Source organism: Lytechinus variegatus, chromosome 12 (assembly GCF_018143015.1).
Source record: "Lytechinus variegatus isolate NC3 chromosome 12, Lvar_3.0, whole genome shotgun sequence".
NCBI lineage: Eukaryota > Metazoa > Echinodermata > Echinoidea > Temnopleuroida > Toxopneustidae > Lytechinus > Lytechinus variegatus.
In genome coordinates, this window is record NC_054751.1 from 24,021,789 (window position 1) to 24,093,877 (window position 72,089).

General features: G+C 36.8%; 2 protein-coding genes across 4 annotated transcripts; one reads left to right on the forward strand and one right to left on the reverse strand.

Moving 5' to 3' along the window:
• Positions 1-2,466: 2,466 nt before the first annotated feature.
• On the forward strand, positions 2,467-30,996 carry LOC121424734 (delta-1-pyrroline-5-carboxylate synthase-like). Of its 3 annotated transcripts, none has more exons than XM_041620490.1 (16): positions 2,467-2,565; positions 8,062-8,522; positions 9,120-9,254; positions 9,902-10,006; positions 10,435-10,599; positions 12,842-13,057; positions 13,716-13,925; positions 14,296-14,392; positions 16,019-16,239; positions 18,628-18,765; positions 19,882-20,077; positions 21,760-21,881; positions 22,595-22,781; positions 24,143-24,238; positions 26,368-26,568; positions 29,326-30,996. In XM_041620490.1, exons 2-15 carry the CDS (start codon positions 8,148-8,150, stop codon positions 26,565-26,567), a joined length of 2,463 nt encoding a protein of 820 aa, XP_041476424.1. In that variant the 5' UTR covers positions 2,467-2,565; positions 8,062-8,147; the 3' UTR covers position 26,568; positions 29,326-30,996. The 3 variants fall into 3 exon arrangements, with proteins under 3 accessions (XP_041476424.1, XP_041476426.1, XP_041476425.1); XM_041620492.1 differs by having other exon boundaries at positions 10,435-10,587; positions 26,368-26,571; positions 29,329-30,996; XM_041620491.1 differs by lacking the exon at positions 29,326-30,996 and having other exon boundaries at positions 26,368-28,107.
• A 6,021-nt stretch (positions 30,997-37,017) lies between these two features.
• On the reverse strand, positions 37,018-38,949 carry LOC121425347 (neurotensin receptor type 1-like; the record flags this gene model as incomplete). Its single annotated transcript, XM_041621375.1, has 1 exon — positions 37,018-38,949. A coding segment is annotated over one exon (1,326 nt), but the record flags the coding sequence as incomplete, so codon positions are not given.
• Between the last annotated feature and the right edge of the window lie 33,140 nt (positions 38,950-72,089).

The window sequence follows — 72,089 nt, forward strand, 5'->3', positions numbered from 1 at the left end:
TGATGCGAGCGCGAATAAGCGCAAGCAAAAAAATTGTGTGATTTTCTAATCTAAAATGTGATTATGTTTTACCTCAAAGAGGTAGTCTATTTTGAAAAAGAGGCACATTTCATTCTGAAAAAGGGGTATTTTCTATTTTGAAAGAGGGCACTTTTTCCTACGGGGAATTTTTGGGGGCAAGTGTCCCCTGTCCCCGGTTCCGCCACCCCTGAGTGAAGCGAGCAGAATTTGGTGGGGGGGGGGAGGGGTAGCTCTAGTAACTTCACATTCTAAAATCCTTTTGTAATCATGAACAGGATGAGTATCTAACTAAGCCTTTAAATGTGAATGCTAAGCGTTGAAAATATTTGATATATACAGGCCAAGTTGCTTACTGACATGAAAAGTGGATGTTTCAAAGATTGTTAGTTGGAGTTCAAAACTGGGATAGAGATCTATGCATTATATCTCTAATCGAATGATGCGAGCGCGTAGCGCGTGCTGAACATTTTTCTATATATTCAGCACATTTTTTTGTAATCATGAACAGGAAATAGAGCTACAAAAATCGAATCGTGAGCATAATAATCTGTTTAGATTGATTAGAAAACGGAATATACTTAAAAAAAATTATTTATACCTTTTCTCCTCTCCTTCCCTTTTTTTTCTTTGCTCTCTCTTTTCTTTTTACTGTTGGCAGGGTAACTCAGGGACTCCGCCCCCGGCTACGGCCCTAGCATACTAGTAAATCGAATAGGTCTGGCCTTTCACACATTTAATATACTTGTCCTATTTTGAAGGAGGAGACGAATCTAAATTAGGTCATGATATGATTTTTTTTTTTTAAATGCCGTAAATGAACGTGGATTGTTGCATGATTTCCGGGCATATATGACGGATATTTGATACAAAAGACAAGGCTATCAAATTTGTGTCATCTCTTTCTCTAGTAGTAGGTCTGTTTCTGTTTCTGTTTCTGGTAACTCCCGTAGGAACTCGGCATGACAGCATTTTTTGCTGGTAAACGCCAAGCTGGCATATACAGTAACCAATTACCTATGAAACGTTTTACATCTAGGTTAATCAGTCATATTGGCTGACGTTAAACAGTGCGTCCCAGAAAAAAACTAAACCAAGATTTAGCGATCATTTATCATTACTTAATCATAAATTAAATAGACAAATGACCTACCAATTTAAAGCTTAGAATCTCCTCTTTCATCTGATATTACTTAGATTATTTCTCATTCACGCATGAGTGAGCAAATACAATTTGAAGAAAGGATATCAAAAACTCATTTGGCGGGGGGTATCTGGGTTTCAAAAAGAAAACCACATTTTTGTAAAGTTCAATATCTCCTCTTTAATTTGATACCTAAATTACAGAAAATGGTCAAGAAATAACAAAGTTCTGGTCATTTGAAATAAGGCTTGAATTTTAATAATTTCATAAAATGAAGAGGTTCTCCAGGCTGGCTTTCAAACTCACTCAACACTCAGTTTTGTTGACGATCAGCCATGCATTAAATCTTTTGTTCACCATGCGAAAGCTTCTGTGGGAAACTGTTAATCTCATGAAATTATGGAAATACAAGCCTTATTTCAAATGACCAGAACTTTTTTATTTCTTGACCATTTTTTGTAATTGAGGTACCAAATTAAAGAGCAGATATTGAACTTTTCAGAAATGTGGTTTTCTTTTTGAAACCCACATACCCCTCGTCAAATGAGTTTTTGGTATTTTTTCTTCAAATTGTTTTTGCTCACTCATGCGTGAATAAGAAATAGGCTAAGAAATATCAGATGAAAGAGGAGATTCTAAGCTTTAAATTGGTAGGTCATTTATCTATTCTATTTAGGATTAAGTTATGATAAATGATCGCTAAATCTCGGTTTCGTTTAATCTGGGACGCACTGTAGACGACAGATATCACTCTCGGGCCTTTTTATCAAAGTGGAGACAATGGCAGAGTTGGGATTCGAACTCACAACCTTGCGATTATGAGCCCAATGCTCTAATCACTGGACCACACGACCCTATGCTTGAAATGTAAGGATGTTGACTAAAGTTCGCACGCTTTTGCCACAGGATGCATTCTTATTGGTTAGAGCTTTCCAGGTATCACTCTAACAATCGTTCTTATTGGATACTGCCTATGCGGTAGGTGTGGCTTAGAATATCTTTTTAATTTTGTCTTAGCAATTTGCATGCGGCAGCACTTTTTTTGCATGCCACGCAAGCCTGATATTTCATCATCTCGATCGTCATCGTGCAGACTCGTTCAAGTTTATTACAGCCCTACTATTGTCGACCCATATTATATCTCGTTAAAAGTCTTTCCTTGGAAAAAACAATCATTTAATTTCATAATTAAAAGAATATTAACATCTAACTTTATATTTTGAATGATTAGATCAGGAATATTGAAATCGAAAAAGATTTTCAATTAGCAAGTAATTTTGAAGTCATGAGTCGAAATATTGTGAAGTGCGTTATTTTTGCAAGCGATTTGAGATCAGTTTCTTCGTATATGCAGCGCAGCTGTACTGTACACAACACACGGATAACAGTGCAGGGACAACTGTGTAAGTTAGAGAGAGAGAAAAAATCACATATTTGCTGTTGTTCTGTTATTATTAACCCAAAGCATTTATTTATTGTGAATATTGAGTGATAAAAATCAATTGACACTTCTCTGAGTTGTCTCAATGTACAGCTAATTAGCTACTCGGACTCTGACTGCAAGTCGGCAGAGCAGCAGGCTGTGGTATCGTTCGCATCGGCAGCGCCGAACCTCCGGCTGCTGTGCGTGTAGAAGCGCCGGTATCTTAGTGAGTGGAGTGCAGTGGAGCCTGGACGAACATCGCTTGAAGTAGCCAAAGAGTGGTCAAAATGTGTTTGTTGGCATTTTTTAACTGCCTGTTTTAAAACTTGAAGTGTAGAGTCTGGGGCCTGTTTCAGAAACTTTTAGAAAGAGTTGCATTTAAACGCAAGTCAAAATATTCAAGGCAAGTGCAAGTCCCGAAAATGCCTGGCATGCCTGGGTGCTTCATTATGACATTGGCTGAAAATCAAGTTGTGCAAGGTTTTTTGAGTTGCGTTTGATCACAACTCTTTCTGCAACAGGCCCCAGGTCTTCCTTGGTTCATCTAACATGATAACCACTCCTAGTACCAATGAGGTCCAAACATTAACATGTATGGACCTCATAGGCGACATTACCCAAAAATATGGGTTAGACAATGCTGTTCTGATTTCCAACCCAAGACTTTGGTAAATGTACGCCTTAATACAAATTGGAGTTACGTGATATGACTTTCATTTGTTGGGGAGACATTAAAAGTATTAATTAAGTAGTTCAAATTAAAATATATTATCATTAAACTTACATTTCAGGCCCTTTTTGTTGATTTTCGGTGAGCGTTCCACACAGCTGCGACGAGTGATCAACTCCGAAGTGATACGCGAACTGGTCAGCTGATCGGTCAGGTGATCGGTAGATTATCTTTTTGTCAGACGTTCATAATTTATGTAAAGCGTATCAATCTTCAGTATCTTGATTCCAAAGTATCAGTATTGCAGATAAATGTCATTATTGATTGGAATCAGTGGCGGATCGGGGGGGGGGGGGGGGGGGGGGGTGGGGGTGAGCATTTCTGCCCGATCCCCCTATTGAGATTTGTAGTAAATATTTTGGAATTAAATACGTTGTTCATACTAGTTATGCGACCCCTCCTTTATGATGATCACAGCATTATTTGTAATGGGGATATTTCGTTCATAATTATTCTTGTCTCTTCTTTCTCCTTTTTAGCCTTTTTTTGCTTGTTAAAACCTTTTTTCCTTTTTTTTTGGGGGGGGGGCTCGCCAAATTTTACGTGGGTCAAAATTACCTTCATTTTTTAGTGACAATCCTTTTTTCATTTGTCCAGTTCTACGCGAGACAAAATTACCTTCGATCATTATTATAGTTAAAAACTTTTTTTTATTTTTTATTTATTTTTTTTTTTTTTTGGGGGGGGAGGTTGCCAAATATCACGCGAACGTTTGTCAGCTTTTACTGTTTTATTCGACTTATAATCAAATATTAAATGGGGCTTACCACAGTTTTTTTTAAAGTCAATTCATAAGAATATTCCTGGAATTTGAGCTTTCTTTCATGAAATATCAATTTTTTTCATGATTACCAAAAATACTTAAAATTTTTTATCGGTGTATGCCTATAAAGCTTTAGCTCATGCGTTGCGCCTGCCATATTTTAATGCTGATCAACTTTATGCTTTTAATGAATTCCTAAAAACAATAAATTCTCAGATCATCAATTTTGTCGCAATCGAATAATTCGATTGCGTCTCTCTATCAGTTTTGAATATTCATAAAAAATATCAGCTCGTGCTTTTTGCTCATAATATTTTGATTAGTAAATTCTTCTCTTATATAATCGAGTCGGATAGATAGATAGATAACTAGAGAGAGAGAGTTGGGGGGGGGGTCCCTCAGCTACTTGTCCTCGCTTATTTGTTATTATTTGTTATTATGCTCATGTTGTGAGAGCTTTGTGTTTTCACATTTTTTTCTTTTTCAACCTTTTTATTGTCTCGGAGCTTCCCTCTATTTCTTTACACTATATTATAATGTAGTCCTGTTTCAATCATTGGCGGCGGAAGCCCCAAATTTTAGGAGGGGACAACCTAACAAATTTTGACAAGCAAAAAAAAGGCTCTCAACCCAAACATTTTAGGGGGGACGTAGGAAAATAAATTGACAAGCAAAAAAAAAAGGTCAACAACAAATTTAGGGGGGAACGTCCCCGCTTCCGCCGCCTATGGTTTCAATTCTTTTTTTGTTCTCATTTCAATGAAAACATCATTATTAAACTGACGTACATGTAGAAGACTTTATTACGAAATTTTGACATTGTTTTGTTTCATTTGTTTGGCTTTCTTTTTTTCTTCTCCTCATCTTCTTTTTCTTCTTACTTTTTCCCTTTCCTTATTTTCTCTTCAGTATTTCATTCAGGTATCCGCCAATTTATACAACACCAAGCATATAGAGGCGGATAATCAGTGAGGGAGCATGACGGTGTGCCGCTCTAAAAAAAAGGAGGAATATTGGAAGAAAAAAAAAAGAAGAAGGGATGGGGAAAAAATAAAGAAAAAAAAAGATGATGATGGCAATGACGATGATGAAAATTATCTTGGTGATGATGATGGTTGTGGTGACGGTTGTGGTGATGATGATGGTGATGCTAATGATAGTGGTGATGATGATGATGACGAGATGTAATTTTGTTATTTTGTCTTTGAAAAAATTAAGTAGTGCAAAGTTGAATTCATTTAAAGTTTATTATGAAAATAGCAGAAAAAAATTTGTATGCGTTCGAGGAAAATCCATCCCCCACCAATCTTTTTCAAAGGTAAGATTTTTTTTTTGCCCGGGGGGGGGCCACTTCCATTCACGAGTGGATACCATGCGCGACCATGGGGTCTCGAAAAGCACCCTAAACACGTAATTTCCATATTCTGAAAATGCACCCCTTAACAAGTATTGGCGTGTGAAACCCTACCCTTAACAAGTATTGGAAACAAAACGATACTCTTGGCAAATATTCCCTGAAATGAACCCCTAAACAAGTACAGGAATGTTTTATTGTTACGGGTCCTTCGGTCGTCGGCTTTACCTTATTTGGTTTAGTACGACCCCACCTTCTACACCTCGCGCAAATCGGACTCTAAACACGAAGTGTTGGAGCAAAAAGGACATCCTTTATAAAACATTTTGATTTTGTTTTATCATCCCCGCAAATTAGACCCTAAACACGACGGTTTTCCTAGCGAATTAATAGATACCCTTTTTTCGTTATTTTTGTGTTTTTGACACCCTTATCACGTTACGTAGGTAACGTGCCCTATCGTGAAAAGGACATCCTTTTTACGTTTTTTTTTGGTCGCGCATGGTATCCACTCGTCAATGTAAGTGCCCCCCCCCCCCGGCCCCCGGGTTTTTTTGTGACGGCGTAGGCCTTTGCAAGCAGCTATTATTATGGTAAAAAAGTAAATGAAATGTCAAGAAATACATGATAATGATTTTTATGGTACATTTTAGTAGGCCTATATCAATTCATACTTGTTATCAAAAAGAAAAAAGTGGGTCGTTACGGACCATTAAAAATGGGAAATTTGGGCATTTTATATTTAGGATAGAGCAACTGCTCGTTATAGACGTCACAATAAATCAAGCATTCTAAATTCTATCAACTCCATTTTTTGTCAAATAACACCTTCATCGATATTTTGAAATGATTTTTCTCATATTTTCATCATCTTTTTATCAGGGTGAAATTCCCCTTTAATTTACAAAACAGATTCGCAAACAATATCAAGAGTAGTGGGAGGCAAGGGTGGAAATCTAAGGTAGGGGACCAGGGGCTGGAAAACAGGCAAAAAAAAACAAAAACAAACTAACAAACAAAAAAAAGGAAGGTTTATCACCCCCAAAAGAAGGTCGTCTCGTCCAAAATACATGTTTTACTTCGATTTAAATGATGTAGGCCTATTTCTTTCCATCATATATAAAAGAACAAAAATAGTAGGGGGACATTTGATAATGTGCCCCTACTATTTTGGGTTAGGGGGAAGTGTCCCCCTGGGATTTGCGCCCATGTGGGTGGGGGGTGCTGCACCTCCTTTCGGAATCATTATGGAACAGTGTGAATAGTCGCTGTGATTTCGATCTCATACCTATAAAAAAATAGAACAAAAGAACGCCTTGACCACAGGCCAAAATGCCTAACAATTTTTCCGCGGCATTAACAACTCTCGTAAGGGGCGCTCCATTTATAAATAGAGTTGCATGTGTAGCTGTCTATGGCAACAGAATCCATCGCAGAATTGAAGCCAGAAGCGTGGGAATTTGGCAGAAAATTCAAGAAAAGAACCGGTGAGTACCGATTTAAGAGTAATTATATATTCATTAACATTTATTGAATCATAAGAATAAAGATTTTTTACGGAAAGAAAGCTTAGTTCTAAGCTAGGGCTGCCCAAATGCGCGTGAGTGGAGTCTCAGTTTCTTAACACGGGTAAGTATTGCGGTGTCGCCTAGAGTGATGATAACCACCAAGTAGATTCTACCTGAAAAATTGGGTCCCAAAATATTTTATGTTTTCTTATTAATTGAGGTCGCAATGTAACGAATACACAAATTTTCACCTTTGGACCAATAGGCCCGAGGAAAAATTGTAAAAAAATGATTAGTCTAGCTGATAAACCTGCAAAAATGGCATAAGTTGATAGTGGATGGGCAAAGAATCACCAAATTTCACACAGATGTAGAGTTTAACTTAATTACATATCTGTTCTTGTGAGCATAATTATGATAATGCAAATTAGATGCAGAGATGCCAAGTTCAAAGACCAGCTATGCGTGAGATTTTCTGTGAATCTGAGTGAGATCACAGACATTGTGTACAATGGATATGGGGATAGACTGTGATAGTTGCGTCAGACAGAGATTTGAGGGGATGAACGAGTCCAAAATGCTTGAGTCTCACGCATAATGCGTGAGACTTGGTAGCTCTGCAGATGATAAATAGAGTAAACTTCTTTACACTCAGAAATAGGAAGCAGTGACAAGCATAGAAAATTCTCCATAGAGTTGTACATGCTTGTCCCCATTTTGAAGAGATTTAGTTCGTCAGAATCATTACTGATGAATAGTAAACTGCCATTTTTGTAGAAATGGGAACCAGTGCAGTTTATAGCTGGTAATTCCCATTTTTAAGAGTAGGTAAATACAGTTTACCAATGAGATTTATGTCATAAGTGATGATTCTGACAAATAAATTTCACTCGTAAACTGTCTTTAACTACTCTTCAAAATGGGAACCAGGTATGGAAAAATTTCCAGAGTTGTAGATGCTGGTTCCCATTTCCATGTGTAGTTAAAGTAGTTTTAAGTGATCTCTACAGTGTTATTACAGTTAAGAACTGTGAAATGGATAAAGAAAGAGAAGAAACTACTTTTTTTCTATTTGCCAAATACAATAGTGATTTTCATTCTGTCTTGTGTTATCCATATAGGCTTGAGAAGCAGGAGACTCCATCCGTGCCTTTGTTGCATAGGAATCAAGTGAATTAAAGACATAGAAACATTGTGAAGTCCCGCAATGGCCTGTCTTGCTAGTCTGTCACGTGCGAGTGCTACAGCAGCATCTCTAAAGCCTCTGCTACATCATGAAGGCAGCTTCTTCAGACATTCTCGAGTACTGTTCAGTAATCTCTCACATGGAAAACCCCAATGGCAAGAAAGAACCATGACAGGACACAATACCCTTGACAGTTTGTCCACCCATAACCTTGTTTCGAACAGTATCTCAACCCTGAGGTCACTTTCGACGTCCTCGGGGTGCTTGAAGTCGGCGACGTCGAGAGCAGAACTGAAGAACAGTAAAATAATTGTCCTGAAGCTGGGTAGTGCGGTGATTACAAGAGATGATGAATGTGGGTTGGCACTTGGAAGGTTGGCATCTATAGTTGAACAGGTAGGACCATGGAAGTGATTTTATGCCATGTCTTAGTATGGGTTTCAAAACATGATGCAGGCCCCTGTCCAGGTCAAACAAAATCTACAAATTTATAACAAATTCATTTTTCAACCCATACATAACCATACTAAAAGAGGTAATGGTTGAATAACGTAAACAAAATTCAAATGAATTTGGATTTTGAGTTTTGCAGGTTTTATTTTAGTTTGCATTTAATTGAAAGTGTTGTTCTGTCTTATTTCTTTCGTTACAAAAATGCAAAGTTTTAATTTTTGGCACAAATCATTATAAACGAGAGAAATATTGCAGATTTCTGATTTTTTATATTCTTTTATATATATTTCATTCCTTAAATATTAATGCAGTTAACAAGGTTTGTCTATCAAATTAATCAAAATCTATGTTTTAGGAAAGACCCTTTTATGATAGATTGCATAAAGATTATCTCATGCTTTTGATGCATTATTATTTACCAGAAAATGGTAGCAATAAGTCAATAACAGAGCAAATGATAATCCATAATGCATTATGGCTCTATGTAAGGTCTAATATTTTGTATACTGGTAACTAATTTGTTGAATATTTCATGCGCAGGTTTCAGTGTTACAGTCATCAGGGAGGCAGGTTGTGCTGGTAACAAGTGGAGCTGTAGCATTTGGAAAGCAGAGGCTACGGCATGAAGTTATGCTTTCAAAGAGCATCAAGCAAACTCTTGCTCCAAATACTTCTGTGAGTTGCCGTTAATTGATGCTTAGTTAACACTTCGGCCCGTATTCTCCAAAGGGTTTTCATCGTGGTACAAAACCATGGACTAAGAAGATTTTTGTACATGAATACATTTGTTTCATTGTGAACACTAAGAAAAGCCCAGTTACTTTGCTTTTAGCAAAGGACACCTAAGTGAGGCACGGTAGTACAAGAAATCTGCTTAGTCCATGGTTATGCACCATGGTACAATTGAGAAGAGAATACTGGCTTGTGTAGTTTTGTCATCCCCTGTATACATATTTCAGAATGAGAAAATATATTTTATGTAAAAGAGAAAACAGGTACTATCATTATCTAGGAGCTATTTTAATTCCATAATTTGAACTGTACTTTGACTTAACAGTAGTGCATTTATGATTGTTTTCATACAAGGACTACATGTTCATCAGATATTATGATTTGAGATATTTTTCACTGTTAATAAGTTGACATGGATTGATATACATGTAGATATTATTTTGTTCCTATGTATTTTGCAAAGCTTAGATAATTACTCATTAGATTTGTAACAAGTATTGTTCGTGAACCTTTAAATTGTAAATACAGGCAGATGATTCTCTTTAATCTGTATTGTTGATACTCTTGCTTTACCTATCCATTGAAATCAGAGTATTATTCAGATGGACTCTCGAGCCTGTGCTGCTGCTGGACAGAGTGGTCTCATGTCTTTGTATGAAGCAATGTTCTCCCAGTATGGACTTACCACCGCTCAGGTAAGAGAGTTGAATTTGCCCCAAGTTTGGTTGGAGTTATGATTTATTTTTCATTATTCTTATAAAGTTTTTGATGAAAAAGTGGGCCCTTTTTATGCACCCTTCTTCTAGAAGATGCTTAATCTGCCATTGGCCGTTGGTGTGCACCTGTGACAGTGGAACTCTGAAAACACAACATGTAGAATTGGCAATCTATCATGGAGGAAGATTGCCTTGCATCTATGTAATCCTTGATAAGCTCGAAGTATTCCATTGCCACCAGCGTGAACAAACTTTTGCTTTCCATTGATGAAACGGTTCTATTAAACTAACTAATTGTTCTTTGTAGAAATAATCCCTTTTGCAGCTTTTCATAAAGCTTAGCTGGAATATCTTTGCAAAGCGTGGACATGATGGCTTGTCAAGACTATTCATTCCCTTTTCCAAAGGTGCTGGTGACCAAACCCGACTTCTACCATGACTACACTCGAAGCAATCTCAGGGGGACCATGCAGGAACTCTTGAGAATGAACATCATCCCCATCATCAACTCCAACGATGCAGTTGTTCCTCCCCCAGAGGAAGACAAGGATTTGGCTGGGGTAAGAACAGGGGTAAGGACTTACAGTGGTCCATGTATGACGGTCGACTGACTCGTTGGGACACTTCCTACAATAATTCATCCTTCACTCACCTAGAGGTTATCACTAACAAAGCAGCTCATAACGTAGCATTATTGTAACATACCATACCTACGCGACATTCTTTTCATATTCGCATCATCTCTAGTTAACCGCCCCCCCTCGCACTAATGGTTCTTATTCAGTGATACTCATATAGTGGTCACAAGAGTCATAATGAATTTTGGTGGTGCCAATCTGTCTCATTTTCATTATCTGTATAACTTGAAAAACAAAAAAATGACAGGCCATCCATATAGTTGTTCTTTGGTCAAAATTCTCATAAGTTTTACAAAGTCAAGGTCAGAGGTCATATACACAAATATTTCATTCATGAAATTGAATTATGGTTGTTTAAGGATTAACGCTAAAATTGTTCCAGGTATTTTTATTGGAGATGATCTCATCAGATACGAGGGTCAAAAGTCTGTCAGTATTCGCATATTAGAGTGACATTGACCAGATAGAATGTTGGGTAAGCTGAAAGGATGCCGAGGTCATTGACCTTTTCATACAATATGAAGTAAAGAACCTTTTGATGGGTCAATTTCAAACTTGGCCCTGATTTTGGAATCATAAAGTCAAAGTTCATAAAAGTCACAAGCTTGTAGATCCAATCAATAAATCAAAATCATGTAGGGCTAGCAAATATCCATTTATTAAAATTATGATCTGGAAAGACGTAGTCAACAGTGTGTGGGCTTAAATTGTGTGGATTTTTTGCTTTTCTTAAAATCACAAGTGTAATTATCCTCACTTATGTGTGTGTGCACCCAGGTCAGCCATTTTTTTTTCATAGTGATGATAATATTGATGCAGTTCTTGAATTAATCCAAGGCAATTGGAAGCATGAGCTGGATGCCCTTTTGATCAGTCTCGATGCCTTTTACATTGACCTTGTGCTACACGTATAACATTCCTCTGTGCCCTTTTGATAAGTGGCCTTGGCCTAAAAATTTCAAATTGCAATGCATGATCAAGTGAATTATTAAGTACAAGTTTAATTTTGGGGATGTTTTTTTTTTGCGGGGGGGGGGGGGGGCCAGGAAGGACAAATGTATTTCCCCACAAGCGATGCATTTTCAGCGAAAAATTCTGAGGGGGCCAGATACGGCATATCAGGCAAAATTTACGAAAAGTTGAGTGAGCAAAGCGAGCAAGCAAGCAAAACTTTCATCCGTTTCATGTCAAAAATCAAATTTTTGTCTATATTTTTGCACAGTATACGGAGAAAAATATTATATTTTGTCCTCTCTTTTGTCTTTTTTTGGTCATAAAAAACCCTCAAGCCCCCCCCCCCCCCATCTGTATGCCACTGCCCCATGATTTTCCATACCAGATTTTGTTTCTTATTTTCCATCAGTTTCCCGATATATTTTGAAATGTTTCTTTCAGTTGATAATATTCAGCTTTTAATTCCATGTACATTTCATTTCCCTTGATTTTCATTGTATCTGTGCCAACACTCATTTTAGGATATCATTCATGAGAAGATGATATTTCTATTTTGTGACTTTAATACTCATATCCATGCATGTTGCTCTCCTAATCTAGTGTGTAGAATGAACATTTGATAATGCAACATTTGACAAATTTTATTTTTATCCTGATTTCATTTGTTTCATCTCTAAATCACTATTTTTTCCCCAACATGTCATTTCTAACTAAAGACTCCATGTATTTTTTGAATAAAAAAGAACAATCCTCCCTTCTGCTATTGAAAGGAAGTTGATTTAATTTTTTGCAAGTTGATTGAGATTTATCAACCCCCTTTTCAATTATTACTTGCTTTTCATTGTTAGTACTTTTTACTTTTCTTGAAGTCAAATGCGAAGTCAAATGTCACTTGGTATCATATACAATAACAGGAAATAATTCCATTTTCCCTCTATAAAGATATGATTATAGAGTATATTTTGATAATCAGCTTTTTTTTGTTGTATCAGTTATGTCCATTTTTTTTTATTCGATGCTAATCTAGGAGCATTATATGTTTGTGTGAAACTATCAGTGAGGTTAGAAATGGTTAGATTATAATTTATTTGCTGTGTTGATTATTAATATCAAATGAAATAGCAACCCAGAAGCTGATCTTGTCTTTAATATCTTGTGTATATTTTTCGACAAGTATCTGTCATTTAATTTTATGTTATGAATCTTAATTTGTAATATCAAGGTGATAAGCATCAAAGATAATGATAGCCTTGCAGCTCGTCTTGCCATTGAGATCAACGCTGATCTTCTTGTCCTCCTCTCTGATGTTGACGGGATCTTCTCTGCTCCACCTGGTCAAGAGGGGGCGTCCTTCTTAGATACTGTGTACCCTGGAGACACGGCTTTCATTGAGTTTAGTGGGAAGTCGCGTGTTGGGCTTGGTGGTATGGAATCAAAGGTTAGTAGGCATGTCGTCAAGGGGGGGAGGGGATAAGAGGGGAGGAAGGGGGGAGCCCTGGAGATTCTGCATTCATTGAGTTAAGCAGGAAATCTCATGTTCTTGTCAATTTGGAATCAAAGGATAGTTGGAATGGATGTCTTCCATTCTCTGTTTCAACAAGGAGACAAAAAAAGTGTGTCTGCTATTTTTCTAGATATATTCTGAAAAACCGGTGTTCCTTTAAAGGGTATTTGGCAAGTTTCTTGCATGGAAGTTTCTATGTGTGGCAAGTCTGTTGCAAAATTATCCTAAATGGTTCATTGCAGGTAAGTGCCCTATAGTGTAGTTGTCTGCAGCATTAGAAAGGTTTACAAAGCAACTTACAGCTTTTGGACCCTGTTATTTTTTTGAGGCAGGGTATTTACCAGGGACTTTTTAGTGGGGGGGGGGGTTCAATAGAACATAAAAAACTGGTAGGCTTGCAGGACTTATACATAAAACTTTGATTTCACCTCACTTTAATTGTCAATGGGGAAGTTAGTGCTGGGCAGGCTGGCAGGTGTGATATTGCATTGAGCGCTTGTCAGAAATTTGTTAGCGGTAGAAAGGTTTCAACAGGTGTCTGCCACCATCTGTTTTCATGTACTAATTTGGTTTGACTGCATTCATTTGACAGGTCAAAGCAGCAAACTGGGCTCTGGAGCGCGGCTGCTCTGTCGTGATAGGAAATGGAATGAACAGGGATGACATCGTACTGAACATCCTGAATGGACGGAAGGTGGGTACCTTCTTCACGGAGACCAAACCTACCGGTGTTTCCCCAGAGAACCAGGCCATCAAGGCTCGGGAAGGAGGAAGACTACTCCAATCACTCAGTCCAGAACAGGTATATTTTCGGAGTCGACTCTTTTAGATGCTTTATTTTAAACAGTATCTAGTATATTCCCCTTTTCTCATCTTGATAAGAGTCCATACCTTTTTTTCTACATAAAATAAATGATACTCTTTATTGTTTTGATTAGTCATTACATTTTTCCTCTTAGTCTTAATTTCTTTTTCCTTCTCAATATTTTTTTTGTGGGGGGTGGTTAACTGACCAGTTAACACTGTTTTTATGTGATGCTTCAATATATTCTTGATTTACTAATAGAATAGGGTTTCCATGATGTATTTATTATTTATTGGAGTTTCCAAGGGTGGAGAAGTGGATACCACTATTTTATGAGTGATGAATTAATTTTGTTTTATCACCACAGAGAGCTGAGATTATAGAACGTCTAGCTGACCTCTTGATAGAAAGGTCATCAACAATCATGGCGGCTAACAGAAGAGACATTGACGAGGCTAGGATAAGTGAGTATCTGTGGATATGATAATATACTACTGGACTGTGATCCAACTGAGACCTGATTTTAAACGAATCACATATTGTATTTGACCCATTGTAGACTAAAGTCTGCACATATTTAGACTGGAGTCTATGGAAAAACGTGTTATAGCAAAATCATTTAGTCTTACAAACGATTAATTTAATAAGTAAGTTCAACAAGTTATTGATATCACTTTTTTTCAAGTTTGGAGTATTGCTACAAATACTAAACTTTTTTTGCTTTATTGCAAGCCTTGTGGTCCGAGTAAATTCCAACTTGTTTTTCCAAGTTACAGCCTATGGCATGTTTGCTATGACATCATTATGATTTGAATTTGAAATTACTTGTATACCCACAGTAAGGGTTGAGGCTGGAATTTTGATTTGAGTATTTGTATCACTATTCAAAGCTTTGATCGTCAAGATATTTTAAGTTGGAATGTTCTTATCAATTGTTATTAAATTCTTTTCCATGATTATATCATAAACCAGAGTCTATAGGGCTTTCTGGGCTTTAAAGACCGCTATGTTGCCCATGAGCAGTAATTTTACAATGATTGGAAAAACTTGAAATTCTGATGTTCACTATAAGCACTCCATTTCTTTTTTTTTAAATCAAGATTTTATTGTCCAGTACCCAAGCATACATTTTCACTCTAAAATTTTTGATGAAACATAAATTTAACTCCAAATTTACAAAAATTACCTCACTCAAAATTTGATTTTATAGCCACCTTGCATTTGCCATAGAAAATATGCCTTTTGGGGCTTTTAGTGTGTTGCATTTTTTTTAAGTTAAAGTATTATCGTGAAAAGTGATGCATTTTACTATTCAACATAATTTTGTTAAGAGGTTTATCTTGATGGAGAGTATGGAAATGGCTTGAATCCCTAAACTGATATAGTCATTAGCCATCTCGTAAAATTGTAGCTCTACAGAATAATGAATTTCGTGTGATATTGATATTATTACAATGTGTAGGTTCCAATCTTTCTTGTAGCATGCTAATTTAATTGTTTGTTTTTGGTTTAAATCATGCATTCCTAATGATCATTCTGTCACTTTGACAGAAGTTCTTACCTTGATTAAAATGAAAGTTAAATCAGACATAAACTTGGAGCCATCTCAAGTCCTCTCCTATTCATATCAGGCCAGGTTCCTAACCCATAATGCATTATTCTCAGCAGTGTAGTGTTGTAATGTAAACCCACTTAAATGCTAACACACTAATCCACTGCTCATTATATCCATACCTCATTAATTATGTTACCAAGTTGCTATGAACAAGTTTTTTTCTGTAAAGAATTTTTACTTTCTCTAAAAAAACTTGAGCTAATTTATTCTTTAAATTATTAATAGTTTGATTCCTTGAAAGCTTGAGCGCCCGATCAAGGAAGCCGTGCTAAAGCCGGGATAAAAAATAATAAAAGCAGGGCCGGCTGGGAGAACAGTTTTCGGAACTGAAGTGGCTGCCCTGGGTAATATGCTGTTATTATTATTCATAGTTATCTTAAAGGCACATTCTAAGACTAGCAATCAATTACAGACCACACTCTGTTCTCTCCCCATTTTATGAAAAAAGAGCATTCTTTTCTTTAAATCCTTTCAGGCAATATGACAGGACCTAACCTTGCCAGGTTAGCCCTGACTGATGCTAAGCTGAAGAGCCTATCTGATGGTCTAAGACAGATAGCAGCCACCTCACACAAGAATGTTGGTCGTGAGATCAAGAGGACATTACTCTCCGATGACATGTTGCTGCGACAGGTGACGGTACCCATCGGTGTCCTGATGGTTATCTTTGAGTCCAGGCCAGACTGTTTGCCTCAGGTACGCACACATTTATCATCCTATTTTGGCCTATTTTTCAGTTGTATGCAGGCCTCTCGATTAACTTTAATTTTTGGAAGTCAGCCTGGACTGAACTTTAGGTGGTCAAATGGCAGTTTAGGTGGTCACCACATGCATATCGAAAATATTGTATCATGATTGTAAAGTGTATCAACTCTGTATGCTTAAGTTTGCTGCGAAACACTACATTCTAATTTGGCTGTGATTATGTAATTATTTATGTTTATGTAATGTTTATATTTTTGATTTGTAAAAGATTCCATAATTCAGCCTCTAGCTGCGAAAGAATTTAGAGCAACTTTTTCATGAAATGGGCCCCAGAAGTATACATTACAGCATTACACACAATATCAAAGAGAATCACTGAAAATATTACTGAATACAAATACAAAGAAAGAAAGAAGGAAGGAAGGAGGGAGGGAAATAAATAAATAAATAAAGAATAAAGGAGAGACAAAAAAGGGAAGAAAAGAGAACAGAGGAGATAAATGGAAAAATGAAGTAAAGAAAGTAATGGGAAAAAATGAAAAGAGAGAGAGGATAAATCAGGATGAAAGAAAGAATAAAGGAAAGGAATATGCTTCATTCTTTGAAATAAATAAAGAAAGAAAGAAAAAAGGGAAGAAAAAGAAAAAAATGGAAGATGAATTAATGTGTGAAAGAAAGAATGAAGGCTAGAAAGAAAAAAGAAAGAGGTTTCCTTCATTTTTTTAAAGAAGAAATAATTACGAAAAACAGAGAGGAAGGAAATAACATTGAAGGAAATAATGGGTGAAAGAATGGTAGGAAAGAATGAAGGGGAGAGAGAATGAAAAAAGAAAGAAAGAAAGTACTGGAAGAAGGAAAGAACAAAAAGAAAGCGGAGAGGAAGGGAGAAGGAAGCAAAAAGAAAATCTTGAGGAAAGAATGAAGGAATAATAAAGAAGAAAAGAATGAAAAACAATGAGAGAAATAAGAAAGAATGAATGAAGAAAATAAATGAATGCAGAATTAAAGGAAGGAAAGCTAGGTAATAATGATGGATGGAATGAAAAAAAGTGAATTAAGGAGGGATAGAAGAAAGGATGAAGAAAGGAGGAATGAGGAAAAGAAAAAATCATAGAGAAAAAGAAAAATCAGGAAGGAAAGAAAGAATAAGGGAAAAAGAAAAGGAAAAAAGAATGAAGCAAAGAGAGAACCGAAGAAAGAAAAGAATGGAAGAAGGAGCTGAAAGAAAGAATGGATTACAGAAATAAAGAACAAAAAGAAGAACGAGAGGGAGAGAGAAGGGAGCAAACCAAAATTAAGGAAAGAAAGAAGGAAATAAGAAAAAAGAAGGAATGAAAGTTTGAGGAAAGAAAGCAAGGAAAGATTGAAAACAAAGATAGATGGAACAGAAAAGGCCAGCAGAAAGGATGAAGTAAGGATTGAAAACAAAGAAAGGAAGAGGAAAATTCAAACTTCAAAAAAAATATTAAATCATCTAAAAAAAAAATACAGATCATTATTTTTTATATCATAGAAATTGATAGAAAACTAAAATGTTCTAGAATAAATTATTGGATTTCAAAGTGAAACTGTCAAACTTGAAAATTATGTGAATCATCACGGCATCACACTCACACAGCTACAAGTTCACACCGATCTCAAGATTCAAAACGAAAGCTGAAAACTCAATAACTTGCTCCTCTGATCACATCACCAAATCAATAATATGAGAATCCATATAATCATAACAAATTCCCGCCGATTTTGTGATTACATTGGTGGAAAAATATTTTTCATGTGGAATTGTTTACTCTTTGATCAGGGATGTCCAGGTACTTCCGGAGTGCAGGTAAGCACAGCCTGCATGCCTGCCACACACGGGCGGGAGGCCCGGCCATGTGCACCGGCTAGTACATATTTGTATGCTGACTTTGTGTGTGTGTGTCTTTGTGTGTAGATTGAAGAAAATAGCGCAAAACCGGCTTGCTAAATAAATTGAGGGAATTAGTTAACTTTGTTTTCTTTCTTTTCTGCTTGTGAAATATGGGAAAACTTTGAAAAATGTCATTTTCGGTTTTCTACATTTATTTTTTCTGGTGGTCAGCCTGGGCACTATTACCCAACTTTTAGGGTGCCCGACGGAGCTTTAGGCGGTCAATGGCCCCCGGACCGCAACCAATTTCGAGCCCTGTGTATGTTGTGGCTTTTATCCACATTTTTGTATTTATTTTCGATTAGGCCTTTTTCCATATAATCAAAAAGGAAAACATGCTTATATGGTTGTTTGAATGGCGTTTAAATGTTTTGACTCGGCCCTATTTATAAATTTCATAGTGTATGAAAGCCTTTACTTCGTTAATATGCTATTGATATTTAAGTTGACCTTGTTTGATGTTACAGGTGGCGGCACTGGCCATCAGCAGTGCCAATGGTCTGCTCTTAAAGGGAGGCAAGGAAGCAAGCTACAGTAATGAAGTTCTTCATTCACTTGTAGAAGAAGCTCTTGAACTTCATGATGCCAAAGATGCTGTGGCACTGGTAAGGTTGACCGCAGTCATACTAAAAAGTTCCTCAACTTCTCTAATGATAATTTTGTATTTTTCAATTGTATATTTGTACCTCTAATATTCACATATTAAGTGAAGATTGAAGATCTTTCAATTTTATTTTAAACCTGTGCAATATCAATCTACAAACAACCAATTTCAAAATACAAGCATTGTATAATAATATTCAATTTTAATAACTTTCTGGTAATATCATACATACTTCCTAGATTGCATTGTTATTCCCAGTGAATACACTTTTATTTCTCATTAATAATCGTTCCAAAGAGTACTACTTTCAGTTATGCATGCATGTAACTATTTCATTTACTATTTATTTCTCGAACCAAATGTTTAATTGTATTAGTTATTTTATCTTGTACGTACATTGTAACCATTGCAATTCAGTCTTTGGACTGTGAGAATGGATATTTTCAATAAAATCCTTCATATCAATCTATCAAAAAAAAAGCTGGCAATCTATGAATTATTTTGGTCTATTAATCCATTGTCTACTGGAGACCAATCGGCCTATGTACATAATCTATGGGAATTGTAAAATTTTGTAGTCAGTCGGTCAACAATTACACATCTTTCTTCATCAATACTTTATTAGAATTAATGTTAGAACTCGCTATATTTTTAAATAGAGAACTTTTGAAAATCTAGATTTACACAATGATGCATGCAGTGAATACAAATTCCTTGGTATTTCATCACATCTTCATCTAAATACAAGGGCAATTATCATGGTAATCATATACAATGGATGATATTTTTACTTGCTTATACATGTATAGCACTTAATACTTTTTCAAAAGTCTCAAAGCACCCTACAATAATACAAAATAATTACCCTTGCAATTGTTTATTCTACATTGCAAAGAATATAGTCCCGCTAGGTACCCACTTAACCTGGGTTGAATTCAGCACAATTTTTAATGCATTTCTTGTGGAAGGAAATTATTGCCGGGAATGAGATTTGAACCCACAACTCTGTGATCGAGAGACCGTAGTCGGGATCATGGCATCATGTAGCCTTCTAAAAAATTGAATTCTTGAAAAGAAAAAGAAAATTCAAATTCAAATTGCTATCTAATTTTCACAGATCAGTACAAGAGAGCAGGTTGGTGATTTGTTGAAGATGTCTGATGACATTGACCTTGTGATCCCGAGAGGTTCTAAGGAGATGGTTCAACTGATACAGCAACAGAGTGAAGGTATCCCTGTCCTAGGACACAGTGAAGGAATCTGTCATGTCTTCATTGATGAGGAAGCTGAACCTGATATGGCTCTCAAGATTAGTAAGAAAAACTTTTAGTTCAAAAGGGGGGGGGGGGGGGGGCGGAGGGGGATCGGAATGGATAGACAGAGCGATTGTACGCCTGTCCTCAGACACAGCGAAGGAATCTGTCATTGGTTAGAAAAACTTTAAGTTCAAAGGGGGGGGGGGAGACAGCACAACATGGAGTGGGGGGAGGGGATAGAAGATAAGGACAGACAAGCAGAGTGATGAGATCCTGACCTAGGACACAGCAAAGGAATCTGTTATGTCTTCATTGATGAGACAGCTGATGCGGATATGGCTCTCAAGATTAGTAAGAAAACTTTTAGTTCAAAAGGGGGGGGGGAGACAGCACAGCAGGGACGGGGGGAGGGGGATAGAAGATATGGACAGACATGCATAGTGATGAGATCCTGTCCTAGGACACAGCAAAGGAATCTGTTATGTCTTCATTGATGAGGAAGCTGATGCGGATATGGCTCTCCAGATTAGTAAGAAAAACTTTTAGTTCAAAGGGGGGGGGGGGGAAGACAGCACAGCAGGGACGGAGGGAGGGGGATAGAAGATATGGACAGACAGGCATAGTGATGAGATCCTGGTCCTAGGACACAGTGAAGGTATCTGTCATGTCTACTTTGATGAGGAAACGGAACCGAATATGGCTCTGAAGATTAGTAAGAATTTTTGTTAGTTAAAATGGGGGAAAAGAGACAGCACAGCAGGGGGGGGATCGGAATGGACAGACAGAGCCATTGTACCCCTGTCCCCAGATGCAGTGAAGGAATCTGTCTAGTCTACATTGATGAGCAGACCCTGATATGGCTCTCAAGATTAGTAAGAATAGTCGTAGGAAAATAACTTTCTAACTTTTAGTTTTCGGGAAAAGAGACAAGCAACATAGGGAAGAGAAAGTATACTGGGAGGAAGGGAGAGGGAGGGAAACAGAGACAGACAGATATGGGGGTAGGAGGGAGGGGGGAGTGGACAGTTAGATATAAAGAGGAAGGGGATTGTGTGATAACCGCTTCCATAAACAGTTAATTAGCACTTGTAAAATGATAGCCAAAATTCCCTTTTCAGGATGCTTTTGCACACTAAATTTAAGGTTTGGGCAAAATAAAAGCAGTTAGGGTGAACGTGGTAGTGAACATTTGATTTCATGTCATATTGTTTGGTAAAAAAATTCAGTAAAAAAGAGATTATTGTGGGTGTTTATGGGCAATTTGATTCAACATGGAGCATAAATCACCTAGAATAGAACAAGATTTACGGCTATCAGACATTGTGTAATGCCTCTAGAAATCGCCTTATGGTAATGTCAGCTCAGCAGGCTTGGGTCAAGAAATTCTTGGGGGTTCAACAGGTTTCCTTTATCCCAAAAATGCCTATATTACAGGCATTTCCAATGCTTTTTTACAAAGTCCAGGGTCAGCAAATCAACTCTCTATGTCAGCTGGTGCCCATCTGACTTGAATAATTCAATTATTTCCTTTGACTACATTCTAATTCTGTTTATCTTCATGAGAGCTGGTGGGGGGGGGGGTACATTTCCACAAATTTCAATTAATTTAAACCCTTTTTCTTTCCACTGGTCCATTTTGCTATGTAAAACATGCAATATTTTATTAGAGGTTGCAGTTGCATTTTACCAGCAAAATGCACCCCTATTTCTAAACTCTTCTTTGCTTTCCTTCGTTGCAGTTCGTGATTCAAAATGCGATTACCCTGCTGCCTGCAATGCCATGGAAACACTTCTCATCCACAAGAAATTCAGACATACTCAATTCTTTGAAGATATCCTGGATATGCTTAGAGCTGAAAATGTATGTAGACCTGTAGTCGGAGAGCTACCTACCACTTTCATTTAGTCTCAGTTTGTTGTGTATTATATAGTTTATTTCACTGCCATGTGTTAACAATATTTTCAAATTTGAAATTCCTCAAAGTGGAGGTGAAACAGATTCGAACATTGAAGCTCCATAGTGTATACATACATCTAGCCTGTCTCTGCAGGTCCCTTCTGAAATGATTCGTCTCTGCTTTGTGTTCATTTGAGAAGGCGTTCACAGGCTGTGAGATTATCATGGCTTGAGCAGTTCACCAAGTGAGGGAAAAATGGGGCTGGATATTCAAAAAGGGTTGTTATTTGATGGAATTATCATCAAATTACCCAAATAATTGAAAATCATCTACATTGTCTCTTTGATGTTGCAACCTAAGTTTAAGTTGTAACCTTAAAGGGGTATTATGTATGATGTTAAATTATTTCATGTAAGCCAAGGCATTTTACCAAGTACAGATATTGGGGATTGATTGTATTCCTAAAACACACTTTATTTGCATATCAGAATATTTACTTAAGAAAAGAAAGAAATAAAGAAAATATGTGATATTTTATATAAGAACTTATTCTGAGTGAACATACATGTTCTCTAAAAACAGTCTTTGGTTTCAGATTGATTTATGCATCATGGAATTTGTTGTCGGTTATGTGTTGACAATATGATAGGATTTCGTCTGTTTGATCCCACATTAGGTCAAATTCAACCCTGGCCCTCGCTTGGCCCGTTCCCTCAAGTTTGGCCCACGTGAAGCAGACTCCATGAGCATAGAGTACGGTGCTTTAGAGTGTGCAGTGGAGATTGTTGATGACGTCACAGCTGCTATCAATCATATTCACAAACATGGCAGCTCGCATACTGATGTCATTGTCACAAATAATAGTGAGTGTATATTTTAAAAAGTAATGTGATAAAAGTCTCTGTTTCACATCATTGTACAGAAACAAATGTGTTTTTTTCCTGAAATTATATACACAACAAAGTTATCTTTATTTGAATAATGATATTTTCAAATCAGGTACTATTCATTCCTTAAATTAAGTGCAGTTAACCAACATTACAAGCTTTCACCTGAATTCAATATGAACTTAAAGGAAACATTTTTTGTAGTAAAATTATTATTTGAGATGAATTTTATTCTTTAAATATCAATTTCAAGTGGCATCCTGCAACTGAGCATTTGATGTTGTTAGACTAGGGTATATTTGAATATTTAAAGCCATGCTCAACAAGTTTCAGTGAAAATGATTTTGAGAGAGTCTCAATTCTATAGTATCGAAGTGTATTATAGTCATATGACCATTGATCTAAATGTCAATGTAGTAAAATGCTCCCATGTTTTTAACTATTGAAGACATCAATAGACACTATTTATGAAATCTGTCTTCAACAAGTTTAATAAGCCAAATATTGTGAAATAATGAAAATGAGCTGAAAATCTAATAATACCCTAGACATCTCTAATACAGGTTAGGACTCAAGACCATGTTTATTGATCATACATGCAGCTTTGAAAGAGGCTGTCTATTGCATGAATGCCAATTGTGTTTTGCTATAGTTTTGAGCATATTCTGTTTCGAACAGAGTCATCTGGCAGCATGCACTTAGGTTGTCATTTGATGTATTTTGTTCACATTCATTTTATGATTGTAACTACAGCTTGAATTTATCTTTAGTGGTTGAAATTTGGTAGTTCCTGTAATTTATCCACAATTATTGTTGTTGAAATGGTTACAGCTTGTTGCTCTAAAGGTTAATTTTCTTTGAAAGTTTGATGTTTCATCGGTTAATGTATCCAAATGCTTGTTATGCTGACACTGTTAATTTTTTTTATTTTTTATTCTGAAGGTTGATAAATCTTCAAATGATATAACATTTTTTTATTGAATGTTAATTAATCCAAAAGCTAATTAGGTTTCATTATTCTCAAGGTTTGATTGTTTGATAATGTAATAAGGTTCATATGGTTTGTCTTTTTTTATGATTCTTGCAAGTTGCAAACCCTAATTCATTTTCAGATGAATGAACATTCAGAAAAATGATTCTTAACAAACCTTGGGAATAACAAAGCTTCTTAGTAATGCCACAAGTCATATTAACCAACTGTTTTTCATTTTCTGAAGTATTAAACATCCGAGCCTATGCAATTTGCATGTTTTGGAGTAATGAACCCTCAGAGTATTTGAACCTCTTGAATAAAATAAAATGGGAGCCACCTATCATCTCTGTTTTGATCATTATAGAGGAATCAGCTGATCAATTCTTGAATAATTTGGACAGTGCCTGTGTCTTCCACAATGCCAGTACTCGCTTCTCAGATGGTTACCGCTTTGGATTAGGTATGTGCACAACCCTTCACAAGTTTGGTGTCTTTAAGATTTTACCAGGGTCAGATCAAAGTGTGGCGGGGGGGTGTGGCATGCTTTTGAAGAAATTTTTTAAAAAAGGCAAGTGATCACCACTTACAGGTTGCATTTTCCCATCATTTTTTTTGACAAGCATAAACAAGTCTGACACAAATCAAAACTCTCCTTTAACTGTCATTAGATTTTTGTAGGGTTTTTGTTGTTCTGTAAAAATGCTGTTCAGTAAAGATACTTTTCCCTTATCATAAAATGTAAAGGAAATCAGATGGTTACCGCTTTGGATTACGTATGTGCACAATCCTTGACAAGTTGGGTGTCTTTAAGATTTTACCAGGGTCAGATCAAAGTGTGGCGGGGATGGGGGGGGCATGCTTCTGAAGAAATGAAATAAGTAAAAAAAAGAAGGAAAGTGATCGCCACTTACAAGTTGCATTTTCCCATCATTTTTTTTGACAAGCATAAAAAAATCTGAATCAAAACAAAACTCTCCTTTAACTGTCATTAGATTTTTGTAGGGTTTTTGTTCTGTAAAAATGCTGTTCGGTAAAGGATATTATTTTTTGTATACATGGTAAATGAAGCTGATGCTTATTTTGAGTATGTGTATGCATTTATATTTATTTATCTTGGTTTTTTTTCTCTCATTTAGAAATACTGTGTGCAAATTCTGTGCAAGAAACATTGACACAGCATGGAACTTCTCATTCTTTGTATTCACATCGAAAAACATCTCCATTCCTGTTTTAGATATAGGATCATATTCAAAGTTTATCATAGCTATAATGACCATCATTGTCTTTGGGTCAAAATTGAAAATGAGAAATAAGAATGAAACTTGGGGATGTAATGTAAATTTAGGTTTTGAAATGAACATTGGATAAAGCAGCTGATCTTCATTCTTCATTCCACCTGTCAATCAAACAGTGAAATATACTTCATGCAGGATGAAATCTACAACCAATGAATTCATTCATCCAGTGAAATGTACACTTAATTTGTAAACAAGAAGGAATGTAGGTCACAGTTAAACACATCAATGGTGGGGTGTTAAAACATTTACTGTGTTTACACTTGATTGGCTTTTGGTTCATAACCAAAAGCGATGCAGAATCGGCTTTTGGTTTATCTTGCACTGTGTTCACACGCTGATACAGCTCGCGGTTCAGAACCGCAAGCCGATGCAAAAACCTGAAATGATACACACACCAACAATATACGTCATAATAAAGACAACGCTGGATCCATGCGCTTACAATTACATCACAATGGTAAAGTAAATGAAATGCACACCAATTGCCGATGCAGAATCGGCTTTCTGTTTACACGTAGTAAAAAAGCTGATTCTGCATCGGCTCACGGTTCAGAACCTACTACTTTGGTGGTGCAAATTGCCGATTCTGAACCGAGAGCAGATGCAAGTTAATCGTGTTTACACGCTATGAAAAAGCCGATGCTGCATTGACTTGCGGTTCTGAACCGAGAGCCGATGCAAAAGCCGATTAAGTGTAAACACGGTAATTATATCTCAAAATAGATTTTTTTTTTAATTTGGGTCTGCTCAGAAAAAGATGTTATTTTGGAAATATATCAATGGTTACATCTTATCATTGTCTGAAAAACATTTTCCTAATTTATTTAGTGAATTCTCTGTAACAAAGGAAACCTGCTGGTTTAATAGGTAATGACTCTAAAATTAAGCTTTTTGAGAGATGTGGTGTTTTCATACCCCAATGGTGACATCAAGTGATTTTTTTTTCAGTTTGAAAAAACTAAAAATCATAGAAAGAAATGTCACACTTCTTTATGTATATGTGTTTATGTAATTTCTAATGTGATATTGTGTGCATGATTAAGGGATATTAAATAATCAACAAATGAAATGTAGGATATTTCAATACTTCATAATGATTAAAATCTGTTTATTTTTGTCATGATTACATGAACTTCAATCATGTCCATCAATATATTTACCTCTTAGAATTATTTTCAACTAACAGTGTAATATTTATATATAACAGTGTTTATGACTGTATTCCTTATGAAAATTGCATAGGTGTGATGATATTTAAAAAAAATGTTGTATTGCCATTGATTCTATCTAGGAGCTGAAGTTGGTATAAGCACCACCAGGATCCACGCCCGAGGGCCCGTCGGTGTGGAGGGTCTCCTTACCACCAAGTGGATCCTTGAGGGATCTGGAGACACTGTGCAGGAGTATGCAGCAGGAGGCACCAAGATGTTTGTGCATAAGGAACTGGAGGTGGAGAATGGAAATGACATCCTGGAGTCGTCAACAGCATAGAGGTATCTTGGTAACTCTCCTGGATGATTCCATTGGCTAATCCCATTCATAGTAGTTTTCTAACAAGGCTCCTTGGACAAAATTGTGTTTTTCACCATTGCACGATGATGAACAAAACATGGCTGATGAAGACTACATACTCTTGAATTGTCTTCAGAGCCAGTTAAATGTGGTGAATACATGAATATTCATTGATTTGTACTGGGGCACAAACTTACGCTGATCGACCAATCAAAATGATGGGCTCAACCTGCTCCACACAGGGCATTGTTGACACGTGTGAGTGAGCTGTCATTTGAAAGATGGCTCCTGATTGGCTTCTATTGGTATTAGAATTCAAAACAAGATGCAAAAGGCTTGTCTCATTGTGGTTAATGACTCGCGGCTTTGAAGCCCATGTGTAGTCTTTCCGCATCAGTCCCTATACTTTACAGCGGGAGGCCTTGACAGAAGGCTACATTCAGAGTACTCCATTTTGAAATCTCATGTGACCCCTAATGCAACAGCATAGAGGTCTCTGATATAAAGTATTTAATCATGAATCAACGTGTCTTTCTGGTTGCTGGTTGAGAATTGCTCTTTTTTTCACGTCTGTAAGTACTTGATGTCTTGTAGCAGATGCAGGTTCGTCGGACAGCTTCCAAATTCTCTTGCGAAACCATTTAGAAAATTTTCTTCATTTCTTCTCATAACGTGCATCCAATTTTATTTCATCTTCAGGATAGGCTGCAAAGCCCTTTAAAAATTACTAGAATAAAAGATCCTGTTATCAAGATGGTATCAAGTTTGGTAGGTTGTCACTGATTGATTAACTGAGAGAAATCCATGTAAATCACAACTCGGTGAGACACAACTGGTGAAATACAGAGTGTGAAGTTTAGTGAAAGCTGTTGCCTGGCTATTGACATAATGAGGCAGAAATTTAGCGGGGGGGGGGGGGTAAAGTTTGGTGGGATACATTGCACTGTATTGAGATATATGAGTGAACTAGTTTAAAACAGATACATTTTTTTCTTAAGTAATTATTATATCTTATTTAGCATGAATGTTGTTTCATTTTCCCCCCAATAATTCAAAATTCTGGTTTACTTCCTCAAAGAAGATGATGGATTATGATGATAACAATTTATAGGGTGATTGGATTGGGTGTTTCAAAGCTTGGGCTGACGAACTAACAAGATAAAATTACAAATGAAATGTTGAGTATGTGGGATCATTGGCTTTTTGCATAGATGTGCATATAATTAATTGTGAGAATAATAATAAATGTATTACCTTTGATGAATAACATTTTAATAAAATTTCAGTGCTATGCTTGTCCAATTTTTCTCTACTTGTGATCAATTTGTCATCTCAGAATTGATTTATATAATATTGATCATTTCTATTTTTTGTATGCTGATTATGATAAAGATTAGTATATTACTGTATTATGGGTATATACATTGGAGATAAATTCGTCGCACACACCACGAACCGTCCTCTCTGCGCACATCTATGCGAAAGTTGCTTTTGCAGAAAACGCATTTAAAGAAAAGTTTTTTTTAAACCAGCAATAAGTGCACCTACTAGGAAAGCAAATTATTTACCAGTGTCTTCGTTAAAAAGTTCAGGTTCCAAAGTTTCATCCCGTATCTTCATACTTTCTTGAAGTTAGTTATTTACGCCACAGTGGGCAACGAAACAGAGAGGACGGTTCGTGGAATAGATACAGTGTGCTTAACTTCGCATCGAAGTGTGCAGATAGGACGGTTCGTGGTGCATGCGACGAGTTGTTGTGATTATAATTTTGCTTTTAAAGTGTAAGTATCAGTATACTGCTTTTAATTCTCATGGAATGAAGTAAATATTTTGAAATCTACTTATTTGCTAGATTATATTACCAGATATCAATTTTTATCAAAGAATAACCTTGCTTATTTATTTTACAATTATTTTTGTAACATTTTTTGTCCTTGCATACATATAATTGCACTATATCTTAATAAGCTGACAGTATGAATATTGCTTTGCTTCTTTTATGATTGAAATTGTGATTTAATTTCTTTCTCTTCTTTTTTGCTAAAAATATCTAAACTTGATGTAGATGTTATGATCATATTTTGTCATATTTTCCTCTTGTAAAAGTCCAATTTTTAATTCAGCCTTTTCTTTGTCAACAAATTTTTGTTGTTTTAAAAGTTATTTTTTGGTAATTTTTCTTGTTATACATACAGTTTAACTTTGAAAATATTTTGTCTGTTAAAAATCCCTTTTCTGAAATTTTCATTTCATTTTAATTCTTGTTGATTCCACCATATACCATTTTAGTTCAAATCCTGCATTTTATTCACTCAAGGAAGTCTTTGATGTGATTCATTCCAAGAATGTATTCATCTTGTTCATTACCTTGCTCTGTGAAATAGCATGTAAACCATTATACTCTTATAAAGCTGTATAACCTTCTAGCTTTAAAATGATTGAGTGAAATGAAGAAAAATGGGATAAAATAAAATGCCTCCACCCAGCATGGTATCTTATAATTAACTTTTTTACAATCAACATTCCTTGGATAGAATGTATTCATTTTGTTTATTTCTGCAGTAATGTTGTGCTTATAATTTACATGTACACTAGAAAACAATTGCCATTGTTTCATCATTATTGGTAGATATACATGCAGCTTCATCATATACATTTAATGCCTTATATTTGTATTAGTGTCTCTAAATATCGGAATGACATCACCTCTTTTCTTTGTTATATCTTTTACCATTCCGGTTCTGGAGAGCAGGAAATATACATCGCTCAGTTGAAGTGGACCATAATGACAATAATGGCTTCTGAATTGTCATTTTGCCTTAGTCCTTTAATTTCTCTCTGTCCATAGCCAAGTTGTCCAACGTTAATTATTTATATAGGATTTTAGAAAAGGCATACTGAATTTTTTTTGGAGGTGCAAACACTGAAAAAAAATCTTTAGATATTTCCTTCAAACTTTGCTTTCCTTTGAGAAGTTTTGAAGCATACCTGGCGCCTGTTTCACAAAGCTGTTCATAAGTTATGCTTGACTTAACACAAGATTGGTGATCTTTTATTCTGATGAATACCTCCACTTTGTCCCATTTTTAACTAACATAATGAAAATGCATTTCCTTCATGAATTGCGTAAGCCTAATTGAGTTTGGAATTTGTTTAGTTTTCTGTTCTGATACTGTAATTAATATTTCAATTAACAAAGATCAAAGTTTGAATACCGGTAAAGCTGAAGAGGATGATTGAGAAATGATCACCAGTCGTGCGTAAAGTTGCCCATAACTTTAAACAGCTTTTTATGACATGGCACCCAGTTGTGCATTAATTTCTGTTGTGTTGTGAATTGTGATGGAGAAATTTATGTGTTCATTTTAGCTGTGCAAATGTAACTGTATTGTACTGCTAGCATTGAATGTGCCAAATAATGACCTGAACTGGACATTTTTCAGTTCGGTCCATATTTTTCTCAATTACCCTGATGAGTTTTACCATTTTATTTATGAGTTCATGCAAATATTGTCGTTTTGAGATGCTGCTCATTATCACAGTTTTCATTCAGTGCTGTGTTCTCTGAAAGCCAACAAATTCTTTTATGTTTCCAAATCCTACTTGATATGAAAAACTGTATTGATCCAGAACCGTCATTATTCTGTGCAATATCTGCTACTTTGTAGTGTGTCTGTGACATCCGTAGACCTTGAGTTTATTTGGCTGATAACTGAAAACAACCTATTTGATGGTATTTATTAGTCAGCTATTAATTAAAGAGGGGTTAAGATACATGCAAAATAATCAACTAGAAGTAAAATAGCAGACTTAAGATTTTGTTATTATATCATTAAAATGGAAGGATTCAAGGCACAATCATACACTGTTACATGTTATGTTGGGCAATTGGAAGTATGAAAATTTACATCTATAGCTTAGAAAAGATTATGGACTCGAGATTTTAGTCAAGTATGCTTTGAATAGAATCTTTTATTTTTAGAGAATTGTTTTCTTTGTCATTTGTTTCATGGATTCGAGAGTTCTATTAGGATCCATGTTTGTATGCATAAATAAGAGGAGAATACTACCTGTAGGTAGATTTGAATTTAGGGTATAGAATGTATCTAATTTCATTATTGATATTTCATTGTTTTAATTGTATTTTTTTTTCATTTGACTTATATTCTGCTCATCAGCATTATGCACAATCATTACTTATAAAATCCTGCACAATTCCTTTGCTTGTTAACTTAACTATTTTGGAAGAAAATATTGGACATGTGATGTGTGATGCTGGTAAAGAAATGTTTATTAAATAGCGTCATACATACACATTCAAAACTTTTCTTTTTCTGTCTGTTATTGTTATGTTTAAAGTGAAATTTTGAGGATACAAACAATGACTTGATGCATGGAGGCAAGCTTATTTTAATGTATTTCATATGTCATCATTTAAACTGAATATGTACACTCTAAAACTATATTGGATTTGGAAATCAGTGGTGACTACCTGACTAGTTGAACTCTGAATTGAGATTTAATTCTGGAAAGATATGTCAAATCATATGACTAAATCAATGTCTTTGAACTGCAGAATTCAACTGGTTTCTATTAAAATTAATTTAAAATAACTGTCACAAACCTGTATAAAGCCCTACCTTTCTACACCTATGTTATTTAACAGTTGACATCCCTCGGTGATCTGAATCACAAACTTTGCAATCGATTATCGATGCAGTTGAAAGTTGATTTGTTCACTTGATTATCCATTATGATCAATGTAATCAATCATAAAAACAATCCTAATATCAAACACAAAGCCTTGTGATACATGGTCCTGACAACATTTGATGATAGACAGTGGTATGTACCTTGCTCCCAGCTAGCTAGCTCAGCACCATAATGATGTCTATACTCTGCACATATCAAAAGATCAGTTTACTCAGAAAGTTCAAACATAGGTGTTTCTTTCCTTGGGGGCAAAGGGCATAATATTTCACTAGCCTGTAATAATTGAATGTGATACCATACTTAGAATCCAGTATTCATGCCCCGGATTCATGCACAATGCTTGTTACTATAGTATGTCATAAAAGAGTCTTACCAAGTTATCAGATTGTTGTTATATGCTAGGTTCACACTGCCGATCAGTTCAATCCGATCAATCTCGATAAAGCCCGATCTCCCATTTTCCTTGACCAATCACGACTTACGGTTCATCATGTGTTAAACACGAAGCCAGCCAGATAGCTACTCGATCATATAAGACCCGCCCCGACCATTTATGACTAGCTGTTGGGAAGGGCTTTGTCGAGTAAAATGGGCGATTGGGCTTTTTGCTAGACTGATCGGCAGGGTGAACCTAGTAGTATACATAGCTTGTAAATAGTGGCACCTCATCATCGGAATTCAGTTTTATGATAGTTTTAAACAATGACAGATGTAAGGATAAACCATTTTTCTGACAGGTTTTTTTTGCCAACCTCAAAGCATGCTCTTGGTGAGCAACAAGTATGTGTAATCAGTGTCCAGTATGTTGCATTTATTGATTTACTATGTTAACATTCACATAGATATATGGGATACCATTCTCCCGCAACTTTGCTCTCAATGTAGCTCATAAGCTTGCAATACATGTAGATATCTGTTACCTGTGAGACAGTCACTGATATAGCAAAAAAAAAAGAGAGAGCCTGTTCAGTATTTGGGAAATTCCATAAAGAAGCTACATCTGATGAGTCCGGGGGGGGGGGGGGGCATTTCATCAATATTTTCGTCCAACAAGTTGTCAGATCTGACAACTTTCATGGATTCTGATTGGTTGAGAAGCACTGTTACTATAGTAACTTGCATAAAACGGGACTTGTCGGATAAAATGTCTGACAAGTCCTTACATGAAACGCTCTCCATTACTGTGCCTTCCTGAAATGATTTCTCTCTCTTTTTTCAAAAGTAAATATGAAAACATGTAATGCCCTCCAATTACCACGGCTTGAGGAGTTGGTGAAATGAAATGAAAATAGAGCTGGATGTAAAAAAAAGGGTTCCCGGGAAGGGTTCATTGTTTATTTCATGGAAATTACAAAACATCTTTTCAATCTAGATGCATACCGTTGTCTACTGCAAATGTTATAGGCAAGGATGGTGACAGGTAACATACAGTGTAGAACATAATATGGTTGAATTTTGTCGTAGAAATTGGTTTGTGTAGGTTTTTTAGGTTTATATTTTTTCTGAAAGTATGTGTTGCAAATTCATATTCTAAATTATGGAATGTAAGATTATTACAACAGTGAAGTGAACATGACTTGTGAAGTATAACACCTTGGTCACATTTGTTCTATGGCGGCCGTACGGCGAGTCGAAAACAGCCGTTTTAACATTTGTTTGCACCAGCTACATATAAGTGGTTTTAGTAAAAATGAATAAAACGGCTGTTTTCGACTCGCCGTACGGCCGCCGTAGAGCAAATGTGACCGTGGTATAAGGGTTGATGGTCCACAACAGTGTTTCATGGAGCATCTTATCAATGGCTTCCAATGATAAATTGTTATTAGCCAATCAGAGGCAAAGATTTTTAGCATTAACATTCCCAAGATTCGAAGGTGGAAGTATGACTTGCTGAAATATGTTGATTTCATATTTACCCGCTAGTAGTCTGCTGTAGCCAACGCCACAACCTTACCCCTCTGAATAAAAACAAATAGAAAACATTTTGGCACTTGTTCGTTTAATGACATTTCTGGCACAACAAAATATAACACATATTTTACTTAATTTACAAGAAGATTTATGGACACGACTGTTCCGATACATATATGACAGAATAATTAGCAAAACCATCCAGTACACAAGCAGACATTGAAAGTTTTATAATTCCTCTCATTTTCATTTTTCTTGTCCCCCCCCCCCCCTTCACTTATTTAATATCTTCACGGAGGCAAGTTTGAAGTCCGCTGTACTTTCAGATTTAGCTTCAAACAGGGTATAAGTGGGTATACAGGGTGAAAAAGGGTTTGCAAAGAGTCAGAGAAATAATTTTCTTTCTTCTAATCATTGTTATTTTTGTCTCACCTGCGAAGCAAAGTGAGACTATAGGCGCCGCTTTTCCGACGGCGACGGCGGCGGCGACGGCGGCGGCGACGGCGGCGGCGGCGGCGGCGTCAACATCAAATCTTAACCTGAGGTTAAGTTTTTGAAATGATGTCATAACTTAGAAAGTATATGGACCTAGTTCATGAAACTTGGCCATAAGGTTAATCAAGTATTACTGAACATCCTATCAGAGTTTCATGTCACATGACCAAGGTCAAAGGTCATTTAGGGTCAATGAACTTAGACCATGTTGGAGGAATCAACATCGAAATCTTAACCTGAGGTTAAGTTTTTGAAATGTCATCATAACTTAGAAAATATATGGACCTAGTTCATGAAACTTGGACATAAGGTTAATCAAGTATCACTGAACATCCTGCATGAGTTTCACGTCACATGACCAAGGTCAAAGGTCATTTAGGGTCAATGAACTTTGGCCGAATTGGGGATATCTGTTGAATTCCCATCATAACTTTGAAAATATATGGACCTAGTTCATGAAACTTGGACATAAGGTTAATCAAGTATCACTGAACATCCTGCATGAGTTTCACGTCACATGACCAAGGTCAAAGGTCATTTAGGGTCAATGAACTTTGGCCGAATTGGGGATATCTGTTGAATTCCCATCATAACTTTGAAAGTTTATGGATCTGATTCATGAAACTTGGACATAATAGTAATCAAGTATCACAGAACATCCTGTGCGCGTTTCAGGTCTCATGATTAAGGTCAAAGGTCAATGAACTTTGGCCGAATCGGGGGTATCTGTTGAATTACCATCATAACTTTGAAAGTTTGTTGGTCTAGTTCATTAAACTTGGACATTAGAGTAATCAAGTATCACTGAACATCCTGTTCGAGTTTCAGGTCACATGATCAAGGTCAAAGGTCATGTAAGGTTAATGAACTTTGGCCATGTTGGGGTTTTTTGTTGAATAACCATCATATCTGTAAGTTTATTGGTCTAGTTCATAAAAAAGGGAAATAAGAGTAACCATGTATCACTGAACATCTTGTGCGAGTTAGAGTAGTATTCAAAGTGAGCACTGCTGCTATATTGAACCGCGTGATGCAGGTGAGACGGCCAGAGGCATTCCACTTGTTATCAATAATAGCGGCAGTATAGTAAAAATAAACTCTAAATTGTGAGTAAAGGAATTATAATAATCCAGATAGGCTGTGAATAGTAGCTAAATATTCGATTTAGATGTAAATCTTTCGGATTTAAAGGTAAATCTAAACCATTTGAAAATAAATCTTTTAAGAGTTGAAAGTTAAGATTGAAAATGAATTCAATATTCGACTGGTCACTATTCACAGCCGATCTAGATTTCTTTTTCATTCTTGAACTTGTAGTAGATCTATTGGTTGAGGTAGTAGTCATTGTATAAGCTGTAGTAGTAGAAGTAGTGATAGTAGTAGTAGTAGTAGTAGTAGTAGTAGTAGTAGCAGAAGCAGTAGTAGTAGTAGTAGTAATAGCATTAGTGTGGTAGTAGTAGTAGTAGTTGATATATTAGTTGTAGTAGTTTAAGTGGTAGAAGTAGTAGTAGTAGTAGTAGTAGTAGTAGTAGTAGTAGTAGTAGTAGTAGTAGGTTAAGAGTAGTAGTAGTAATAGAATAGTAATAGTGGTAGGAGTAGTAGTGGCACTAGTAGTGGTAGTAGTTTGTAGTAGTAGTAATAATAATAATGATAATATAGGGTATCTATATTGCCCACATATCCACCTTCTTAGGTGCTCAAGGTGCTCCTATATTACCCGGCTAAGCTAGGCGTTCAGAGCGCACACAGCTTCTTAAGGAATTACTTCCTACCGGAAGTACCTCACCTGGGTTGAGTGCAGCACATTGTGGATCAGTTTCTTGCTGAAGGAAATTACGCCATGGCTGGGATTCGAACCCACGACCCTCTCTTTCAAAGTCCGTAGACTAATCCACTGGGCCACAACGCTCCACGTTGTAGAAGTAGTTGATATATTTTTTTCTATACTGCCGCGAGTAGTAGTAGTAGTAAAATAGTGATAATTGTAGGAGTAGCAGTGGCACTAATAGTGGTAGTAGTTTAAAAGTAGTAGTAGTAGTAGTAGTAGTAGAAGAATAGTAATAGTGGTAGGAGTAGTGGAAGTAGTTTGTAGTATAATTAGTCGAGGTAGATGTAAAAGTATTTACCAAGAGAGATGTTGGTGATCTCAGTAATAATGGTATTTGTAGGAAGTGGTAGGAAGAGTATTGATATAAGTATAAAAACGAGAGAAAACGACCGTGCCTTTTCTTTCATTGCTCCACGCCTTTGGAACTCCCTCCCTTCTTCATTTCGTGACATTGTCAGCATAGAACTCTTTAAACCGTCTCTCAAAACTCACTTATTTCGGCAGATATGTAGTGATTAACTTATTGGTTGAGCCTGCGCCTATGGATGTTATTTAACAGATGTGGATTATCATAAAGTAGTAGTAGTAGTAGTATACAGTAGTAGTAGTAGTAGTAGTAGTATACAGTAGCAGTAGTAGTAGTAGTAGTAGTAGTAGTAGTAGTAGTAGTTGTTGTAGTAGTAATAGTAGTAGAAGAAGTAGTAGTAGAATTAGTAGTAGTAGTAGTAATAATAATAGTAGTAGTAGTAGTAGTAGTGGTAGTGGTAGTAGTAGTAGTAGTAGTGTAGAAGTAGTAACAGCAGGAGTAGGAGAATTAATTGTGAAAGGAGAAGTGATATTTGAACGATCCTCCACACATGTCACAAGGGAGAGGGTAATTTGGAAAAATATGGTTCAAAGGGGCTGTTCAAAGCCACTAAATTCACCAAAACATGTAAGGTACATTCTTTTTAATGTTTAGATTAAAAGACTACTAAATTAATTGGTGTCCCCAGTTCCCACCAGAGTATTTGTATGCACAGGAGAAGTCTTTTTTGCCCTTATTGATGCTGCTGTAAGGAATATCGTTAACAATTAGTACATACATGTTGAAAACTTGTTCTTATCTGCAATAACATGGTTAAATCTGCGTAACATTATTAACAATGAGACTACACAATTTTACACAGGTTAACTTAAGATAATGTATTTCTTGATATTGAAGAGCAATCTAGAAGGATAAATATTTATACCTTCCCCTCTCTACGGTGATATTGTCTCAATCTGCATTTATTCCCCAACACTCCACTTTCTTGGTGACTTCTAATGTTTTAATTCACAAGAAATATGTTGCTCCCATCCACTTCTATTTTATATACAGTATTTACAAACATTTTGGTTTCTGCCTAGTAAACATGGTATGAGTGCATTTGAAACTTGTGGACATCGAACTATTTTCTTAAGTGAGGGAAGCCTTATTCGCCTGATTTAAAAAAAAATAAACATTCCATGAACAGATTAGGATTGTAGTCTGAACAATTGATAATCAAATATACCAGAGGTTTGTTGTTTAATAATAACTTCACTAGACTTCAGATCACTGGCATGTATATATATATATATATTTATATAAGTATCCATAGAGCTATTGTTGTTTTATTTCGATCTTTACTACCTACTTTTGACCATGATAACGATATTCGTTACCAGGGTAAACGAGTCTCCACAGGGCTGTAAGAGGTAAGGCAATAAGACAATTCAGAGCAGATCGGACTAAATAGGAATCACTTTTCTTTCCTGTAGTTGGAACAACAATTAAACACAGCTCGAGACACATCTTCATAAAACAAACTTCCAAGAAGATCTACCTATACCTCATTCTATGATATATGTTTCGGGAGAAAATTAGGGTACTATTTTATCCTCATTAAAAAAAGGTGATTGCACTGTTCCCTGATGCATGTTTTTGCATTTATGGCACAGTATACTTTCACAAGACGCGGCGGAGACAAACTTCTAAACAGTACACGTGCGTGGACAAAAAGTTCACAACATACCATCTTCAGCCAGAAGTATGAGCCTGTGGATTTAGCTTCACAATGTATTTCTTCAGCATGCATGATCAACAGACTTTTTGGTGAAGCGGAAACTCGATGTACTTGACAAGGACCGACTAGACATGGAGCGTCTTCTTCCACGAAGCGATGCGCAGGGGAGAACAGACTTGAAGGCAGCACGAAATTTGGTCGATATGATGTTGTAGAGGATGGGGTTGATAGCCGAGTTCATGTAGACAAGAACTCGGCAGACAGTAACGAGTGCGAGAATCTGCTGTGAGGTCAGACGGTTATGCTCTTCTTCGGTGCTATAGATACCCCAGAGGTTGAGTACACGGTATGGCATCCAGCAGACAAAAAATACCATTACTACGTTAGCGAGCATCAAGATCACACGCTGATGACTTCGGCGGGTGACCGCACTTGCAGTACTTGCGGACGTCATCGACGACCTTTTCGTGGAGCTTCTCGGATCGGAGTTTCTGCTTGAGCGGGAGGTCATTGACGTTGATGTGTGATGACGCTGGATCTTGTTTCCATAGATGGTATGGGCCGGTTTGTCTTTCAGCGATTTCTGCTTCCAGGTGCTTGGCGTGTCTTGGCGTTTAAGAGGTGGCGACTTTGCGCTTCGGCTCCCGCTATCGGCATCCCGACTGCGAAGCGCAGATATCATAACCTCATCTTCTCGAGAAGGATTTTCCTGTTCGGCGATGATATGCAGGTCTGTTAGCCTTTCCTGAGGGTTGTCTTCATGGCGCTCCTGATCACCACCACCCTTTGTCGTCCGTTGAACCTGGCGAGATAAACAATTGCGGCTTAGCATTTGACAGAGCCCTCGGAAACAGTTCCTGCCTTTGATCATGTTGATAGTTTCGCGTTTCTTCGCCGGTGCATCGCTTTGCTCTAATTTCATCGACCCATCTCTTCCTGTCGTTCGAACACTCCCGCTCTCTGACTGATTGTTTCGAATGTTCGCCATCATATAATTATGTTCCCGGAGACTGTTGGCAATGATGTAATAGATGCAGGAGAGGAAAAACAAGGGAAGGATAAAGAATAGAACGGTGGTAACTGTCTCGTATATCCTTTCCCAACGTTCATCAATCAAAGGAGCGCAGAAGTATTGGAGTTCACCTTCATGCACACAATCAGGTACATAGATAATAGTCATCAACAAAGGAATGTTCACCAAAGCAGAGAAGATCCATACAACGAAACAAATCACCAAGGTCCGCCGAGGAGTGCAGATGTAGTGGGCCTCGAAAGGGGTGCAGATGACGTAATAACGTTCTACGGCGATGGCGAGTAGGGTGAGGATGGAGGCGTTGGCGGCCAGGTTCTCGCTGAATGGTACGAAGTAACCTGCAGCAGAAGGATACAGCAATATGAGAAATAATTATAAGAATTATCATGAATATGTGAACAGGTAACAGTGACACACTCTTCAAAAGATTTGATCAAAATCACCCATGTTTTGCTAAAATATTTTTCCGACTTAAATTATTGGGGAAAATAATGACACAAGTGATAATCACCTCCCCCAAACAGGAAAAAAGAATGAATAAATGGATACGAAAATAGATAAAATAAATTGTCAGACACATGAACAAACGCAAAGGTTTTTGGCCAATTCTGTTAAAGAACTGAAATATCGATTTAAGTCAGTATTTAGGCCCATGATGATAGTAAAATGGGAAAAGAGAAAAAATTTAGATTTTTGTCAGACAGTAAGTTGTGTCCATTGTTCACAAATGCATTCTATAAGCCATTCATTTTACTAAATTTGAATCAGGGGACGGGGGGGGGGGGGCAGAGGGCACTTGCCCCCCCCCCGTCATTCTCGGTAGGAAAAATGCCCTTCAATGGAAAAGGTCTGTTTTTATGAAATATACCCTTTTTCAAAATGAAATACCTTTTTTAACAGTAAAACAACATAATACATTTTTAGGTTAGAAAATCATAAAATTTTTGGCTCGCGCTTGCACCAAAAATTGTTTAGTGAGGTACTCATTTTGTTCCTGGTTACAAAATTGCTTAGAATGTCAAATTTTCAAGTTTGAATAAATCGATATCGAAAATCACTTTAAAAAACTTCAGGGGCGTCGATCCATTTTTCAGATTGGGGGGGGAAATCATAAATCAATTTTCCAAAGGCGCTCGATCACACAAAACAAACTCACACACACACATATGCCTATATATAATGTGTACATATATATATATGTATATATATACACACACACACACACACACATATATATATATATATATACATACATATCTCACCAGCAGATTAATGCGAGCGCGAAGCGCGAGCTGAAAATTTTGATATTTCGATCTGAAAACAAAATGAGTTTAATAGAGGTTTTTGATAAAGAACAAGATATATATATCCAACAAAAGATTATTGCAAATCGAAGTGGGAGTTCTTTTGAGGTTTAGAACTGAAAACGGGACCGTATTCACCTATTTAATCATGGAAAGTATGGGTTTTGTTACAGAAATAATGCGAGCGCGAAGCGCGAGCTGAAATTTTTTGATATTCCAATCTGAAAAGTGGACATTTTGAGCACGATTTTAGACGAAGAAAGAGTTGTGTTTTTAGTCTCGCTTGCTGATTTCTGTGTAACATTACAATCTTATTTTATTTTTAGCACATGCAGAATTATTGGGGGGGGGGCAAAACGATATGTTTGCCCCCCCCAATATTTTCATTGGTGTGGCGATCGCCCCCCCCCCCCCCATAATCGACGCATCTGAAAGACTTTGCTCAACTGAATCACTAGAAAACACACAATTACCAACGTAAATGACAATCTCATGGTAAAAACATCCGTTTGCACGTAATTGCCGATTTTGACATAAAAGTGCCTTTTTAGCTTGGCCCCCTCCAAAACGCAAGTACGTTCCGCTGCCTCTGAATTATATAAAGGCGTGGTCACACCGCCCGAGCGTTATTGGAGCGGTCGTGGAGCGGAGAGAAAAAATCATCACCGCTAGCTACCGTTCACCATTTTCGATTTCGATTGTTTTTTGTTTTCGATTTATGTTTTCGATTTTTTTCCCCAATTTTGTGAGCAAAATTCGGCCCTCTTTCACTACCGCTCCACGACCGCTCCAACAACGCTCGGGCGCGCCTTTCCGTTTTACACCCTGGCGAAGGCATTTTCCGGAAAAGTAGCCAAAAAGCGACTAGTGAAGAGTCTACACACGTCGCTGGTTGATAGAAATAGAGAGAGAGAGGTGGATGGAGAGTGAGGGAGAGATGGATGGATAGATAAAGAGAGAGGGGGGAGAAACAGAGAGGTCGATATATAGAGGGAGAGGGGGAGAGAGAGAGAGGATAGATAGATAGATAGATAGATAGAAAGAGAGAGAGATGTAGATAGAAATATGGACGGACAAAGATAAAGAGAGAAAAAAAGACAGACAGATGCTAGAGAAGGAGAAAGATAGAGAAATTGAGAGACAGATAGATGTTAGATAGATAAAGAATGAGAGAGACAGAGAAGATAGACAAATTAACAGATAGACAGATAGATATATAGATAGATAGAGAGAAATAGAGAAAGACAGACAGATGGATAGATAGAGGAGAGATAGATGTTAGATAGATAAAGAGGGAGAGAGACAAAGAATATTAACAGATAGATAAGTGAAAAAATAGATAGATAAATAGATAGAGAGAATAAGAGAAAGACAGACAGATGGATAGATAGATAGATAGAGAGAGAGAGATATTAAATAGATAATTAAAGAATGAAAGAGACAGAGATTATTAACAGATAGATAGATACTATAGTAAAAAAATAGATAGAGAGAAATAGAGAAAGACAGACAGATGGATAGATAGATGGATAGAGAGATAGAGAATTTGAGATAGATAGATGTTAGATAAAGAATGAGAGAGACAGAGAAGATTATTAGATAGATAGATACTGCAGTACATAGATAGATAGATAGAGATAGAATTTGAGAGATAGATAGATGTCAGATAGATCAAGAATGAGAGAGAAGAGCGACATATTAACAGATACATACTGTAGTTACATAGGTAGGTAGAGAGAGAGAAATTGAGAAAGACAGACAGATGGATGGATAGATAGAGAGAGATAGAGAATTTGAGATAGATAGATGTTAGATAAAGAATGAGAGAGACAGAGAAGATTATTAGATAGATACTGCAGTTACATATGATAGATAGAGATAGAATTTGAAAGATAGATATATAGACAGATAGAGAGAAAGACAGACATCAGCAAATCGGCAAGGCAAATGACCAAGGCAAACATTCGTATTGAACCTGGAAAGTATATAAGCTCAGCTGCATCTGCAAGTACGGTATGTTCTGCGGATAACTTCGGTGCGGACTTTGGATCGCGCGCCCAGCTGATATTACAACGTAGACGTAGACTCTTCACTAGTCGCTTTTTGGCTACTTTTCCGGAAAATGCCTTCGCCAGGGTGTAAAACGGAAACGCGCCGCCCGGGCGGTGTGACCATGCCTTTACTTTCAGTAGACCACGTGTGCTCGGTTGATTCAATTGTTTTTATGGTAGAGGTAGTTAGTTGACTGATTCAGTCCATCTATTATCCGTTGATTGTTAGATATCTAGCATGCGAACACATCCTTGATTGTTCACTCCGTTTTGCTTGAAAATTCAATTTATTCCGTTGAGGAGAGGCCCATTATGCAATATTTGAAGGATTTAAAGTAACCTTAAGCCAGTACATCATCAAAACATCTGCGTGTTTCCAGTGCAGTATTACTGCGATTGAATTATGTTTACACTACCACTATTCTAGTAATTGCTTTTTGAATGTCACTTTGATGCGATTGATGAGCCATGGGGTGTGGGAAGAATGTTAAGAAACTGTTTTTCTATAAAGACCAAGTTCATCCCAACAACCAGTTGATAACTAAAGACAAACAAGCAGAACATTGAGAAATCTTTTATCAATATCGAGTGTGAAATGCGATTCACCGATTTTAACAAATTGGTATATGCACATCCTGCTCAGTATGCAAATAAAGGATCGAATAATTTCACATTTCATAAATTGAATTTGTTAAATATTTTTTTTAAATCAATCAAGATCTCTACCGAAAATACACTGATAATTTACATAATTAAAATTATTTTCCGATCCAAATCAAAACAAGCTTGCTGGAAGAAATTTTGAAATATTTCAAATGTCATAACAGTGAGTGAAAGAGTGTCATCCTTTCTCATTCGTACATCATCATGTTCATGAATGTCACTGTTTAGTACAAGTAATCGTATTTCAAAATCATCGTTCGTTTCATATTTTATATCTGATTTCGATGAAATTTTCAGTTTTATGCTTGTTTTTTCTCTATTTACGCAATCATATATTTGGTGGGATGGAAAGCGAAATGTGATGAGACTGCTTATTTTCACCATATCTGTATATAAAAATGCCATCAGTTTCAGAGTACTGAGTCACAGAACTCAATCATACTTATTCCAGGAGAAACTCCTGTTCATTTCTTTTTCCCATTGAATCAAAGGAGATATCAGTTGATTTCCCTGGAGGTGTGTCTATAACCCCTTGATAGAATTCATCTTGGAATTGTTAATGAGCGAACAGAGATCAAAATCAATCACGTGGATTTCGTGGTTATCCAATTTTCTCCAGAAGTAAATACTTTTCCCGACGTCTTTGGAAATATTACAGCGTGAAAGTTCGATTTATTTTACGATTATCTATCAATGACATCGGAGCATACTTCAATGGTATTATCTACGTTGTACCTCATATTTTCATTATCTTCATTGGTAAAAATATCAACAAATCAATCAAATTGAAGAGACCTACCAATAACAGGGCCGTCACCAGCTTTTTTCTAGGGGGGGGGGTGCTTTTTATGAAAAAAAACACAAAAACACAAAAAACAACGTATTAACTCAATTTCATGCAGTTATATAGCCCGCCGGCCAGAATGGATATAGCCCTCAAGTATCCCTACCCCCAGTGGCGTACCGTGGGTCACGGCATTGGGGGGGGGGGCACCAGCAAAAATTTCGGGTCACTTAGGGAGCGCGCGAAGCGCGCTCAGTTGTCAGGTATACTGACCTAATAGAGAAATTTTAAGGACATGCAGTGCCATCAAACGGATATGTATCTCACTGATTAAATAATGCGAGCGCGAAGCGCGAGCTGAACATTTTTGATATTGACGGCTAAAAATTGACATTATAAGCGAATTGTTTTGTAATCATGATACTTAACTGTCTCGCTAAACAAACAATGCGAGCGCGAAGCGCGAGCTAAAATTTTTGTATATATTGACCCTAAACAAGGAAATTTTAAGGATTATATTTTAGAATCATTAAGAGTATAATTATCTCACCATAGTCATCTAGTGCTATTGAAATCATTTGCTGATTTTGTTAGAATTACATCTAAACACAGTCATGAAGCACCTTTTGTAGTCATGTAATCATGATTATCATACGCATCTTACTAATCAAATACTGCAAGCGCAAAAGCGCGAGCTGTAAATTTAGGAAATGAAGACCTGAAGAGGGGCATTCTAAGGGTTGTTTGTAGGAATTCTCTAAGACCCTACGTATTTGACTAACCAAATGATGCGAGCGCGAAGCGCGAGCTGAAATTTTTGTATATATTGACCACAAACATGGATATTTTAAGGACTATAGTTACGAATCCATTAAGTCAGAGTATACATATCTCACCATAGTCATCTAATGCGAGTGCCAAGTGCTTGCTGATTTTGTTAGAATTACATCTAAACACATGGAACACTTTTTGAAGTCATTGTAATCATGATTATTATACGCATCTCACTAATGAAATACTGCGAGCGCGAAGCGCGAGCTGAAAATCTAGGAAATTCAGACATGAAGAGGGGCATTCCAAGGCTTGTTTGTAGGAATTCACTAAGACCCCACGTATTTCACTAACCAAATGATGCGAGCGCGAAGCGCGAGTTAAAAATTTTTGATATTCAGATCAGAAAAATTGACATTTTAAGGACTGATTTTAGGAGTTCATGAAGAGCAAAAATCTCACCAATCCACTAATGCGAACGTTAGCACGGACAGGAAATGTTTTATATTAAGACCTTAAAATAGGGCAATAACTTTCAGTAGTCATGAAAAATAAGAATATATCACTACTTAAAACAATAATAACTCTAATTGCGAGGAAATATATTATTTTGTTGTATATTGATTTGAAAACAGGAGGCTTTAGTACAGCAGGTTTATCTCGTTAAAAAGTCTATGCGAGCACCAGGAACAATGAAGAAACAACTAAGCAAATAATGTTTTATAAAGTTGTGAAAAAATGCTTCGTATGTTATATAATATAATATAACACTATGACAAACAACAATTTCTTATTTCCCCCACTACGTTTCTCTTCCTTTTTCCCTCTTTTTCTCCTTTTCCCCATTTTTTTTTTGCCAGCCGATGGGGGGGGGCACGTGCCCCCCATGCCCCCCGTAGTTACGCCACTGCCTACCCCCCCCTCCGGTTTTTTTTTGTTTGTTTTGTTTTGTTTTTTTGTTTTTTTTTTTATTTTTTTTTTGGTTCTGAAGGGGGGTGCGTTCGCACCCTCCGCACCCCCCTGGCGACGGCCCTGAATAAGTTGATGACTGTACCAACTGGCTACAATTCTCTATAATTTTAATGATTAACATACTGCACTTTGTGATAGACGGTGTCCGGACGGTGTGTAAGATCTCTTAAGAAAGAGATTAAATAAAAATGGTTTGGACGTTGGCTCTGTTAGAAAACGAATGATAAATTGATCTTATATATTGGAAAGGTATCCGTGTCCACACTGACGAACATCCCACCGCTGACACATTAATGCCATGGCCGGAGTGATTGTCAGATATAAATATGGCAATATCTTAACAAACAGATGGCATTAGCAGGGTGCGCTTGAGAAATGTCAAGTAATACTCGTGAGAAAAGATGACGTCTGAGGAATAGAAGGATAAATACGATTCGGAGGCCCAGCAGAAGTCCATGATATCTAGGATGTTCTGGTTATAATATAGAAAAGATGCATGAAATAAGAAAACGCATTTGTTATATCATGTTATATTGTTACCAGAAGTTGGAGGCGCTCCGACCTCGTGTTGTTAGTATTTCATGTAATGTCATGTAACCAATAGAAATTTCAATTTAAAGTGATGAAGGTTAGACCATTATCATGGTAAAACTCAAGGTCGAGAAGGTGGATTTAAAGTTATTTGTGATTGTGGATTTGTGATCATTGAATCACTAGCTGCCATTAGATTCTCAAGATCTCGTTAAGAAACTTGATTATCGTTGTTAGTGTTTCACATCTACGGAAGAGAGGGGGAGGGGGTTAAAGGTGACCACAAGAGAGGGCGTGTGAGGATGTGTGCGTGTGTGTGAGGATGCTTGTGTGTGTGCGTGGGTGCAGTGATAAAGAGAGAGAGAGAGATAAACAGGAAAAGGGGAATGAAAGATCAAGAAAAAAAGGGAGAGAGGGGGTTTGGGAAGGAGTTTGTGCATATGACCGGGCATGTGATTTCGTGAAATTAAGCCCAACTTAAGATTTAAAAATACTTCTGATTCAAAATCCAATACTCACTTAGATAATCAGGTTATTCTGTACGACTTTTCTAAAATATGAGTATTTCCTCGAGGGTGTTTTAGGGGACAAAGATCCCATCTTGATTAACCCTATTGAAATCACTTACAGCACAATTTTATGACCAAATTCCATAGTTTTCTGATCCGTCCCAGAGTACTTAAATGCCAACTGTGGAAATATTTGGATTCAGTTATCATTCGTAAATGACGACAGTTATGATCACGCATCATTTTTGTGTTTACGTATTATGAAAAATGTACAATAAAGGCGAATTACAATTTGTTGGAAACGCTTCATATGTTGATCAATTATGAGGCATCTCTATCTATCAGCTAACATTAATTACGTTTATGTCTTGACATATGGTATTGTTTTTGAAGTTATTTTCACACGATAACAGGGGAAATTACATGAACTGATAACTTAAAAAGTATGTTTACACTATACCCCAAACTAAACATGACTGTGTCACATAAATCCGTTCAGTTGTACACTTTTCCAAAAACTATTTACGAGCAAACCGGAAATTCATGACATTTGTAAAAAGCCCTTCGAATCTCTACATTAGCTCATCTACTTTAAAAATCGAGAAGTCTCCTAAATAATGTTTGCACTTTTTTTCTCAATAGATTTTATTGGAGTGTGAGTGACATGACATCATTAATGAGTAATTCATGTCAGAGTAGTAACTCAATTTTCAGTCAGGTAGGCGGTTATAACGAGAGGCAAATGGTGTTTAATAATTGTTTGCGCGTTACGTTCATCAAATGGCGCTAAATTCGTCTAATGGCGGGAAAGATCGATATTTTGATATATTTCATTTCGTGTGTATAGTCTCCGAGGAGACCAAGACATTCTTTATATTGACAAAGTATCATTTCCATATAAGAAACAGTTGGTCCTCCATTTAACAGACACACTAGCTGACCGCGACTTACGCTATGAAGGAACTGGTTGGGAAAACTATGGAAGCTTAAAAGTGCCACCGAGATGTTGAGATAATTATCTCGGGAAGTCGACATCTTGATAGCAAAAGATAAGATGACGAGATCCCAGATCTCATCATGTCGACATCTTTTAGAAGAGATGATGAGATGACAAGATCCCGGATCTCATCATGTCAACATCTTTAAGAAGAGATGATGAGATGACAAGATCCTGGATCTCATCATGTTGATATCTTGTAGAAGAGATGATGAGATGACAAGATCCCGGATCTCATCATGTTGACATCTTGTAGAAGAGATGATGAGATGACAAGATCCCGGATCTCATCATGTTGACATCTTGTAGAAGAGATGATGAGATGACAAGATCCCGGATCTCATCATGTTGACATCTTGTAGAAGAGATGATGAGATGACAAGATCCCGGATATCATCATGTTGACATCTTGTAGAAGAGATGATGAGATGACAAGATCCCGGATCTCATCATGTTGACATCTTGTAGAAGAGATGATTAGATGACAGGATCATGGATCGAAGATCTTGTCATCTGACCATTTCTTCTAAAAGATGTCGACATGACGAGATCCGAGATCTTGTCATCTCATCATCTCTACTAAAAGATGACGACATGACGAGATCCCGGGATCTTGTCATCTCAACATCTCTTCTAAAAGATGTCAACATGATGAGATCCGGGATCTTGTCATCTCATCATCTCTTCCAGAAGATGTTGACATGATGAGATCTGGGATCTTGTCATCTCATCATCTCTTCTAAAAGATGTTGACATGATGAGATCCGGGATCTTGTCATCTCATCATCTCTTCTAAAAGATGTCGACATGATGAGATCCAGGATCTCGTCATCTGATCTTTTTCTATCAAGATATCGACTTCCCAAGATAATTATCTCAACATCTCGGTGGCACTTTTAAGCTTCCATAGTATGAAAACGGTTCACAAAACTATCAACATGATCAATATCAATAATACACGGGGTTCAGCACAAGTTTATGCATTTCAGAGCAGAAATTTCATCTTAATTTATTGGTACGGAGTAGCACAGGGTCTGTGAATATAACGGATTTAAATGTTCATTGATATTATTTTACAAAATATAAAGCGACGTCCAGTAGCGTACCTAGGATTTTCCACAGGGGGGGGGGCAAAATCGTCCTCAAAAAATTGACAAAAAAGGTCTTCAACCACAAATAAAGGATTTCGTGCAAAAAAAAATTGACAAGCAAAAAAAAAGTCCTCAACAGGATATAAAGGACATTTCACAGCAGAAAAAAAATTGACAAGCAAAAAATAAAGGTCTTCAACTTCTCGTCAGGGGGGGGGGGGCAGGGATAGGTCCCTTGCACGGGTTGTGACTCGTAAGGGGCACTTCTCTTGGCAACATGAGAGATCAACACGGTCGCGACTTGCGCACACTGTAAAAAAAATTATACAATGCTGTTTACCATATGAACCTTATAGTAATTGTTTAAACAGTTTAAACAAGTGTTTAAATCTTAAGCAACAAAGTTTAAGTTTCAATATCTAATCTTCAATAAATAAAACATGATTGTTTAAACGTTCAAACAAATACTGTAAGGTTCTTTACAGCGTTGTACAAAATCTTAAACTTCGTTTTTTACTGTGCAGATGAAAGGATTTCTATATATAGGTGATCAAACAATTGCTTGTGTAACCTCAAAACTATGGAATGGTTTTTCTGTGGAAATCTGGAAAACATCATTCGTAAACAACTTAGAACAAAACTAAAACACGCCAATTTAAGACAACAACAATAAAACCGATCAGGTTTTTGCGATCTATCAACCTATATTATTGTCATTTATCATCATTATTAATATTTTATCATCATTATCATAATAATTATTATTACTGTCATTGTTATTATCATTACTTTTATAAAGCCAAAATGGGGCAAGTGTCTAGAATAAAAATGCTGCTTTGTATAAATTAAGCCATATAATTTCAGTTTAGGTGTCCTTTTTTAAATAGAAAAAAAGCTCCCCTTTTTGGTCGTTTTCCGACATGGAATATAAAACAAATAATTATTATTTGGTTTCATTGGATGGGACAACATATCACTTCCTCCGCCGCGATGAATCTCTTGGAAGCGAAGATAGTTGCAACCAAATCATCTACCATTTATTCCTTTCACCATCTTGGTTTGTTGTTGCTATACCTTACCAAAGGCAAAACGTCAATTATGCCATTAAAACCAGTTTTCCTTTCTCCTCGTGGCGTATATCTAGTAATCAACTTCGAAATAGGACTATCATCATGCAGAAATGAAAGAAAGAGGAAAAAAATAATGAAAAAAAATATGATAGGTTGGGGACGATCACATGATAGTCTTCAAGTTTCTATCGTAGCTGAAATGTTATGTCTTTCCAAGGGAATTCCTAAAAACAAAACAATGGCCAATCAAACTTCTGATTATTAAAGGGAAAGGGGTTAAACCAGGACTCTTAGGAGAACACATCTAAAAAATATCAATAATGAGTCATGTATATATATATAGGTGGACGCTACACTGTTAGAAAACTTATCCTTAAAATAAAAGAAGTTCCTGCAGCAGAGTCTCGAGAACACCTGTAATCTTACAAGAAATTGGTATTTGGTGTATGGAATCTAACAAATTCCCTTGAATAAAACACTCTTTTCCCCCTTTTAACAGACCTGGGGGGCGTTTCATGAAAGGACTTGTCGGACATTTTATCCGACAAGTCTCATTTTATCCGACAGTTACCATAGAAACAATGCCTCCCAGCCAATCAGAATCATGGAAAGATGTCAGATCTGACAACTTGTCGGACAAAAATATTGATGAAACGCTCCCCTGTTCTGTTAAAATGCAGAAAAATTCATGTTTTATGAATTTACAGAATGATTCTATTATTTCTTTCTGCAAAATATTTTTTTTCCTGTAATATAACAGTTTTTTAACAGTGTACCTGTCGATCCTTTACCTCCACGGTGCATGCACTGCAAAAATACCGGTGTTAATTTGACACCAGCTTGGTATCTGTACGGGATACAGGTGTGTTACACATGGTGAACCGTAAACCTTCTCCACGAAAAGAGGGGTGTTGAAACAGCACCACTTCGGCTTTACGCTAACACCAAATAGTCATTTAAACACGACTAACCAGTGTTAGCACAACATCGGTTTGATTCTAACCTGGTGTTGTTTCAACACTTTCCTGTTTTTTTTTCGATCTATATAGATACCGGGCTGGTGTTAAATTAACACCAGTGCTTTTGCAGTGTAGAATTTAATTCCCATACGTCAGTGATAATGCTAAAATTGTCATTCAGAATAATGAGGGTACTGACAATATTTTCCACATGAATTATGATGATGGTGATGATTTTATATAGTTCAGTTTAATTACCAAACAAAAAGGACAAGTTGTCCAAAGAATTCTACGTTACTTGTGTATCATTTTCATATCAACTAATAATGAAAGGAATTGATTGGTATACACTCAAAAAAAAATGAAGTGCCAATTTAGAACTTATTGTCCTTGTATAGTGACTGCACTTTGAGTGCTAATTTAGTCATTCAAATTTGAACTAGAAAATCAGCACTCAAAGTGCAGTCACTATAAAAGGACATTGAGTGCTAAATTAGCATTTCATATTTCAGAGTGTATTATCATATAATGATAATCGAGACAATAAAACGAATTCTTTCCCCCACATGTCCCATTTCTATCAAATGTTATTTGCAGTATTTCTGGTTAAATATTGGACACAACTTTGCTGCGCGTCAAAATTGCTTTGGGGTGTTCTCATTAAAAGCACTCTTTATCGAATTTCTTATTTCAGGAAATTAAAGGTACACTGCAACTGTGACCTTTGTCAATTTTCCTATTAATCTCCTGCTTAAAGATTATGACGTCGACGACGATAACTATTATGATAAGAGCTGACAACAGCGATGGAACTAATAATGATAATAATAATTCTGCTGGGATTTGAACCCCACGACAAGTAGGTCCTAATTATACATTCATGTAACCGGGGTTCTATCCAATCATCCACCATGCCTGGTTATACATTGATATTAGGATATTAGGCAAAGATAGATTACGGTTGGTGCAAAAGATAGATTTAAATTCAATGACTGAAATAACTCTGAATGCATAGTAATTTCCATTTCAGTGTATAGGTCAATATACTAAAGTGTCAAATCACATCTAAAATCTTGACATCATAAACAAGAAAAAAAAACAATGAATTCGTGGATGCATTGAAAATAGCTATGAGGTGAATTTCTCTCAATTTTAGGCGAATTTCGCGAAATAATCTAAAAACATGTCGCATCCGCATTGGCTGTAAAATAGAGTAGGATCATTTAACCAAAAGAGTTCGTATGTATTTATTTTGGACAAACAAATAGAAAATTTTCATTACAAGATATGACTTTTGGGTGGAATTGAAGACTGGAGTTGAAAATGCGTGCTAACAAGAAAGAAACACCAACCAGCTATAGAAAATCCCGTGGACCTACCACTTCAGTTCGATTCGTGAAGAATTGACATTTATATCCTTTTCCATAAAATCTTGAACAAAAATTAAAATCACAACGTGAGCGAATCGTTTTTGCCAGGTACAAACGTGATTACGTGAGAGATTTCCGAAAACGATGTTTGGCAAATACAAAATTCAACATTTTCTTTAAACCGCCCTTCTTTCGTATCTCCGGGCAATCTTCACTGCTCTCACTCGTTGGAATATTGGAAATTTGATTATATCTAAATTGATGGTACGTTATGGTTATTTGAAGAAAAAAAAATGCGTCCACGGCTGGCTAAGATATTGAGATAGATAGATCTATTGATGAATAAATAGATTGACCGATAGATCGGTATATAGATAGATAGAATGATAGATAGATAGATAGATAGACATAATTTATTATAGTTAGGTAAATAGATATACAGATAAGTAAATTATGGATGGATTGATAATAGGCCTATATAGAGAGTTATGTCGATAAATAGATAAATAAAATAGATACAAATTTTATTAATTCAATAGATAGATAGATAGATAAAAAGATAAATGGATGGATGGATAGATAGATAAATAGCTAGGTGGATAAAATAATGGATAGATAGAGATTAGATGGATGATTAAACAGAGACATATGCGTAACCCCCATTATATCAACACAGATAGGTAAGTAAAATGAAACGGAAGAATTGGCGTAAGAGAAAGACATATGAGAGAAAAATATGATATTAATTTACACTCCTGAAGCACTAGGATGGTTTTGCTTCCACCATGAAGTCGGAGCAGTTTCTTAAACCGTCACGAACTTCATGAAGAGGGCAGTTATTAATGGGAGCAAGGTGGGGGCGGCAGAAAGAAGTGAGAGTTCACCTCAACATGGAATCATATTCCATTCTATCATTTATAATGTTAATAATATATATTCTCGTATGCATCTAGAGCAGGTTGTCATCCGAGGCGTATCCTGTGTGTTTAAGTTTCGGGATGAAATCTCAAAATTCTTTACGTCATCGCTGTATTTTCTTTTTTTTCGTGATGTTCGGTAAGCTGACAACCCTTTATTTAGACAAGAAATATCAGTATCCTTTTCAATGAAATACGAGTCCGTAACCGTATAGTTCCAAGTGTTATCTTATGATTCCCTTCCTTCCCACATTTGCATGATGGGTGGACATATAATATGACATGAAAGATACTCTCACCAAAGTGAAGGTGGGGACGAGCGAATCCTTCTCACATAAAATTATTTTCTGATCTTTTTTCCGTCAATATCGGTCTTTCATTCCTTTTTGTATTTCATTTGAAGTAATGTTTTTCTTTTTCTCGATGTAGTTATATTTTTCTATACAGAGGCACCACCACACATATTCGTTACATCGTCCCAACCCATTCTGTATACCAATGTTACTGCTCGTGATACCCCGGGATTCTGTACGGTCACCTCTATACAGAGTTCCTGCACGATTCTTGCACTGTCTTCTCCGTCATATCTGTCGAAAACGATATCACTAGATGAAAACAGATATAAAAGTCAGTGTTTTATTACTTGATTGACACTGAATTATATATGTTTTGTTATTTATGTCTGACTGCAATGACACTAAATGAATGAAGAGTTCCAGAGAAGGGAAAATAACTTTTAAACTATCTGGATACTATTTTCAAACAATCCAGTGAATCTCACTGTCTTGGACGATATGAAAACAGTCGTATAACGAATGATATATTTCATGGGCTGAAAAATATAGCTCCAACTTAAAATCACTTTCCCCTCAATCCATTGTCTTGTGTAGGAGTGTTTAGGGGTTTTCTGTATTCGAACGCCTAAAAAGGGTTAACCTAAAATCGAATTCGAGTCAAAATTATTTCAACCAACCATGCATTCATAAAAATACACATAATTATACAATGTCATGTATACACTCTTAAAAATATTGGGTAAAAATGCTCCATGGTGGTAATTATGTATCCAACCAACATTGGGCATTTCTTTTGGGCATTATTATTTATCCAGTGTGATGAAATTTTGCTCATTCTTAAGAAATTTCTGCTTATTTTTTAACCTTACTGGACAATATGCTTCCCGCATTGGGTAAAATACCGCCCAAAATTGGTTGGATACATAACTACCCTCGTGCTGGTTAAAATTTTGCCCAATATTTTTTACAGTGTACAGATTTAGATAAAAATAGGAGGATCCCATGCCCATGTTTAGGATTTTAAGCGTTTCGAATCAAGTGTTAATTATCATAGTTATTATAGTTATCATCGTGGAGCGTTGTGGCCCAGTGGATTAGTCTTCGGACTTTGAAACAGAGGGTCGTGGGTTCGAATCCCAGCCATGGCGTAATTTCCTTCAGCAAGAAACTGATCCGCAGTGTGCTGCACTCAACCCAGGTGAGGTGAATGGGTCGACATGGGCTGCAGTCAGACGGAGGGTGGATGGTTTGAGTTGAAAGGTTTTGTCAATGGTGGCGAAGGGTTGGAGGGTGACTTGGCTTGCGATTCGTGCTCTGGGAATGGAGGAGGAACACCACCTTACAGCTCTGGCAATCACTTCGCTCGCTGTGGCTACATTAACAAGTTTGCCTTCAACAGCAACGAATGCGAAATTAACTCCTTCTAAACAACGGCATCTGGCCAAAATATGACTTATCGAATTTAGATCAATATAATTCCATCTTAAATGTCAAGTCCACCCCAGAAAATGTTGATTTGAATAAATAGAGAACAATTAAACTAGAAACGCTGAAAATTTAATCAAAATCGGATGTAAAATAAGAAAGTTATGACATTTTAAAGTTTTGCTTATTTTTCACAAAACAATGATATGCATAACTCAAATGAGTCGATGATGTCCGTCACTCACAATTTCTTTTGTTATTTATTGTTTGAATTATACAATATTTTATTATTTACACATTTGACAAAAAGGAAAAACTTGATTGAATAATATGGTATTAGACAATGCTCATTCCATATTTTCAGGGAGGAATTAATCGATGTTTCACTTGACAATGGGGAGAAAAATAGAATATTCTCTATTTCATATCATCATCATCATCATCATCATCATATCAGCCATGTTCAGCCCACTGCAGGGCGAAGGCCTCCTCAAGTTGGTGCCAAAGGTGCTTGTCTTGTGCTGACGCAATCCAATTTATACCAATGAATTTTGTGAGCTCGTCACTCCATCTCAATTTCTGTCTACCCCGATTTCGTGATCCTAGCCATGGTCTCCATTCTGTGATGCGTTTGGTCCACCTATTATCATGTGATCTTGCAAGGTGGCCAGCCCATCTCCATTTCATTGATTTAATTGCTTTGATTATGTCTATTACTTTAGTCTGGTTCCTAATCCATTGTATGGTTTTCCTATCGCGTTTTGATATCCCTAGCATTATACGTTCCATACTGTGTTGAGTGGTTTTTAATTTCTGTTCCATTTTCTTTGTTACAGACCAGGTTTCGGAACCATAGGTCATTGCCGGTATAACACATTGATTAAAGACTTTTCTTTTAAGGCAAATTGGCATATTGCTCTTCATAATGTCATTGAAATTCCCAAAAGCGATCCATCCAGCTCTTGTCCTCCTTTTAACTTCTTCCAGTTGTTCATGATCCATTCTGACATGTTGCCCAAGGTAGATATAATGATCTACTCTCTCGATTTCAGAATTATCCATTATGATTCTTTGCTCCGTAGCAAATTTGTTGAACATTACTTTTGTCTTTTTCATGTTGATCTTCAGCCCTACTTTGTTACTTTCAGTGTTTAGATCGTTAAGCATATTTTCTAGCTTGAGGCCATCATCAGTGATTAGAATGATATCATCGGCAAACCTTAGGTGATGGAGACACTCGCCATCAATGTTTAGCCCTGTACTTTCCCAGTCTATTTTACGTATTATTTCCTCCAGTGCAGCGTTGAACAGTTTGGGTGAAATAGTATCTCCCTGTCGCACTCCTCTGTTAATGGGGAATTCATCACTGTCTTTGTGCAGGTGAATGGTTGCAGTTGCTTGGCTATACATTTCCTGAATTAGTTTAATGTAGCTATGGTGCACACCTTGTACCTGTAAGGCTGTTATTACTGCCTGAAATTCTACACTATCAAAAGCTTGTGCAAAGTCTACAAATGCCACACACAAGGGTTGTCTGTATTCGCAAGTCTTCTCTAATAATTGGTTTAGTGTGTGGAGATGGTCTGTAGTAGAGAAACCACTTCTGAATCCAGCTTGTTCCCTCGGTTGATTAAAATCTAGAGTTCCAGTGATTCTGTTTGTTAGAACTTTTGTAAATAATTTGTAGGTGTTTGAAAGTAAGCTAATTGGCCTATAGTTTTTAATATCCTTTATGTCTCCTTTCTTGTGGATGAGGATTATGATTGCATTGTTCCAGCTGTCTGGTGTTTGTGATTTTACTAAACAGAGTGTAAACAGCTTGGCCAGCTGTTCTAAGATGACATCGCCTCCATCTTTAAGGACATCCACCAGCACCTCATCGCTGCCTGGTGCTTTACCACGCTTCATTTCTTGTAAGGCTTTAGCAACCTCATCTACTCTTACTGGAGTTATGTCCTCATCTGCATCTAGAGCAATGATTGGTGCATCAACATGGACCTTGCTGGAGTACAAGTGTTGAAAGAAAATCTTCACATGATTAATTATCTGGTCTCTGTCATGAATAACACTTCCATCCTCCCCTTTAATAGCTATCAGTTGTGATTTCCCACTGGAGAGTTTACGTTTGGTTGCTTTATAGCTGCTATTATTTGTTATGGTCTCTTGGACTTTCTTTACGTTGAAGCTGCGAATTTCACTTTTCATACGTTTTCTTATTGTTTTACACAATTCTGTATACTCTATGCTATCCTTCTGTGTTGATACCTTCATCTGTCTCCTTTTTCCCATCAGATCGAGTGTCTCCTTTGTGATCTTGTCAGTTGTTTGATTTTCCCTTTTACCTGCTATCTCAAGAGCACAAGTTTGGACAGTGTGAGAAAATTTATTGTAGATATCATTTATATCTTCCTGGTTTACTTCATCCTGAAGCACTTGAAATCTGTTCCTTAGCTGTAGTTGAAACTCATCCTTACGTTGTTTAAGTTTGTCCACATTTAGGCTGGCAATCTTCTTCCTTATTAGTTTACTTCTTTCTAGCTTGAAATTGACATGCATTTTAGCTCTCACAAGCCTGTGGTCACTTCCAGTATTGAAACGATTTAGCACGGAAACGTCTGTAATGATGTCCGGTCTGTTTGTGAGAATAAAATCGATTTCGTTCCTGGTAGTGCCATTTGGGCTTTGCCAAGTCCATTTACGATGTTCCTTTTTCTTGAAGAAAGAGTTCATTACCTTAAGACCTCTGCTTGAAGCAAATTCCAGTAGACGATCTCCCCTATCATTCCTAGTGCCTATTCCAAATTTACCTAGCATCATCTCACTATTATCTTCCCTTTTACCAACTTTAGCATTGAAATCTCCCATAACTATAGTAAAATTTGCTTTGTCTTCATCAAGTAGTTTAGCAATTTCCTCATAGACCATATCAACCTCTTCGTCCGCATGGCTAGAAGTTGGAAGGTATACTTGGATGATTTTCATGGTTTGTTTCTTTGAGATTTTTAGGATAAACTGGGATACTCTGTCTGAAGTGCTCTTGTAGCTAATGACATTGGATGCTATGGTCTTGTGAATAAGGAAACCCACCCCTCCTATGCTACTTTCCTCCTTTCCCCTTGTGTACAGCAAATGACCACTTTTTAGTTGTTGTAGATGTTCCCCACGGCGTCTAACCTCACACAATCCGACTATGTCCCATGTGATGTTGCCTAGTTCTTTTTCCAGATCATATAGCCTATCCTCTCCTAAAAGGGAACGTACATTATATGTACAGATGGTCACATCCTTTAAGGAGCCTGTCCTAGCCCAGAGATTCTTAGCACCCTCTGCTCCTTCCTTACCACAGCCGCTCCCGTAGCTGGGCAATCCAGAGCTGCTGGGGACTGAGGGCCATTTCTTTCTTTGTGCTGCCATAGTCTTGAGGGGGTGTGGCCTTGACTCATCATGCTGGCCACAGTTGCATGTTGGTGAGTTGTGGATGCCGTTGATCAATTATGATTCATCCGCCTTTAGATGGCATTTCCTCCATCAGGGTCCCACTACCCTCTCAGGTTACCTGAGTTGGCCAGGTTATTTTCCGCCGCCTGGGGCTCGGCGTTGGCGTTTGCTGGCAGTACTGGCTCACTGAGTGTATCAGTGTAACGCCACAGTAGCAGTCAGGTTCTAATACCCCTCCTGAGGTCATGACCTCACTGGCCAGATATTACCTCACTGGCCAGATATTATTATTCATATAATAAAATATAAAAGAAATAGTGAATGGATGACATCATCAGTCTCCTCATTTGCATACCAAACGGAATATGCATTTAACTGTTTGGTGAAAATTAGGCAAAACTTGAAAAGGTCTAACTTTCTTATTATACATCTGATTTTGATGAAACTTTCACTGTTTTGCTTGTTGGATTTTTCTCTTTTTATTCAAATCAACTCATTGTTGGAGTGGACTCCGAACTCTAATATACGCTTACGATTATTGTTGGAATTATGTGCACGCAATGATGGTAACATCACGGTGGCAGAAAAACATCCACGATAACATAATGCATGACGCGACGTATATATTGGCTTATGTCCGCAAATATACAGACTAAAAAATAAACTTGGTCGGAAATGAAGACTATTAACCAGTGGTGTATGTGTTGTGATTTTTTTGTCTTTGTCAGTTTTATTCTTATTTCTTCCTAACAGTAGACTTGCTGCTATTTGTTCAGTTTTGAGTCAATATTTTCAAGAACAATTGATGGTGAGTTTGATAATGATTCTGAAAATGATGTTGACATAGGCCTTCATGGTGATGATGATGATGATGATGATAATTGTCAGGAAAATGTTTGGACGCCAACAAGGTGATGACCGAAACAAATAGATTAAGTTTCGACTCCGTTGATTATTAGAGTGATCATGACAAAATGGGTAAACCCATTTTCAAATTACATTGTATATCGACAAAAGATCACATAGCAAAATATCGCGGTATATATATATAAAACATGGACAACCTGGTTTGGACTCAACAGGGGTGGCGTAAAGACACTAGCATGGAACTTTGTCAAACATCTCAGAAAACCCGATCGACCATATGTGAACGAGAGCAGAAGCAAAATCATTAAAATAAGGCAGGGACAGAAGCAAAGTCGACACTGGAATTAGAAACAGAGGCGACAACAAAACTGGAACCAGAATCAGAGTCATCAAAACTGGAATCAAATAAAGACTGCCGCATATAATTTGAACCGTAGGCAAGCTAGGACTTGGTCACAAATGGAGCGAGATGAGGAGTGAACTTAGGAGTCAGAAGAGTCCGAACCAGAATCAAATGTGGCCCGAACAGAACTGGCACAGTATCCAAAGTGACGATCAGAATTCGAACCAGATGTTGAGTGAGCTGAGCCAGAGGCGTGAGAAGTCTCCGGACCGGAAATCAGATGTGGCCTTAACAGAACTGGCATGATCCAAAACTGACGATCAGAACTTGGACCAGATAAGGAGTGACTTGACCCAGAGGCGATTGGTGAGTCCGGACCAGAATCAGATGTGGCCTGAACAGAACTGGCACACTATCCAAAGTGACGATCAGAACTGGAACCAGATGAGGAGTGACCCGAGTCAGAGGCGTGTGAAGAGTACGTACTGGGTTCAAATGCGGCCTGAACAGAGCTGGAATTACATCTAAAGTGACGACTAGAATTGGGACCAGTGAGGGAGAGTGATGATCAAACGCGAATCCGAGGCAGTGATCGTGACTATTATAGAACTGGCGCCGGAGCCTGGGTCAGGAGGCAGGAATGGAGAAAGGGACAAATGCAACATTTTCGGATGAATCGCTTCCAAACACCCAAAGACAGAAAGTAAACTTAATAAAATTCAGGACGTAGATTCCCTGAGTCACTTTTGCAGTATTAAGGGCTTCAAAATCTCCCAGTTATATATTCAGAGTCTAAGATAAAAACTAGATCTTTTGAAAATTTTTCTTTCTGGGAAAAAGATCGATATGATTTCGATACCGGAAACATGGTTGCGTAAAGATATTTACTAGAGACACGGAAATAGTAATTCCTGGGTATTCTCTGACACGTATGGACCGACCTGGACTAAAAAGCCATGGCGGTACAGTTTTACACATTTCTGATAATATCTGATTCAAGAATATTCGCGATGTCACGATTCTGAATCGTGCCGGGTTGAAATAGACATAAAAGCCAGCAAACCTGTTATCTCAGGCGTTGTCTACCAAACAAAAATTCTGGATTTCTAGACGAACTTAATGAAACCTTAAACCAGAAAGAGAGTGACGACATGGAATACATTATTGTTGATGACTTTAATTTAGATATATTTGATCCAAAAGATAAAGAAAAGTTAAACGATTTTTGTTATCACCAATTGTCACAACTTGTTGAAAGGCCCATTAGGTAACAGAAAATTCTATTTTGACCTTACATTTTCGTCACATCCAGAAAAGACCAATAAAATAGAAGTTATACCGATAGGTCTAAGTGATCACTCGATGGTAATGTTGAACAGAAAAGTTCGAAGTAAAATAAATCAACCAATCAATAATCGAAGAGGAAGAAACTTTAAATACTTTGATGAAAGTTACTTCAGGGTGTTATTTGGCGTCTATGCCGTGGGAGATTGTTGAATGCTTTGATAATGTAAATGAAGCTTGGGAGATTTGGGAGAATATGTTCTATGTATCTTGCGAGAGGTATGCACCGTACATAATATTTCGATGTAGCAATACACGTAATGCACCATGGGTTACCAGAAAAATACTCGAACTAGGAAGGCAGAGAGATCTATTGCGTGCATAAGTAATAAAAGATAAAAATAAAAAAGTGACAAGTCCGAACAGTGAAAAGCTGCAAAAAAAGGCATGAAATGCTATATATGACTAAATGCACGAAAAGGCAATATTATTTAAATTGAATAAAATATAATAACGACAATCCAACACAATTTTGGGAAATAAGAAAGGAAGCGCTATCTGTGTCGATAGTCAGAACTTTACCGATACAACATAATGATTAACTTTTGTTGGCAAATGAGTTACTTTAATTGTTCATATTGGAAAGAAACTTGCGACCGGATTTAAAGATGACGAAATAGATCATTCGAAATTTGATGACGATCCTGAAAATCTAGGGGATAATTTTACTTTTGAACCAGTAACATGAGTAAGCATGGCGTTGTGCAAAAGGAAATAAAGCCCATCGATAGAATGTCTCCAATGCTTCCATAATTGAGAAACGTTGTATGGATTATTGCATATTATGCAGATGACTCCCAGTTATATACGATGTTCCTTGGTTCGATTATCCCTAAAAAAGAGTCGTGTTTAGATGGAACTGGAACGGTCAATTTGGAATAGTTTTAAGTTAAATTATGAGAAAACCGAAATTTTGCATACGACATTTCGTCACAGAAACTCAGATGTTTCAAATCTAAATGTCGCTTCTATCGATTCAGCCAGTCCCATGCAGGGCCCTAAATCTAATTGTTGAGAATGGATTAGGAATGAAGTCCCATGCTGACAATATTTATAGGGCCGGAGCAATAGGCTTTCACAAAATTTGAAGAAAAAAACAGAATAAACAAATTTTGATAGGAAAACAACAGAAAAGTTGGTACATGCCTCCATATTAATTCAAATAGATGATAATAATAGTTTGCTATTCGGAATCAAGGAATCGTTCTCGATAAATTCTGGTGCAAATCAAAAGGAAAGCTTGGACAAATCACCTCTGTCTAATCTGACCTTCACTGACTACCCATTCGATCTAGGATGAAATATAAACATATTAACATTGAAAAAATTAATGTATAAAGTGGTGCTAAAAAGTTAGTGAACCCCGCCACAAAACGCACTCCTTCATGCAGGGTGTTGAACGTAGACGACTATGTTACAATATCCGACGAGCCCCCCCCCCGAAAGAAACTATATCGAATGTAATATATTATATCCTACGTAGATTAAAACCTTTATGCTGATTGTGTATATAGCATCATATGACCAAACATATTCACACTATTTTGCGATGATGTCGAAAATGAAACGCCCACCGAAGAAAATGTGCTATTCCGTGACGTCAGTGATGGAATAGTCGACTATTCCATCAATGACGTCACAGATCGTGCAATCTCTCGGGCACACCGGTCAGCGAGTTGAATCTACCGGGCAAGTCCCATGAAGGGACGGCGAAGGCACAAATCCGCGTTCCGCTGAGCGCGTGGTTTCAGGAAACATTATAGATCACTCTGCGCAGCGCGTTAAGAGAAGGTGATCTACGTGTACAAGAGTAGAGACTATTGTTCTATATGCCTTATTAAATGTAGGATATAAAACAAATATACCAGGCCTTTATTTCGAAAGTATAGAGGAAATTATTTATCCTCGGCTGTTCTGGCCAAGTTACTATTAGTAATGTCAGTCCAACCTCTGAAAATAATTCCCGCTATACTTACTCAAGCCTGGTATATTTGTATATTATCACCTGACTAACCTGAATTCACAATTAAATTTCTTAAATATGGCAGAATTTGAACATTTTTAAATACATGTATGTTCATTTTCTATCTGGTGGAGTTCACTAACCTTTTAGCACCACTGTACATGGTATTGCCCCTGCTTATCTTCAAGAACTTGTCCAAATTCATAAACACAAGCCTAATCTCCGTTCTGGTTCACAAATTCTTCTCTTTAAAATTAATACCAAGACCAAATTATAACTATGGGGATCAGGCTTTCCAGAAATTCTGCTCCAGCACGATGGAATTCTCTCTCACCAACTTTACGAAATATTACACAACTTAAGCAATTCAAAGTGCAATAAACCCCACCTCTTTCAGAATATTTAAATATAAGTTTTAATCCATGTTTTAATATTCATTGATGCTTATGATGTTTATTTAATATTTCATGTCTTATTCTACAATTCGAACCATTTTCCCGCTTTCCTCACGCATGGATACTTTTATGTATTATCAGTCTATCAAGAACTGTACTATATACATTATTATTATTTATACCAAACCACCCACAGTGGCTCCGATTTTCTGTTTGTTTGTTTCATTTCAATACGGTTAAAAACTTACTATCAGCCGACAGCAAGTGTGTAAAAACGTTACACAATTCAAACAAACATTTTTTTTTTAATATTAGCATTTACAAAAATAATCATTCGTTACACGCCCATGTATACATAAACACACACGCCCACACACCCTTTCTGTGAATAGGTCCATGCTGTGACAAAGGATATTCTTTTTTTTCTGATATTAACACAAGGGAGCCTGATGAATCATCAAACATAAAGACACCTATATTATTATTCTTTTACTGTTCTAACCAGCTCAGAGGCTAATTAGATGGGGGATAATTAGATTTAACGAGCGTTGATAAGCTTATTTGTCAAGAAGGTTCAGCAGGATATTTTTATTATGTTTTTGATCATTAACGCTGCTTGAAATTTTTTTTGCTTGTGGGATGATAATTGCTCAGTAACGATTGGAATTTTGTTTTTATAAATATGCTGATCACACATTTTCACTTGAATTATTCGCATTTTCCCCCTGTAGATGATACTAAAATTCTAACACAGTGACTACATCAGGTTACTCATAAGTTTGAAAATTTTCATGGAGGGAGGGAAACCGCTCATTTCCCGCCAATCTGTTTGAAAATATTTTACTTGTGGGATGATCCTGTTACGGTTGACTAATTATTAGGGTTTTGTCTGTAGGCCTATATCTGATCGCACGTTTTCACTGAAAGAAATAACAGTTTTAAAAAGTCGGTTAATTTTAGCAGTCATGGATTACAACGTTACTTCGAATTTTACTTATGTAGATTTGACACCGGTCCATCCTGCTTGGTATATTATCGCTTCGTCATTTCTAATCTTGATAGTAGTTACTGGCCTGGTTGGGAATAGCTTGACAGTCATCTCGGTATTCCTGTCAACTAAACTAAGAACTAAAACCAATGTCTTCGTGGTAAACTTGGCATTTTGTGACGTGTTGACCTGCTTGGTTATTCCTTTCCAAGCTGAAGCACTATTATCATCCAGTGAACCGTCACAATCAAACATTTATGTAATTTTTTTAGGATATGTCCAATCTGTTACACTTCATGCCACAATGTTGAACTTGGTTATGATCGCGTGTGTACGTTGTATCAAGATCACACAAACGTCGGCTACCTTCAACAAACTTTTCTCCATGGCCAAATTAACACTCTACATTTTTGGTTCATGGGCCTTCTCCGCTTTACTAAACATATTCGGTTGTTTCACGTTCGTAAAATTTGATGCAACGTGAAGTTTTATGTATACAATTTCCCGATCAGTATTCGGATTTATTATTACATAATCGATGGAACACTCGTCGTCGCCTCGAGTTTAATAATTTTAATTTCCTACATCAAGATCATTTTGTACGTTAGAAATAGCTCGGAAAGGATAGCTGCAGCTGCTGTAGGTAATGCAGTTCAACCAATTCAAGCACGACAGCTAGATGAGCCCCCACCAATCCGCCAACAAGCAGAGAACCAAGTAGGCCTAGCACCTCATCAAATTGCAAACAACCGATTCCGGGATCGTGAAATAAAGGTCACAGCGAATCTCGCTCTGGTAACCCATGGACCTAGGTCCATGGGTAACCATTGCATTCGCTCTCTGTTTTATTCCCTTGCCCATGTTCATGATGTTGATGAACAGTTCAAACCCGTTTCATCTCGCCGTTGGATAGTGTGTTATGTGGAGCAACTCTGCAACGAACCCCGTTATGTTCACTTTCAAAAACTCAGATTTTCGAAAGGTGTTCCTCTGCATATTAACCGGGTCTTTTAATAAGATCCCATTCCCGTCCCGAGAATTGCGAGCAATGTTACAAGATCAGTGATTAGATTTGATTTTATTGTTTACTTCTGCAATTACATCATTCGTATAGGCATTTTCCATAAAATAGTGATCAGACATAACATAGTGATCAGACTCAGGATCGGACTCGGGATCGGACTCAGGATCAGACTCAGGATCGGACCAAAAATGCTGTGAAGATTTTCGGAAGGTTATAGGCAAATGTCAATTCACAGAAAGGGGAGTCATTAAAAAATACATGAAACCTAAAAGTAAGGAAACGTGGGTTTGTTGTATTTTTAAGCCACGGGGTAAAATATCAAATAACATGGTCAAGGGTGACAAAATAATGGAAAAACCGTTATTTCATGCGTCTTTTTCCACCCTTTGTGTTTTATAATGCGTCGATCATTTCTCAGAAGTGTCCATTATGCCTTTCCTAAAAACGAAACTGTACATAATGTATAAGTGTGGTTTTATAATTCCTAGCGTTTCACATAAAGCGAATGTGTAGCTTACTTAACTAGGCTACTCGATCGATATAAAAATGGCACTGAGGGGTAAAAATGGCAGAGGTATAGTAGCGGAGGAATTGAAAGAGGAGGATCGAGTCTGTTCAAATACAGACTTGCCAATCACTTCAAGTGAAATGTATGAAGACTACACTGTTAAAAAAACGTGATTTTACAGAAAATAAACAGAAGATTTTGTAGAAAGCAATAACAGATTCATTCTGTAAATTCATAAAACAAGAATTTTTCTGCAACTTAACAGAACAGGTCTGTTTAAAAAGGGGAAAAGGGTGTTTTATTCAAGGAAATTTGTAAGGTTCCATACATCAAGTACCAATTTCCTGTAAGATTACGCAATTCGGTAAGATCACAAGTATTCTCGAGACTCTGCTGCAGGAACTTCTTTTATTTTTTTCTAACAGTGTAACTTTTATTATTGATCACATCATGGAGATTCCAGTCTCCAGGATCAAAGCAATTATGGCGTCAATTAATAACACACTGCAATATTTCCCAGATCTTTGCCATTTTATATGACTTAAAACAACAACCTAAAATAACGTTTATCAACATTACAATCTATTTTTTTTATTTGAACGCACTTGTCTTGAGAATGATGAATGTTGCGTGATATCTGTATCTTTAAAAATGAATATTCAAAATGTTTCATTTCTGCACTTTTCCCCATTTCCATTGCATCAATGTGCTAGTTCCATGATATGGGAGGTTTGTATAGATTTCTGTAATGCCCTATAATAATTTCATAAGGCATCCTTATTCCTTGTCACGACTCTGGCACTCTTATCTCATAATCCACGAAGAAATGAGTTTTCACTGAACAAGTCTTGACTGTTTAATCCTCATTTCAATTTCTTTTAACCAACTGATAAGTGATCCCTTATGTTCACGTTACTTGAAACGACACTCGCTCGCAATATTCTTTTATTAGACTAGTAAGTATTTAAGGTTTTCTATTCCTCACGTACTAACACACCACAGGAAGAGTTTTTTTAGACACCACTCAATACTATTGCGCAATGCAAGTTCATCCCAGTAAAAAGTGTTTTGATTAAAAAAAGAAAAATCCAAAATTATATAACACTAAAAATTTCATCCAAATCTGAAATGTGAAATAAGAAAGTGATGACATTTCAAAGCTGAGCTGAATTTCACAAAACAGTTATATTCACATCCTGGTCGTCGTGCAAACATGGCAAATGAAGGGACTGAAGCGATCACCCACTCACTATTTTCTTTTGTAGAGTCTAATAAAGATGGCTAGGTCTTTTGGGCTAGGATGAGTTGTGTTTCATGTATGTATATATATATATATTTCTGTTTTTATTATAGCAAATTAAAATAAATCACAAAATTTACAAATAATTATATATTAAATGTGGAAGCAAAATCAGTCTTAATATATCTTCAGAATCATCTACTTGGCAAATGGAATACAAGTATTTGCTTGATGTAATAAAGTAGATATTGAAGGTATTGTCATATGAAAGTATAAGTTTGGACCTATCTAAATGGTGATTGGAATGTTAGTATTTGTTTGAAAGTCATATGAATGTATATTTTCAGAACTGTATTATTGGTATATGAATATTTGCTTGACGTAATATAGAAGATGTTTCAGATTATCTACCATTGACATTTTACTTGATGTAATAAGGTAGACTGTACAGTCATGTGAAAGTATATTTTTAGACTTGTTTAACTTGATGGGAACGTAAATATTTGCACGTATTTGCTTGCCTCGAGTCAAACGAATGAATATTTTCAAAATTGTCTAATTGGTAAGTGGTAAGTACTTGCTTGATGTAATGTAGTTGTCAAAGATATAATTCGTGAGTGTTTATTTTCAGAATTGTCTAATTGGAAATGTATATAACAAGTCGTTGCTTAATGTAATAACATAGATTATGAAAGGATGATCAATATAAATGTGTAAATCTAAGGTCTTGTTTATCTTGTAATTGGAATTTGAGCATTCAATATGAGTGTATATCTTTGGACTTGTCTGATAAGTGGAATTTTCACCGATGATAATAAAGTAGATATTGAATTTATGTGAAATTATTTGTCATAAGAGTGTATATTTTCGAGCTTGTCTAACTGGGAAAATGGAATGTAAGTATTTGCTTGCTGTAATTAGTAATAAAGCATTCTGTTATATATATATATATATATATATATATATATATATATATATATATATAAATCATTATTATGAACAACAGTTTGGCAACTCTTGTATTTAAATATACACACTATATGAGAAAAACAATTCCAACTTTGCACCTTTTGAGGTGCAGACCGGATGTCACACTGGGCGCACCTTTAGAGTACAATTACTTTATACCTTTTTGGAATTTGATAGGTACAAATTAGGCAAAGAGTTTCATTGTACCCCAACCAAAAATAACAATAGATTGTCGAGCCGAGACTACCGATTTGTTCACTTTAGATATTTCTATGGATTTTTAAATGTTGCTTACCTTTTTTGGACTCGAACTTACCTCGTGGTAACTGCAGTCAAGACATCTTCCCGCTCTGCTATCGAGAAGCGCTGATACTGGAAGGTTTTGTTTTGTTTTTTGTTTTTTTTTAGAGATCATGTGCCGATAGTTCGACTAGTCTAGACAGACCCTTTAATAAACCGATGTCTATGTACAATTACTCGATCCTGCTCGAACAATTGGCGGAATAAACGCATATTTTGGTATGCATTTCCTCTCTCCCATAATATATGTTCTATATTTAATGGGGCTAGATATATTATTTTGAACCTTCTCCATGTACTCTTCCCCAAATTAGCCTAGCCCTCTGCTTCGTCTGGCCAAAGTTTCAAGTGGTTACAGAATTCTTCTGCAATGCACATAATCAGAGTCAATGGTTTCTTGCTCTACCTTTTATTGATATTAATTAATTGGCACAAACAGGAAAGAAATGGTGGATCGTGCGTATGGGGTACAGGAAGCCTAAAAACGCACACCTATAATTGACAAGTTTGGTTCTCCGTATATAAAGATTTAAAAAAAAAAAAGCTTACTAAAACAGTAACTATCTTTGCCAAACGACCTAAATCCCCAAATTAAACTAAGAAACCTGCTTAAACCGCTTTTCTTACAAGTACTCTTCTTATAATAATCAGACAAGCGTACCAAGTTTAAAAAAATCTGCCAATTATGCAATTATTTTGGTAATTGACAGACCCCTCAACACGTAAGATTTCTACGTAGTCCGTTCCCAGACCCTATAGATTCTATACGACATTATTTACGAGCAATTTCGCAAGTAAAACATAGTTTTATTGTCGTTACACGTATACAAGACGCACACTCTCAACACTCACACGATAATTTTTTCCCTCTCCAATAGAAACGTTCAATCTTAGACTTTAATTTCCACACATTATTCTGTCCTTTATCTAAATATATTTCTTCAAGCATTTCAGTAGCTCTTGCGTACAGCGCAGACGAATATTTGCACATAGCTTCTGCGCTATCCAAATCAGTATGTTATTATTAAATAAATTTGTGGACATTTTCCTTTGGGGTGTTATGGGGAATATAAATCGTTAAAAAATCAAAACATTACATTAACATGATTGAAATGCTAGAACTTTCAAAGCATGAAATATTAAACAAGTGGAATGCCTCTGGCCGTCTCACCTGCATCACGCGGTTCAATATAGCAGCAGTGCTCACTTTGAATACTACTCTAACTCGCACAAGATGTTCAGTGATACATGGTTACTCTTATTTCCCTTTTTTATGAACTAGACCAATAAACTTAGAGAGATATGATGGTTATTCAACAAAAAACCCCAACATGGCCAAAGTTCATTGACCTTACATGACCTTTGACCTTGATCATGTGACCTGAAACTCGAACAGGATGTTCAGTGATACTTGATTACTCTTATGTACAAGTTTCATGAATCAGATCCATAAACTTTCAAAGTCAGGATGGTAATTCAACAGATACACCCAATTCGGCCAAAGTTCATTGACCTTTGACCTTGGTCATGTGACCTGAAACGCGCACAGGATGTTCAGTGATACTTGATTACTCTAATGTCAAAGTTTAATGAACTAGACCAATAAACTTTCAAAGTTATGATGGTAATTCAACAGATACCCCCGATTCGGCCAAAGTTCATTGACCCAAAATGACCTTTGACCTTAATTATGAGACCTGAAACTTGCACAAAATTTTCAGTGATGCTTGATTACTATTATGTCCAAGTTTCATGAATCAGATCCATAAACTTTCAAAGTTATGATGGGAATTCAACAGATATCCCCAATTCGGCCAAAGTTCATTGACCCTAAATGACCTTTGACCTTGGTCATGTGACGTGAAACTCATGCAGGATGTTCAGTGATACTTGATTAACCTTATGTCCAAGTTTCACGAACTAGGTCCATATATTTTCTAAGTTATGATGACATTTCAAAAACTTAACCTCAGGTTAAGATTTCGATGTTGATTCCTCCAACATGGTCTAAGTTCATTGACCATAAATGACCTTTGACCTTGGTCATGTGACATGAAACTCTAATAGGATGTTCAGTAATACTTGATTAACCTTATGGCCAAGTTTTATTAACTAGGTCCATATACTTTCTAAGTTATGACATCATTTCAAAAACTTAACCTCAGGTTAAGATTTGATGTTGACGCCGCCGCCGCCGCCGCCGTCGCCGTCGCCGTCGGAAAAGCGGCGCCTATAGTCTCACTTTGCTTCGCAGGTGAGACAAAAATTAAAACAAAGACATTTTTATATGAACTTCACGAAGTCACATGGTCCTCAGGGGGGGCATTGAGCGAGAAGGGTTGATTTACTCTCTAAATAAACACGAGTGACATCTTACTCCCTTGGGGAGTTAAATAAGGACCAACACGTTTTCGGTGAGAAAAAGATTGAACATACCTTGAACATACCTTGAAGTGCCAAACTTCCATCTTCACGTAGGTAGATATTAGTGTGGCAGGGTTTGGGGGGGGGGCTTTGTAGCCCATTAATAACCCAATTTGGATATAGTCTCTGTTTAAAATTGAGGAGTGAGGTCGATTTCATAGTCTCTTCAGGGAGTTTATTCCAGCTGTCGATTACTCTTTTGCTAAAAAAGTGTTTCCTTAGGTCCAGTCTGGAATGAGTTTTTTTAGCTTTTGAGAATGGCCTCTGGTACTCTGATATGTTGCTTTCTGGAACATGAAGTCAGGATTGATGTTATCGATCTGTGACATTATACGGTAGGCTTCAATGAGATCACCTCTCTTCCGCCTATGTTCCAATGTTGTGAGGTTTAGCCTTTTCAATCTGGATTCATTAGGGAAAACTCTTAATTGAGGTATCAGTTTAGTTACTCTAGCCTGCACTTTTTCAAGGACTCGAATGTCTTTAGATCGTTGAAAAAAATCAAAACATTATATTAACATGATTGAAATGCTAGAACTTTCAAAGCATGTAATATTGAAAAAATAAATTGAATAGAGTTATTCTCATATCCTGAATCATGATAAGTGTGTGCGTGACTTATTTTATTTGTGTGGAGCGTTGTGGCCCAGTGGTTAAGTCTTCTGACTTTGAAACAGAGGGTCGTGGGTTCGATCCCAGCCATGGCGTAATTTCCTTCAGCAAGAAATGTATATCCACATTGTGCTGCACTCGACCCAGGTGAGGTGAACGGGTACCCGGCAGGATTAATTCCTTGGATGCATGAGCGCCGAAAGGCAGCTCGAGCTACAGCCGGGGTAATAACAATAATAACAACGCGCCTCGGAATAAAATATTTCTAGATAGATGGCGCTATAAATGCCTATTGTTATTTGTTTGTCCATTTACCTGACGAAAAACAATAAGCAAAATAACGTCACTTGTGAAAGGGAGAAAGCATAATTTTGCTTCATCAAACGAATTTCGTCTGAAAAAAAGAACCTTAACGGTGAGCGAGGTGAGGGAACACAAACCGGAATGTGAGACGTGTATGGGGGTGGTTAAAGACTATAAACGGAATGTCTTTTAAAGATAAATTTACCTATACTTGTTTGTCCGATGTGTGACGGTGGGATGGGAAGCAAAGATCTGTTAGATTCAAATCCTGATGAATTACGGCCATGAAGTACGCTGTCTCTAGTCTAGATCTTTACGTTATTAGTCATTTGTTTTGAAAACCCCTATATTGTCACACACATACATCGATCAGTCCTCTCTCTTTTCACCTTCTCTGGACGTTAGTAGTTATCTGATTTAAAAAAAACCTACTCTCACTCATACACCAATACATCAGAGGACCGATGTATTGGTGTGCGGGTTTTTCAAAACAAAATTAACGTCCGAATCGAGACTATATGCTGTCGGAAACTGAATCTCTTCGAGTGCTTTAAAAAAAGGCGCGATAAGTGGCATTTAATGGTCGCCGATGTTTCATCACACTCTGGATATCGTAAAGATCTTCTTCTCCATTTTTTCTTCAAATATGAGCCGCGGACATACCCACGCATCGACTGAAAATGTGTGCAAAATTGACGAAAACCCTACCATCCAAAGCCGTGGCCAGATATCAGGTAATATTGAAGCGGAATCAAATGTCTCGATGAAATGTCAAAATCAAAATGAAAGGAAAGTGAGAGAGCAGGAAGGACATAGAACTTTAAGGCATGCAACGAACTGAAATCAATTGAAAATTTTCAACACCAAAGCTGGATTATTAAAGCGCCTGGTTAATCCAACAGATATAGAATCTAAGTACCATTAATCGATCGTTTCAATTTTTTAGAGTTCAACAAAAGTCATCACGTTTCCTAGTTCATGTGACGTGTTAATTAAGTGATTGCTGACTTTGTGTTCATCATCAATTTTGCGTGCGTGTCATGGAAGTGCCCGCTTTTCGTTTGTT

Coding starts and splice junctions, on each gene's coding strand:
- LOC121424734 (XM_041620490.1), top strand. CDS start 8,148: ATGGCCTGTCTTGCTAGTCTGTCACGTGCGAGTGCTACAGCAGCATCT. Junction 13,926..14,295: donor AATCACTCAGTCCAGAACAG/GTATATTTTCGG, acceptor TTATCACCACAG/AGAGCTGAGATTATAGAACG. Junction 22,782..24,142: donor TGTCATTGTCACAAATAATA/GTGAGTGTATAT, acceptor TGATCATTATAG/AGGAATCAGCTGATCAATTC.